At 45.8% G+C, this 61,375-nt stretch overlaps 1 protein-coding gene across 2 annotated transcripts; it reads left to right on the top strand.

Annotated features, from left to right (window-relative positions):
• Positions 1–28,924: 28,924 nt before the first annotated feature.
• Otud3 (OTU deubiquitinase 3) lies at positions 28,925–50,896 on the top strand. 2 transcript variants are annotated; one of them, XM_051173564.1, is made up of 8 exons: positions 28,927–29,216; positions 33,432–33,580; positions 37,852–37,964; positions 41,984–42,106; positions 47,565–47,696; positions 48,304–48,400; positions 48,968–49,152; positions 50,401–50,896. In XM_051173564.1, the coding sequence occupies exons 1-8, from the start codon at positions 28,999–29,001 to the stop codon at positions 50,575–50,577; spliced, it is 1,194 nt and encodes a 397-aa protein (XP_051029521.1). In that variant the 5' UTR covers positions 28,927–28,998; the 3' UTR covers positions 50,578–50,896. The 2 variants fall into 2 exon arrangements, with proteins under 2 accessions (XP_051029522.1, XP_051029521.1); XM_051173565.1 differs by lacking the exon at positions 47,565–47,696 and having other exon boundaries at positions 28,925–29,216.
• Positions 50,897–61,375: the final 10,479 nt, after the last annotated feature.

Below are 61,375 nucleotides of genomic sequence, written 5' to 3'. Positions count from 1 at the left end.
AGCTTTCATAATAAAAAGTCTCTGTGTCATTGTTAGTGCGACTACCACTACGCATAATTTAAACCCTCATGGAAAAAGACCAGTAAATCCAGCATGTTTTCTTATTTTTTGGTTTGGTTTGAAACAAAGTCTCATTGTAGCCTAAGCTGGCCCCAAACTTTTCTATGTAGCCAAAGATAACCTTGAACTCGACCCTCCTGCATCTACCTCTCTCTAGTGTCAAAATTACAGTTGTGTACTCCACACCCAATTTTATGCAATTCTTGGAATTAAACCCAGGGCTTCATGTATGCTAAGCAAGCACTTTACCAATGTCAATTATGACCCTTTAGGACTTTAAAGGTAGTTCTATAAGTAATATAAAAGTAATGTAAGTAATATAACTGTATGTTTATAATACTTTTGGCCTTATATGATTCAGAATACAACTATATAGAACCAATTGTAAATATGTATTGATGGACATAAAATGCATGCAGGTGTAGTTTATATGGCAACAACATCAGAAAGGCAAAGGAAGGAAATAGATTCATAGTAATAATCCGAATTTGATGATAAATTGAGATGGTGTTGTGATTCATAGAGCAACCACTAGGAAAAGAACTGGAAGGGCTGGAGAGATGGCTCAGGGGTTAAGAGCACTGTCTGCTCTTCCAGAGGATCTAGATTAAATCTCCAGCACCCACATGGCAGCTCAAGCCTGTTTATAACTCCAGTTCCAGGGCTTCTGACACCTCACACAGACACTCATGCAGGCAAAACACCACATAGAATAGAAGTAAATTATGTATTTTTTTAAAAAAAGAAAGAAAGCAGCTGAAATTTATGTAATGAAATAGAGGACATGGAAATTAATATTTAAAAAATTTATAAGTGTGTGTGTGTGTGTGTGTGTGTGTGTGTGTATGAGTGTCTCTGTGTATCCATGTTTGTGTATGTGTGTATCTATGCTGCCTAGCTGGCTTCAGCAATCAGGGTTGCAGTGTTCCTCTGGAATGATCGCTCACATTCTCCCTCTCGTGGATTCTCAGTTGTCAACTTTGATTTCCTGTCACTCTTTCATGACAAAAGGCACACAGTCAAGGCAAGGGAGTGTAGAGTACTTACCTTGAATGTGTGAGGCCCTGGGTTTCCTTTACAGAACTTTAAAAAAGTCTTCACTGTGCCATCCTGCTCTACACAGAGGCCTCAAATTCATTTCCATCTCAGAGTGACATTCTTAGTTTGTAGTCCTAGAGCTGTGTCACAGAAAAGGTATAACCAGGGGTGCTGCATTGTTCCTCGACAGAGATCTGTGCTCTTTAAATAGCTGTGACTACAAAAGGGAAGGACTAGAGACAGAATATCTTACATTTAAATAGGAGAAAGCATAGATAAAGCGGTGGTAGCTGGAAGGTGGCCTTTACGTTGGTAGTTGTATGTGAAGGAAGCAATATTATCCAGCCAATTTACCCAGAGCCTTAAAAAAACGGACTGAGCTGGCAGCTGGGACATCTTTGTCCTTTGGATTGGGACCCAGGGCTGGCAGTGTGGGCTTCCTTCCTGCTATGGTTTGGACATGGAATGTTCTCCATCCTCTGTTGGTAGCACTTTTTGGGAAGGTTATGAAACCCTCAGCGGGTGGAGTCTTCCTACAGGACGGAAGTCACTGGCGGTGAGCTTTGCGAGCTTATAGCCTAGCTTCACTTCCAGGCCACTTTCTGTTTCCTGTGGAGAAATGGGATAAGAGTTTACAGCTTCCTTCTGCCACCGTGCCTTCCCTGCCCTTGGGGACATGTAGCCCTCTCGTACCATCCTAGAGCAGACAAACAAACACACAAAAACAAAACAAAATTGAAAACCCTTTTCATTAAGTTTTTTTGATCACAGTATTTTAGTAGTGGAAAAGCAGACTAGAACACTGTCTGTCCAATGGTCTGAATGTTCAAACAAACAAACAAACAAACAAACACAACAACAAAAACAGTGCCAAGGCAAATAGAACTCTCCAAGAATAATAGTAAAACCATAAGTGAAACCTTAAGCTCAATTGCTCTACAGTGGGAGGTGTCAGGAGGGTTGAGGTCACTCCAGATCACCTAGACAGGACGGGGATTCATGTGTTTCTTCTTCAGGTTCTATCCTACAAGAAGAACTCATCCTTGACTCAAGCTTGTGTGAGGAACATGAAACATACTACTATACATGTGTACTGGCTCACTGTAATATTAATGTATATTTGGATCCTGAAGATAGCCAGGGGATTCCCAGCCCCCCTTTTAAAATCACAGGTCCCCTATTCATATCAAGGATTTGGGTGGCCAAGATTGGATTGTATGGGACTCTCAGAGCTTCCAGAATTGACAACACCAGGCAGATATGAGTAAGAAGGAAGACAAGAAATCTTGTAGCTCAGGCTAGCCTCCTTGTATATGTGTTCCAGGATGACCTTGAACTCCTGATCCTTCCGCCTCCATCACCCAAGTGCTGGGATTCCAGGAGCTTGCCACCATGCCTGGCTGAGAGGAGGAACCTGAGAGCTTCTCAGAGAAAAGGAAGCGTGGAGGCACAAGACTGTGGTGACATATTACATATAATTTATTAAATTAAATATGATTTATTTCTGTACCTGAGGGTACAGAAAGGAAAGCTAGCCACAAGCCAGAGAGGTCAGGCAGTGGTGATGCACACCTTTAATCCCAGCAGCCATACTAGCTAGCCACAGAGCTAGGAAGTGGTCTCCCACACCTTTAATCCCAGGACTCAGAAGACAGGCAGGTGGATCTGTTAGTTCAAGGGCACACTGAGCCACACAAAATTGATCCAGTCCTAAAGAGAGACAGCTCATACTTTGGATCACATGCCTTTAATCCCAGGTTTTGAGAGGCAAAAGACAAATTCTCTAAGCCTGACTTTGCTTCTTCTTTTTATACTTCTCAAATCCTGGCTGTCTTTGTTTTCTGTACCCCCAGGAAAGCTTTAATAAGTCATACATAATATGCCACCATAATTCTCCCTTTTTTGTCTAATACAAAAGGCTACAACTAACATAAGAAAAACTACATACAATAAGTACAGTAAGAATATCCAATATATAAGGCAATAAGAACATCAACAATATCTAGTCCATTTACATTTGACAAATTCAGAGAAAATACTCCCATATCTATTTTATCTTGGTGAGTCCAAAATGTAGTACCTAATTTTCTTTCTATTCTAATTTGCATTGTCAACTCAAAATTATCTTTTTATGTCTCTCAACCTTACATACTTTACATCTCTTTAATGAGTTTCTTTTCTGAATATGTTAAGAAGGAAAACTCTACTATACTATCTTGTCTTCATCTCCCTCAGAGACCTGAGAAGGAAATATTAACTGAGTAATTAGGAAGTGGAAGCAAGCGACTTCTAAAAATGTGAGAAATGACAGAAACAGCTGGCTGCCTGGAGAGTCACCCAAGTTTCCTCTGCATTGTTGGGGCATCTATCTTTGGCCTATAATCCTAGCATATCTGACAGACATTTCTGTGAAGCAGTATATTCTGAAAGACTGTCCCACCTTGTGTTGGCAAGGTTTAGCAGTCACTGTGTGTGTGTGTGTGTCCTGTTTGTCCTATTTGGACAGCACACTGTCAGCAGTTGAGGCAAAGGCACTTTCTTACCCAGTGGCTACTTTTGCCACAAAGAAAGTAAACTCCATGTGGAGTTTCTTCAGTGCCCATCATCTTCTCTGAAGTAGATTGGAGCTGCCAGTAGCAGACATGTCTCATTATCATAAAAACAACTATGTTATTAAAACATCTTAAATGCCATATTCTGTAGATCTCTGAAGTGTTTGAAGACAACCTATATAAAATATAATTCTGTTTGACCTTGTTTTCCTTCTGCATAATCTAGAAGGAAGGGGTATTCTGTTTGAATTGTGTTTATAAAAATCATTGTTTCTAGAAATGCCATATTTACAATCCCTTTCAAGTAACCTTGTTTGCCACAACTAAAACATTTGACATTTCAGTTTTTCTTTAAATTTCTTGAAATCACCTTTCCTATTCATGTATCATTATCATGGTCATGAGCTTCAACATTAATTGTATCTTGGATTCAATCCTCCAAAGATGCTAACCTTTCCTTTAAAGGCCTAATTACCCTGTTGCATTGAGAATTAGTATTTTTCAAAGCCATAGTTTCAATTATTATTTGTCTAGCTTCTGAATCTGGTATCATTCTATTGACTGCTAATGACAGTCTTTGTGTAAAACCCGTGCATGCCCTGTGTAACTTTTGTAAATGATTAAATTTTCTTTACTGCTTTTCCAATTCTTTCCAAAGCATTCAAAGCTGCTGCATGGCATAAACCCAAGAGGTGATAGTCATATAAACATTGTCTTTCCAAAGGAGCATACTCTTCTCCTAGAATTTGATCTTGGGAGATATCCATACCTCTTGCTTTAGCCATTGTTCAATATCCTTAGCCTCTTCTTTGAACCAGTCCATTGTAATTGTGGACCAGGCTCTGAAACAACTTTAATCAATCTGTCCAATCAATAGGGATAACTATTACAAACTGGCCACATGTTTGTCATCTCCTTCACAAATGGTAAATGCATTCCATATGAGACTACAGCTTCCTTGAATTTCCCTAAATCTAACACTGCCATAGGCTTCCAAGTAGCTCTTATAGAGCCGTCTGTAAGGTTACTTCCTGTAAGGTCACTGAAAATATTAAAGGTGACTCCCTTAAGACCTTAGAGTGTTCATTTATGCCTTAAAATGCAATGCTGAACTTGTTTCCCCATTTAATTTCTCAGTCTGGGTTTGAATGTCTACATAATCTGCTTTAAAAAGGTTTTCTAAGGCCTGTGTCTTGGCACTCATACAAACCAATGTTTTTTAGAGATAAACCAAGAGTTATCAAAATAATAATTAACAGTATGTCAATCCCAGTTAAGCTGATTATCCCTTCGTTTAATTGCTCCACTTTTAAATTTCCATTATATAATCATACAGAGACCTAACTCTCCCCATTGTAACAGTGTTTCCCATTTTTAATGTGGAAAAAACTCTTTTTAACTAATTCATCCCTTTAAGAATTCCCAATTGCCTCACCAAACCTGCTGCCAATGACGATTCAGATGAGGGTGAAGTATGAGGCTGACTGCTGCTTCATAGAAGAGTAGAAGCCTGAGCAAGTTTCAAGGCAGCTACCTAGTTTGGCAACAGCACAACAATGGGTGGGGTCCCATAATCCATGGGGGAAGGGAAGAGAGTGAGAGAGAAGGAGAGGGAGAGGGAGGGAGAGAGGGAGAGAGAAGGAGAGGGAGAGGGAGGGAGAGAGAGAGAGAGAGAGTGCACACTCCTGTGAAGCTACAACAAGGAAATTCCAAACTTGCTCAAAGATTTGGGGAGAAAACAAAAGAAATCCTGGTCAGCCAGGCAGAGATTCCAGTGGGAGCCCCCTTGCAGCTCAGGCCTGGGCCTGGGACAGTGGGTTCAAAGCCACAGTCAAGCAGCTTTTTCGTGAATTTGTCTTTTTATGTTGGGCAAAGCAGCCAGCCAGTAGCTCTTCCCTCTACCTCAGACCAAGATGGCTGATCCTGTCTCCATGAATTCTCAGAAGCAAAATGCTCCCAGTTCCTGTCTCCTCCTGCCTTATATTCCTTTCTCTGCTCAACCACATCACTCCTGTCTCCATCTCCCTAGTGCTGGGATTAAAGGTGTGTATCACCTCTATGGTTTGTGGCTAGCTTTTTTTTTTTTTATGTACCCTCAGGCAAGCTTTAATAAATCATAAATAATATGTCACCACACAGGATAGAGATGCTGCCTAGAATCAGCAGAAGCTCCGCTGAGAGTGATCAATCCATCCATCACAGGCTGTTTAAGGGATTCTGGTCCTCTGGCACAGAGACCCCTGGCCTGGGTTTGGTTCCAAGGCAGCAAAGATGTCATCACTATAGGGTGATGGGTCTGGCCACACATACCTGGCTGATGATCATAGGGTCCCTCCCTGAATCTTCCAGATGGCAAGAGTTCCTCAGGACATTTGCATGGTCCCAAAAAGGAGAGAACTTACAACCCATGGCCAAGATGGAATTTTCCAGAAGCCAGGGAGGTGGAGCTCATGGCTGAGCAGGGACATTTCTTTTTATCCAATGGTCAGGGAGCTTGACCCACACCCACTGTACAAACACTGACTTTGAGCCACAGAACATCCCCATCCTGGTGCCTTAAATTTGATCTCTATGGGTGGATTCTGTTTAATAGCTCATGACAATCTCATGGCGCATTTTTGGCAGCACAGAAGGCAGATGTTGTCTGTTGAAGCCTGGGGAGGAACTTGATCACACATGGGTCCAGGAAGCCTTGCTTGGGTGTCCCTCTTTAACCCTCTCACCTCAGGACTCTCTCAGTACTTTTTTTGCTTAACTCTCCTTCTTCTGTTAGCCTTGTGCCCTGAACATATGAGGGTACCTTATGTGTGTCTGATGGGGGATGTCCTTCTGTATATATGTTTCTCTTATTGGTTGATGAATAAAACACTGTTTGGCCAATAGAGGCAGGAGGCTTGGTGGAACTAGGAGATGAGGAGAATTCTGGAAAAGGTAGGCAGAGGGAAACCGTGAAGAGACACCATGCTGCTGAAGAAGTAATGTGTCGGACAGGTAAGCCACAGCCACATGGCAATACATAGATTTATAAAACTGGGTTAATAATAAAGAGAGCCAGCCAAAACGAAGCCCTAGTCATTGGCCAACAGTTTTATAAATAATATAAGTCTTTGTGAGCTTATTTGGGGCTGAAGCAGTGGCGGGACTTGGCGGGACAAGAGAAACTCTAGCGACATGTGTTCCTTGTGAGCGCTCTAGGCCTGGCTCTTATAACCCCAGAGAATCCTAATCTCCACAGAGAGGGTTTTCCCTTTTGTGTTTTCATCGTGTTCATACGATTATACCTGCTGCGGACACTTCCTGCAGCTAGCTGTGGTGAGACATTCTCACATGGCACCTCACGGTTCTTGTGTAGGGGTTTGAATGAAAAATGCCCCCCATAGGCTAAGCTGTTGAACACTGGGTACCCAGTTGGTGGGGCTGTCTGGGGGAGGCTGTGAGATGTAGCCTTGCTGGAGGAAGTGAGTCATTAGCTGGGGGCTTTGAGAGTTCCCAGCTTTATCATATTTTCTGTTTGCCCTCTCTGCTTCATGCTTGTGGTTGAAGATGATGTCTTTCAACTTGCTGCCCCTGCCATGTTTCCATGACTACCTATTATGATGGACTCATCTCTTTGGAACCAAAAAAGCCAAAATAAAGCTTTTAGTTGCTTCTGGTTATGGCACACTATCCAATATTATCAAAACTACAGGAAAGTGGCTGATACCACCTGAAGTTTAGAGGTAGAGTCTGAAGTTCCGCAGGATATTCAGAAGGCCATTCAAAGCCACCCAGACAGGATCTGGTATGACAGGGATTCCTACCTTCCTTCCCTGAGTTCAAACTTCGGGTCTGTGAGTTCTCAGGTTCTCTGGCTGTTCTCAAACAGAAAGTTAAGGTCGAGGCAGGGGATGCAGCTCAGCTGGTAGAGCGCTTGCCTAGCGCGCAGGAAGCCCTGGGCTTGATTCCCCAGCACTCATAAAATGGGCATGGTGGTGTACACCTCTAATCCTAGTGAGAGCCTGGGAGGTGGGAGAAGATCATCAGAAGTTCAAAGTAATTATCAGCTACATAGCAAGTTCAAGGTCAACATGGACTATATGAGACCTTGTCAGAGAGAGAGAGAGAGAGAAGAGAGCGAGCGAGAGAGAGCCCAAGCTATCTTCCCTGCTTTACAGTTTCCCAAGATGCAGTCACTCAGTTTTGACTGTTACCCTACACTCATGGTCACAACAGCAACCCTAGTTCTTGTGCCTCAACATCCCCTGGTGAATCCCACTGAATTAACAGCTATCGCACTGGGTGCTTTATTTCAAGAGAAGGCGCCGGCAAAGTGAGGGGAGGGGGCCACCAGCACAGTTAAACAGGCCACATGAACTGCAGAGGGACGAGTGGCATGCATGCATTTTATAGTGTTTCCTGAACCTTTTTGATGATGGAATTTCCTGGGTCCCCTTTAAGTGCAGTCTGTGAGTCAGCTCTGATAAAACGCCTGAGATAAAGAATTTAACGGGAGGAAAGCGGTAATTTGGCTCAGGGTCTTTGGAGTTTCAGTCCATGGCTGATTGGTTCCATCCCCATGGGATTTCAGTAAAGCAGAGCATTAGTGGCAGATGGAACATGGAGGAGCAGAACTTCCTACATTGTGATACCCAGCAGAGATGAAGGGGCTAGGGACAAGACACAGCCTTCAAAGTCCCTGTGACTGCCTTCTCTAAGCAGGCCCCACCTAAGGATAGCCTGGAACAGTATGACGTCATGGACTAGACCACTGACGAATTCAGAGCCATATCGATCCAATAGGCTTCTCTGAGGTTGTGCTTCTGAATGCTGCGGTCCTGGACTGAGCAGTCAATGTGTGAGCCTTTGGGGGAACACTCTACATTTAGAGCATTCCATGGGCCACCTTCCAGAGCTGCGTGAAGCAGGAGGAAGCCTTCAGACTCATCCACGATTTCATGACAGTTCAGAGCATTTTAGCCTTCCTTCCTGTCGCCCCTGACAACCATCAAAGCCATGCTGGTCGCTGCCAGGAGTCGGAGGAAAATCTGTACTGATGCACCTGTCTCTAGCAGAACCAGGTGGAATTGACAGGCACATTCTGGAGGCTAAGGGATGCCAGAGGCAGCTCCTTCACCTTCCCAAACAACAGTTGTGTCCAGAGAGAGAAGAGGACCCATTCTACCCACCTAGCCAGGACTCCAGCCCCAGAGTGTCTATGCTTGGCACCAAGGGGTTAAACCTCACCAAGGTGCAGGAACTTTGCATGCTTTCTCTTGTTTAACTTTGAAAGAACATGTGTACACAGAGCATATGTGCTTTTAGATTTCATGGCTGTAATAACCATAAAAAGTAGAATGCCAGGTCATATCCAACTGTGTAGGAATTTCAGAACCACAACAAACAATACTTCTAGTAAAATATAAAAAATAAACAAGCCTGCCCATAACTTATCTACATTTTTTTTTCTTCATTAACTATTAACTCCTACATGGGTCCAAAGCCCTTGGAAGATTTCAGGCCATGGTCCAGAAGGAAGCATGGAAACATTTTGATATCAGGTTAAGATCCTAATTTGCAGACTCCGTGACCTTGGACAAATTACTTAACCTTTTCGTGCCTCAAAGAGCTGTATTCAAATTCACCCAAGAGCTCATTTCCAAGAAAGTGAGTCACACAGTACCCGGATGTAACTGGCCCCCAAAAGACAGCAGTTGTTACATGATTATACTTTCCTTAACTTTACACTTTCTCAGGGCCTGCCTGGTGAGATCGTAGGGGATCCGGCTGGATGTGAGTATCTGACCTGGGAAACCTCATTATACATGCCTTTACCACCCTAGCAGCCCATCCTATCACAGCCAGAAAGATGGAGAGCATGAAGTGCTGTGGGCTCAGGCAAGTGTAGCCACTTACTAGGGGAGACCCAGGCCCTGCAATTGGGTGGGAAGAGGGTTAAGAAAAAGAATATAAAATCTTTACATCAGAGGGGGCCCACCTTGGCATGTTAGGTTCCTTAGTTTTGAAGTTAACCTACAGAGATGCTTGTTTCGTATGAATATTGCATGGGAAATAAGATTCTGGGACACAATATATGTTGATTGAGGTTTATTCAGGGAGAAATGACTTATGGCTGAAACAGATGACCGCCACAGGTTCCTGCTCCAAGGATGCCCCCAGATGCTCTCTGCAACCTGACCAGCAAGTAAGACAGCAAGCTGAGGTCTGGGACCCCAGACCTAGACCCACAGGTCCCATCCACACCTGTCTCCCTGCCTCAATGGGGGTGGTCAGAGCAAAGGGTGTGGTGGGGTGGATATTTCATACAATTCCCCTTTGAGTCTAAAGAGAAGATTTAGGTTTGGTACAAAACTATATACAAAGACAGTAAATATCAAGTATGCTCTAGGAGAAGGAAAAGTAAGAACACGCATGCTTTAGACCCTATTGCCAGTGAGGTAACAAGAGCAAATGGCAAGAACTACATATCCATTCTTAAATTTGAATGGGACTCACTTTCTTTTGGTGGCAATATTTCTAGCTTTAAAAGTGACAGACAGCTCATTATTCCATGCTCTTTTATGGCTAGGCATGGCTGTATGGCCCAATCCTGGCCAAGGTGATACCAGCTTCAGAGAACCAGGGATGCAAGGTTATCATAGGCTGTGTAAGTTCAGGGCCAGCCTTGGCTAGATAAAACCCTGTCTCAATAGCAAAGTGAAGCAAAACGAAGACAAAGGCACAGCCTCGCCTGGCACAGCCTTTCCCGTTTGTTCCGCTCTTTTCCCCTTCGTTCTTGAAATGAGGATGCTGTGGCAGCCACCTCACCACCCAGGGGACAAAAGCTACAAGTTGGTATGGAAGTTAAGATGGAAGACATCTGGGTCCCTGGAGCCACTACGGTTATTCTGGACTGTCTGTTTCTGGAATTCTTAGGTGTGAAAAATAAATCCTTCGATTCCAGGCAGCTAGTCTGGTTTTGTTTTTTATTTGCTTGTTTGTTTCAGTTTCTTTTTTTTTTTTTTTTTTGACACATGGAGTCAAACACAGCTTTAGCTGGACCGGCACTAGACTGGTGCTGGGTTCAAATTCTGACTCGACACTACTTTTGTGACTTTGGTCGAACTATCCAAATTCTCTGAAATTTGATGGTCATATTTGGGACAAAAATTCCGCCACTGTGTGTGTGTGTGTGTGTGTGTGTGTGTGTGTAAGCTAGTGTATAACAGAATTGGCTCCACAAACCAGTGGAAGGACAGATTATATAGTAGAAGGTGCTGGTGTTTAGTAAGGTGGTGCTGATGTTTAGTAGGTAGAGTGGTACTGGTGTTTAGTAGGTAGTACTGATGTTTAGTAGATGGTGTTGGTGTTTAGTAGCCAGTGTTAGGGACATTAATCTATAAGAGGAAAGCAAAGTTAGATCATTATATCCTACACTATGAAAAAATACCTAGATAGAATGAAGACATATCTGAAAAAGATATTTTAAAAGACAAAAAACAAAACAAAAAACAAAAACAAACAAACAAAAATTCCAAACAGCCTCATCCCCAAATCACAGATTTCAGAAGAAAATAATGGACTTAGCTGTGTAAAAATTAGCATATTGTCTATTTATTTTTGTATTTTGTTTTTGGAGATAGGGTCCTCTACATAGCCTTGGCTGTCCTGGAACTCACTCTGTAGACCAGGCTGGTCTCAGACTTATGGAGATCCACCTGCCTCTGTCTCTCAAGTGCTGGGGCTAAAGGTGTGTGCCATTCATACCCTGCTTAGAATCTTATTTAAATGATGGGTGCCATCAGCAAAACTGACAGATAGGTAGAGCAAGGGTTGACCTTACTATTAGGACTCTTTACTATTAAGAGTCTGGACAGTAAGTCTTGACTTCCCTAACGCTGCAACCCTTAATACAGCTACTCATGTTTTGGGGACCTCCAGCCATATAATTACTTCGTTGCTACTTCATAACTGTAGTTTTCTACTGAAATGAATCATAATGTAAATATCTGTGTTTCCCAATGGTCTCTGGTGGCCCTTGCAACCCACAGGTTAAGAATCTCTGGTCTAGGGCCTTGTGCACAGCTTAGTGGTACAGCACATTCTTGATGTGTGTGAGGCCCTGGTTTTGAACCTCTGTAGCTGGAGTTTCTTTCTAGCCTAATCCCACAGCCGATTAGCCCCAAATAAACATACAAAGACTTATATTAATTTATAAACTATTGGCTGATAGCTAGGGCTTCTTACTGGATATTTCTCTCTTAATTAATAATCTATAACTACTAATCTATGCATTTCCACATGGCCTTATCTAATCAGAGAACGCCTGGCATGTCCTATCTTCCCAGTCTCTACATGGCGTCTCTTTGCCGCCTCTCTCTGCCTTCCTCTCCCTAGCCTTCACCGGGTCTGGTCTGCCTATGCTTCCTGCCTGGCTACTGGCCAATCAGTGTTTTATTCATCAACCAATATGAGGAACATGTGCACAGAAGGACATCTGCCATCAATCCTCAAGGCTGTAAAAAATATATATTTTTACAATCTATTTCTGAACTGTCTTACCTAGTGGTCACCAACCATGTATACCTCTAATCCTTTTCTTAGGAAATTGTACTTGTAAGACACACATTAGCTTTCAAAGCCTTAGCACCTTCAAAGAACCATGGAGTAGCTCCATGCTTTTAGACCCATGACACCTTGAAATGATATTTTTTAGAAAGATTACTTATGAAAACATACTACTAAAATTAATTTTACCTGTTCATTTTACTTTTTAAATGTGACTATTGATTTAAAAAAAAATGAGGGGCTGGAAAGATGGCTACTCTCTAGAAGACTTAGGGCATGGAGGGAAAGGAGAAAAAAAGTAAAATAGAACAAAGTAATAAAATAATAAAACAAAGCCAATAAATGCCTCCCCCCCCCAGTTGTCCAATTTAACCAACGACAATAACGGCCATCCAATTAAATAGGAGTTACAGGGGAGCAATGCATCATTTTGCATGTGATATGAACTATGCCGGGTTAAACCTGCATTTCTGAGAAGTGCCTAGTTGCAAAGTTTATCAGGTTACAGTTGTTGGTAACTTGGCCTGACTCCTGTGCTGACGTCTCTGGGCGAACCCTGGCACTAACTGTATCTAACTGTATCTGTGTTGCTAGATAGCACCTAGGGCTCTGTCCTTGGCAGGACTGTAAGTGCTAAGGGTCTCAGGCCCTTTCTAGTAACTAACCACTCTTGATGTGTGTTTAACTGGGGCAATGCTAAAGGCCTGTTCTTGGGACATTCTGAGAACATTCAGGCCATTTCCCACACTCCCAGGGGAGAACTCCTGAGAGGCAGGGAGAGACAGCAGGTAGTGGAGAAAAGTCACGGGTGGGAATACTCTTCCAACCTCGGCCCACATCACCGCAGCACACAGGGGATGGAAACAGGAGGGCCACGGGTTTGGGGCCAGCTTGCTACACAATAAGACTGGGTCTCAAAACCCCAGTCTTAGTGAAGTCTCAGTTCTGGGACATAGTGGTGGCATCCTTTCTGAGCCTTTGGGTTTTCATCACTAGAAATGGGAGAGGAAAAAAAGTCAGATCCCTCACAAGAATCACAATAGGAGAGGGGAAGGAGGGGAGGGTGTGAGAAAAGGGGAGGAGGGGGAGGAGAGAGGGGAGGGGAAGGCCATGTACAAGGCACTGTGAAGCTATTGAAAATATATATGTTACCATGTATAGAACAATAAAGACATAGATAGGACAGTGGCTGAGTAAATACTAAATGAAATTAATCACACAGTGCTTGGCGCATGATAATCAATAATACCAATTATTATTCAGATCCATCACTCACATAACAAGCTGACCCTAGCCTTGCTGAACATCCTTGAGCTCTGGGTTCAGGGAAAGACACCGCCTCAAAGAATAAAGGCAGAGGGAGATAAGAGCCCACCAGAGCCCTTCTCAGGCCTCCTAACGTGCATACAAGTGTGCACCTCACCACACACACACACACACACACACACACACACACACACACATACACACACGTGCACCATGTACACATATACTGCATATATACACGCAAAATAAATACATAAATAAAACCAAAAAGGGTCAGCAAGATGGCTTCTTCAGTAAAGGCACTGTTGCCAATGAAGACTACATAGCTAATTTGAGCCCAGCTTGGGCTACATGAAACCCTGTCTCAACAAGGAGGCTGGAGAGATGGTTCATCAGTTAAGAGCATGTTTGCTCTTGCAGAGAACCAGAGTTTGGTTTCCAGAACCTGCCCTGGGTAGCTCACAACTGCCTATAAATCCAGTTCCAGGAGATCTGACACCCTCTTCTGCCATCGTGGAGAGCTGCACTCACAGGGTGCACATTCAGACAAGAAGCAGAATACATACACACACAAAAATAAAAACCAAACAGACAACAAAAATAACCATGATACAGACAGTAGCCCAGGCCTACCCAGACTGAGGATCATGAATGTTGCTATCTTCACCACATTTGTGCCCCTGGAAGGTCTTTGGCCCACAGTTCATCATCTCTTCTGGTAACAATGTTTCTGGAGTTCCTCCTGAAGAACCCAGCTGAGGCTTTTCCATGATGTTTTGTTTGTTCGGTTGTTTTGTTTGTTCGGTTGTTTGGTTGTTTTGTTTAACAACTCATTAAGTCAATCTATTATCATAGTTGGTTGTTGTTTTGTTTTCCTTTGAGACAGGCTCTCATAGTCCAGGCTGACCTCAAATTTCATCTTTTGCTGTGGTAGAGTAGAACCTTGAATTTCTCTGTTGCTGGGATGCAGGTCTGCCCCACCACATCTGATGCTGGAGACCCAACCCATGGCTTCATGCAAATGAGGTGAGCACTCTACCAACTAAGCTACAGTCCTGGCCCTTTATAGTTAATTTTTTAAAAAGTTCAAGGAGTCTATTCTAAAAACAAAACAAATAAACAAACAACGAAAACACATGGTATAGTCACTGATTCTTATCAAGGATTATACGTTGTGAGAATTATGGGCACCAGAGCTCCCTGGCCTGGAGGGCAGAGGATCTGTACTTAGGCAAACTACGGCCATACACAGGACTATACACAAAACATTAGTAAAACACTGACTAAAAGCAACGATGGGGAGGGAGGAAAGGGTTTATTTGGCTTACACTTCCATGTTCAACCCAGAAGGAAGCTACAACAGGGACTTGAGCAGGAACCTGGGAGCAGGAACTAAAGGAAAAGCCCAGGGCCTGCTCCCCATGACATGCCCAGCCCGCTTTCTTATAGCACCCAGGACCACCTCTCAGGGGTGGCCATAGCCACAGTGAGCAAGGTCTCCCCACATCAAGACACATCAGGAAATGTCATACAAACTGGCCCAGGGGTCCAATCTGATGGGGGGAAATTCCCCAGATGGTTTCTTCTTCCCAGATTCTAGATTATGTCATGCTGACAATAAACAAAATAAAGTGGGTGGTGGGGGGGGACCTCACCAACACAGCAGGCTCCCACCCCCTCCGAAGTTTAGGCAAGCACTAACCTACATCTTCATTTTAAGCCTCAGCAGTCAGAATTGGGTACTGTAATTTGGAGACCTCTTATGAGCTAGAGTACCAGCAAGCAGGCAGCAGGGAATGCTGTAAGCTTCCCCACATCTGGGGAGAAAATATTTATGTGAAGGAAGCAAATAGGAGTGTAGCTATTGTGTGTCCTTCCTCGGAGCCTTTACCTTAGGGACGAGCTTTTGTTTCTTTTGACCTGCAAAAGGACAGTGGAGGTAGTTCTCAGCCGGCCTGCCCTGTCAGGAAAGAAGGTCTACATGGGCAGGGATGCTCCAGCACCTATGACGTCAGTTGACTGATATGGGCACTGGGTCGTCACCCTGGCATCTGGACACCGCAGCAGCGGGTCTATTATCCAGACAGCTGCCGGGTGATGAGCAGGTGAGCAACACACACAGAGTGGACACAGCGGGCAGAGAGAGGGCTCAGTCCCCACAGGACAGAACAAGGCAGCACCAGATCTCAGCATGATACCCAGAACATGGTACAGTTCAAAACTCATGAACTGGGGGGTTGGAGAGGTATTCAGAGTTAAGCGTTTGTATTGTTCTTCCAGAGGGCCTGGAGTTTGATTCTCACCCACATCAGGTGGTTCATAACTGCCTGTAGCTACACACACACACACACACACACACACACACACACACACACACACTTTAAAAACAATAAGTTAAGCAGAAAAAAAACCCCCACAGATAAATTGCTTATTTCTGGACTTTTCCAGGGAGTGGTTTTGGACTATAGTTGACCACGAGTAACTGAAATAACAGGAAGTAAAACTAAAGATAGATGGTGGTGGGAATTGCTGTGTATTTAACTTTCAATAGGGTTAACAACTCTTTATTACAGCACAAGCTATCAGTCATGTCATAGTTGACAGTGACAGTTTAGTAGGCTAAAGGGAGGCTGTGTGTTGAAATCCTATGGTGAGACACGCGCTCTTCAATGAGCTGTGTAGCATCATCTCAGTCTTAAATGGGTGAAAGCTTAAAGCACCCAGCCATCCGTGGTACCTATGAAGGAAACCTATTCCAAGATCCCCCTAGCAGGGACCTAAAACCAGTGCCCATCCAAAGTTCCTTACCTGAAACAGCATAGTGTTGTACAGATGCCACATGCTTTCTCCTGTGTACTTTAAATTACTTCTACTTACTTCATGTACCCAATGCAAAAAAACAGCACACACATACTTGCCCTTCTGTATTTGAGAGAACAAACAAAATATCCGTGCATATTTGACACAGACACGATTAATAGTGTGTTTCCAGTCTACTGGAATGCAACTGTGGAAATGGACCTCGGGGACATGGAGGGCACGAGGAAGCCTCCTTCTGTCCCTTTGGATGCTTGAGACTGGAAACACTTATGGACCTTAGCCCAGAACTGTTCTGGAGAACAAGGAAGGAGAAAGAGAAGAGCTGGTTTGTGTTCTGGGAAACACTCTCTCACCCACCAACTCAGGGCTGGAGGAAAGAGAGATGGTCCTGGGGCAGGAATCTTTCCTCTCTTGTCTGCAGGAAATCAAATCAAATCAAACAAACCCCACTTGTTAGCATAAAAATGTGCAAGGCCCTGGGAGCTCTTAATGATCTTAGCCCAGTGTCCTTCTTCCTGGAGTCCCAGTCTTCTAAGAATACACATCCCAGTCAATTAAAACCATCAACTCTGGAAAGGGTTAGGAGGGGTGAGGGTTCAAAGTCTCCTGACTGACAAGAAAGGGCTCAAAGCCCAAACCTGGTACTGGTAGCACTCCACCAGCAGTCACTGGTGCCCCGGAAGGTGACACACTCATTCCATATCCATACTGTGTGATTCTGCTAGTCAGCGTCATGCTAGGTGCTGGCATTTCAGAAACCTTGTGCCCCCAGCAGCTTCATAGCCCAGAGGTTTGTTTTCTCCTTCTTAACCATCCAATAAAAATGTTACTGGGCAACGGGCATTTCCTCCACACAGGCACTGGGGGATCTGGGTCCTGTGCCAGCATGTTCTGGTGGCAAAAATCTGTCCTATGAATGAAGGGCAGAGAAACGGAGCCCGGAATCCAGGGTATGTGTGTGTGTGTGGGTCATTTTTAGCAACACTTCCTCCACAGCAATGGAAGGGGGATGTGAATTTTTGGTGGACAGCTAGCCATCTCTTTCTAAATGTATTATTATTATTTTTAATCTTTGTTGCCATTATTGTCACTCTCACCCCACGTGTGAAAGCTCCAAAGCTTCAGCGACTTCCCCAAGGTCCCGAGCAAGTAGGTGAAGGCAGAGTTTGAGTCCAAGTTATTTGCTTGTAAATTCCCCGTGCTCACCACTGTGTTTTGCCAGCACTCATGGGCAGATGCAGGAGGATTTCTACAAGGCTGAAGCTACCCTCGTCTGTATAGTGAATTCCAGGTCAGCCAAGGTGATAGAGTGAAACCAAACAAAAGTAATAATTGGTGTCACGCGCCTGTAATCACAGCACTTGGGAGGTGGAGATAGGAGGGTCAGAGGTTCAAAGTCACTCTCAGCTGAGATAGCTGAGTTTGAACCTCATGCCTTCCATCTTCTGGGAAAAATATGTGTATCTGTAGATACATATATGTGCCTATATATCTGGGCTGCGGAGGTAGTTCCGTAGGTAAAGTACTTGCTGGGCAAGCATGAGGACCTGAGTTCAGATCCCTGGTGCCTGTGTAAAAAAGGTATGGTATTGTGGGCCTATAATCCCAGTGCTGGGGAGGCAGAGACAAGAGGATCTCTGGAGTTCCTGGCCACTCCACCTTGTCCCAAAAATAAGATTGGGAATGATACAGGACTTCTGGCCTTTACACACATATGCTCACAAGAAAACATGTACATGCATACACATGGGCTCTTCACTGACATTTACACATACAGATCACACACTCCCCCCCCCCCCACATACACACACAATTCCACCCTGAGTTCTGACTTTTCAATTTTCTGCCGAGCCAAGCCAAGCCAATGATTGGCAGCTATGACAGGTCTTGGCATTAAAGGATTTGCTTGGAGATTGTCATAGTGACGCATCTGCATGAATCAAAGTCAAGGGCGACCAGGGACTGCAGGACGAGGGATTTGACATTCTCCCATTGACATCCTCCTGGAAGAGTAGGTACACTCTGGTACCAAGTGCAGCTTGGGAACAGGCTGACAGCAAAGGACCAGGTGTGCCAGGGGCTGCTCACTCTTCCAAGGACTCATCTTGGAAACTCCAGCAAGAAATCTGTGTGGTCTGAAGTCTAGAAAACTATAAACATGCAAATAGTGCAAAGAAAATGAAGTGGCATGTGTGTGCATGTGTGTATGTGTGTGTGTGTGTGTATGTGTGTGCATATGTGTACGTGTGTATGTGTGTGTGCGTGCGTGCGTGTGTGCGCGCATGTGTGCATGTGTATTGCGTGTGTGTGAGCATATGTGTGCCTGTGTACGTGTGCATGCATGCGTGTGTGTGTGTGTGTGTGTGTGTGTGTGTGTCTGACTCTGTCTACCTTTTTTGTTTGCAAATTTCTTTTTTTTTTTTTAATCCAACAACACTCCACACAGTCTAGATGCAGTCTTCAAGGAGGTTCCAAATGGTTCCCTCTCTCATTCTCCTCCCTCTTTCTTCTTTCACTCATTTCTCCTCTCTCCCTCTCTTTTTCTCCCTTTCCCTCTCCCTCTCCCCCCTTCTCTGAGACAGGGTCTTATGTGTATAGCTCTGGCTAACCTGGAACTCACAATGTCACCCAGGCTGGCTTCCAGCTGATAGCAGGCCCTCTTCTGTCAACTCCCCCGTGAAGGAATCCCATGTGTGAGCCACCATGCGTAGCTCTTCTTCAGTGGATAGAACACAGTTTATTTGAAAATTCCCCAATAGTCAACAGTTAGCTTGTTTTCAACTTTTCCCATGATCCTAAGTGCCCCATGATGGCTTTGATCCTAGCAATCAAGTTGAATGGCATATATGAGCCCCTTCCAGTATTTTCTGCCAGAAAAGTGAAGAAACCCCAGCAGATCTAGCTGTGAAAAGACTAATTTTAAATTGAGTTTGTGATTTTTTTTTCTTTTTTTCTTTTTTGGTTTTTCAAGACAGGGTTTCTTTGTCTTGAAAGAGCTTTGGAGCCTGTCCTGGAACTCGTTCTGTAGACCAGGCTGGCCTTGAACTCACAGAGATCCACCTGCCTCTGTTTCCCTAGTGCTGGGAGAGTTTGTGATTTTTTAAAAGTTATTTTATTTCGTGTGTGTGTGTGTGTGTGTGTGTGTGTGTGTGTGTGTGTGTGTATGTATGTGTGTGTGTACAAGCTCATGCATGCACACGAGTGCAAGTGTCTGGGGAGGCCAGAGAGGTTGTTGGATCCCCTGGAGCTGGGATTACAGGTGTCTGTGAACTGGCCAGTGTGGGTGCTGGGAATGGAGCGCCACCCTCAGAAGGAGCAGCAAGCGCTCTTAACTCTTAACTGAGCCATCTCTCCAGCTCTGAGTGTGTGATTTTACTAATTAAAAATGAAATGCTTATTTTTATTTACTAGATCTGTTCCAAAAGGATCACTTTGACCATGATCATTTTCCTCTAAGAAAACTCCACAAATACACACACACACACACACCAGCATGTCTAATCTTTATTGCGTCTAGCTGCATCTAATCTATATGTCCATAGTGAGAAGAATGGTTATCTTTGGGTTACTAAGTGATGGAAATCCCAGATTGCCCTTCCTTTCTGGATGCTTATGAGTTTTGCATCCGTAAACCTCAGAGATTGCCCACTTGTTTGGAGGTAGTCACAGTCTGAAGATATTAAGGTAGGAATTCCAGAAATAAACAATGTATAGATTTCCCATTCTGCACCTATCTGAGCAGTGTAATAAGATCTTGTGCCATTCTGCTCCATCCCGTCCAGGCATGAATCATGCCTCTGCCCGGTATGTCTGGGTTATGTAACCCTTCCCTCACATCTGTCACTCAGTTGTTCTTACTTATCAGATCAACTGTTGAGACAGCTCAGGACTGACATTCAGCTAACTCTTATTTCTATGTAATAATGGCCCCAAGGGCAAGAACAGGGAGGACCGACAGAAGATAGATCGTGACTGCCAGTCTCGGGCCCCCTCTACACTGCACATGTGGGCGGAGGTGTTGGGGTGGCGTGGGGGTGGGGTGGGCAAGGGGTGGGGGCTACCACTGTACTTACATTTTAGGAATGGAAGCTGGGTCCTCTGGGGACTTCTTCCAAGGCCCCATCTCTGTCCTCCTACATAGTCAGGAAAGGGTGCTGCAGCACCCTAAATCTAGAAGTGACATCATCATGAGCTGCCTGCTTTTCCCAGAGTAAACAACCTCCCTTGTTACATCAGGGCTGCTTGCCCGAGCATCAGAGCTGGTGTGTGTGTGTGTGTGTGTGTTACAAGGTGTCATGTAATTAAGGTTGGCCTTGAATCCACTATGTAGCTGAGGCTAGCTTTGAACTCCTGCTGCCCCTGACTGCTGGGATTACAGGCACGAGTTTTCTAGCACACTCAATTGCAGCCTTTTCCTCCTCCCCTTTGACCATTCTTCTCTAACCCTGCTTGTGGAACCTCTGGAGCACCACAGGGGGTTAAGACTGACAGGGCTTTGAGCAAATCAGAGCGTGGAGGAGTTAAATAATAAATAAATACGTAAGTAATAAAGTTGGGCTGTGTGGAGCATGCCTTTAACCCCAGCTCTCAAGAGACAGCTGCAGGAAGATCTCTGTGAGTTCCAGGCTGGCTAGGCATATAGAATGAAACATTGTCTCAAATAAATAAAGGCAAATGGGTGAACCTAAGTCACATGTGTCAACATGGATAAAAAAATTAAAGTATCTTCATACTGTTTAGACAACAATAAAGGTCACTGGAGATAATACCCAATTTAGTCTTCTTTATATAAAGTTGGACATGGTAGGCAACAATACACACTATCTGAGGGATACAAACACAGGCACAGCAAACACCCAGCTTGTGAGCTGGGGTCACAGGGAGGGAGGATTTCCCTGATTATGAGAGGTATATAAGGGGTTTCAGTGTGGCATAGCATTTCTAGACACATTTGAAACTTCGGACTTCAAAGACATGTGCACATGCACGCATGTTGAGTTCTATATTCATTTTTTATTTTAAAATGTTTTGCTTGACATGGAGGAAAGGCAGAAGGTTAGGTCACACAAAGCTATGATTTGTGTTGGGTACAAATGGTCGACTAGGGCTGGGCATGGTGGGTCAAGTCTCTAATTCCAGCACTCTGGAAGTTGAGGCAGGAGGACTGCCCATGAGTTTGAGGTCAGCCCAGGCTACATAGTGAGTTCCTGGTCAGCCTGAGCTACAAGGAGAAACCTTGATGGTTGTGTGTCAAATATCAGCAATACCTCAGGGTTAAGCCTAACACACCAAACAGCAGCAGCGATTGTCTCTGAGAGTGTAAATATGGGCCACTTCTTTGCCTTTTTACTCCTTAGTGTGATTTTGAAGGTTTTATAACATGAACGTATTACATCTTTTTCATGTTTGAAAAAACCTCAACGCTCATGATTGCAGACCCCGGGGACTGCTCAGGTGAGGGAGATGGGAGGTCATGGGCTGTTTCCTACACTGCCACTTACCAGCAAAGTGACACACAGGTCAACTCAGCTTCCCAGGGCTGATGTCTTCTGGTCAGGAAAACAGGAGCATAGCATCAGTGCACACAGTCTGTCTGCCCACCTTAGATTAGGTTGGGATGCTGACAAGATGTTTCAATCACAGCACGGCTCTCTGCTGCTCCCTTGTGGGCTCTGTGGGACTGACCGGCTCCACTCCCTGCCTTCTCAGCTCCTTACATGGCAGGGTGGGTGTAGTCCTACTGCCAGGCACAGAGAAGGATGGAGCAGTTTCAAGTACTGAGCTTGTGTAGCATGAGGGTTACAACAAATTCCATGGGCAATTCTATCCTGGCACAGGGATGCCAAACAAAGAAATTGCTGAGGAGTTGTAAAAGATAAGCCTGGGGCTCAGGGGCCAGCAATTCAGGAGAAGCATGAGCAAGCCTTCCAACCCCACCCGTTGCCCATTTTCCTATTCAGGCTTGTAGATACAGCGATGAAATTAAGGGATGGTCACCTGTAAACAGAAGCTGATGTGTCTTATTTCCCCTGGGAGCAGTTTGCTAGGAAAGTAATAATGGTTATTAAATTCTTTGTTTGCATACATAAATAATTTAGTATGCAGACTATCGGGTTTATAGAAAAGCAGAGAGGTAGACAGTGCAGGAAGAGAACAGAAACATTATTGTGCTGGTAGCTTGTGAGGGGCAGGAATGGGAAAGGTCCCGATTGCATCCCACCATTCCAGAACACTCCCTTTAGATCCTCTGTGTGTTAAGATGGTGAGACAAGGGGCTCTACAAATCCTGAGGAAGAGGACAAAGTCATAGAGGGCAGGCGGGACAACAGGCAGGAAATCCAAACAGGGATAGAGAAAGGTCATAGGCAGAGTCAGGGAGATGCCACATAGCCACCAGGGAGGTAGGCTGTCCAGGCATTCTCCGGTAAGCTAAGACCACATGGAAACACACAGATATAACAATTATGGGTTAATAATTAAGAAAGAGCCAGCCAGTAAGAAGCCTAAGCCACTGGGCAAACAGTTTATAATTAATATAAGCCTCTGTGTGTTTATTTAGAATTGAAAGGCAGTGGGACCCGGTGGGACAGACAATTCCCTCTACAAATTGAATCTGTGGGCTCCAGGTTCAGTAAGAGACCCTGTCTCAAAGTAAGGTGGAGAGCAATTGAGGAAGACTCTTGACGTTAGCTCCTGGCCTCCACACAAAGGAACAAGTATGCACACATACACACATGTGTATGAAAAATAAGAACAATAAAAGGAATCACAAGTTGTATTGTGTAGACACATATGCAAACATCTCCACCAAAATAGAAGCACACACGCATGCATGCACGCACGCACAGATTTTTACTGAATGTCATGCTTCATTTGGGCCCACTAGAAGATTGTCTCAGATATCATGTGTTAAATATTTTTAGCATCAGGAACAGATTCTGAAAGTAAAATCCTATATATAATGGTGCCATGAACTCTACAGCCTGGGCATCTTTCTTAGAGACTTCCAGACAGCCCCCGGCACAGAATGCTGTCCTGTGCTGAGGTCACTGACAGAGTGTGTCCTGGTGGTGAAGGGATGCTCATGTCCTGGCTGGTTATTGATGCCTAATTTGTTCTCTGTGGCCATCAGGCAGACTGAGATGCCATTTACTTAGATCCTAGAGACGCACAGCCTGTGACAGTTGGACACAGCTGAGTGTGAAATTTAACTCTGCTTAGGGAGTCTGCTTTCATGACAAGAGCAAATGAGCAAGATAATCAAGATTGATCCGAGGGTGACATGGAGAGAGCCCAGTGCCAAGAACCCTGAAGGTCTTCAGTGACCAATGCCTATCTCTCGAAGAAAGCAATAAGTGTATTATGAGTTCATGTTGGTTGACTTCACAGGTCCCCCACAGAGTTCCTTAAGCTCTATTTGAAAGAAATGATATATTTTGTTGCTAGAGCAAAAAAAAATTAATTATACTTATACTTGAATCCAGTGGTTCTTGTGAAAATACATTTAAAATAAGAGCAAGGCCTTTTTAAAAGGAAAGAATAACCACACTACAATTCATGCACCCAGAGAGACTAGGTAACAAGGAGGGCCTGAGGGGGAATGAATGGTCCTCTTGGGGAAGGGGAAATAGAGATCTCCTTGTTGGACTGGGGGGTGTGGGTGTTGCTGGAATTTCTTGTGACACCAGGTCCTGACACCCTTATCAGCCCCAAATAGACACACCAATGCTATATTAATTTATAAAACTGTTGGCCGATAGCTAAGGCTTCTTATTGGCTAGCTCTGTCTTAATTATTGACCCATTTCTATAAATCTAAGTATTTCCATGTGGTCTTATCTTACCAGAGAAGGGCTCGGACCTGTTACTCCTTCCTTGGCTACATGATGTCTCTTCGTGGTCCCTCTGCCTACCTTTCCCAGAATTCTCCTCATCTTCTAGTCCTGCCTAACTTCCTGCCTCTATTGGCCAAACAGTGTTTTATTTATCAACCAATAAGAGAAACAGATATACAGAAAGATATCCTCCAATCGGGTGGATGGAAACTTGAGGGATCGGGTTGGGGGTGGGCAGAGGGGGAGATTGCTGAGAGAGCAACAGGAAAGGGAACTATACTGGGTGGGGTAGAAGCCTGATGTAAAGGAAACTTCCACGAATCTACAAGAATGGCCTCAGCTAAGACTCCTGGTAGCAATGGATGCATAGCCTGAACCGGCTATCTACTGTGATTGGATTGGTGACTGCCCCTGTTGTCATGGGATAGCCTTCATCCAGTGGCTGATGAAGACAGATTCAGAGACATTAGGCCAACCTTGGGGAAGTCTTTCTGAGGAGAGGGAGGAGGATTGTAGGAGTCGAGGAGATCAGGGACATCGCAGGAAAACCCACAGAAGTGGCTAGCCTGCCTCATGGAAACTCAGAGTCTGAACTAACAACCAGGCAGCCTGTATGGGACCGATTTATGCCCTCTACATATATGTGACAGTTGTGTAGCTTGGTCTATTTGTGAGACTCCTAGCAATGGAAGCAGGGCTGTCCCTGGTGCTTTGGCTGGCTCCTCCTGCTGGACTGCCTGGGCCAGCCCGAATACAGAGGGAGGTGCTTGATCTTACAGCAGCTTGATACATCATGCTTTACTCATGCCCATGAGAGCGCTGCCCCTTTCTGAGTGAATACCAGGGGGATGGATGGAGGGGCATAGAGAGATGAGGGAAACGGGAGAGAGGAGGGAAGGGAGGCTGTGGTCAGGATTAAATAAATAAAATAAAATAAAAACAAACAAACAAAACCCTCTAGTCAGAATGGCGGCCATGGTGGAAACAAATGACCACACAACAAGCACTTCCTGAGATGCTTGTGCTGAGGGAGTCTCTTCCATCTTCACACAGAAGATGCACAGAATTGCCCGTCCTGCCATACGCTGTGTATAGGAGAGCTGCCCATGTGAATTGGTCTTGTTTTCCTCTGGCCTCCTTCTTTAAATGTTGTGTGGCGTTTGATGACTCTTCCAAAGGAGGGGAGGTGGTGTTCCTGTTGAAGTGGACAGTCGATTGTTTATGCTTGCACATCAAGGGTTCCCAATGGACACACTCCTCACATGCAAGTGCACCATTTGCTTTGGGAAGGATGAAGAGGTTTATGGGACAGACATACTCCTTCCTCCACAGAGTTCAACTTCGTTTCTGTTGCTGTGATAAAATACCTCAGCAGGGTCTGGAAAGATGGCTCAGAGGTTAAGAGCACTGCCTGATCTTCCAGAGGACCCAGATTCAATTCCCAGTACCCACACGGCAGCTCACAATTGCCTGTAACTCTATTTCCAGATCTTCTGGCACCCTCAAGCAGATATACATTCAGTCAAAACACCAACAAACATAAAATAAAAATAAAAAATTAAAAAAAACATCAAAAAGCAACTTAGGGGAGAAAAGATTACAGTTCACCATAATTCTAGTTGACAGTCTATCATTGCAGGGAAGTCAAGGCAGGAACTTGAAGCAGCCAGTGACATCATAGCCACCGTCGTGAGCAGAGGGAAATGAATGCATGCGTGCTCATTGCAACTCTCCAGTCCCAGAACCCACTTCCTAAATGTCCCACCACCTCAGCACTGCCATGCTGGACACCAAGCTTCTGAAGCACAAACCTTTGGAGGATGAACCATATGCAAATTACAGCATGGCTCTCCTTCCAATCTCCTGTTTCAAGGCTCAAGTCTCACATTCCTTCAGTTCCTCAAAGCCCAGATGTGGTGCTGGAGACTCCGTTTCCTCTGCTCTGGACCACGTCTACTCACCCTTCAAGCTGCAACTGAGAAGCTTCTCTTTTGAGATACTTCTTTGCATTTTTGACAACTTCATTCCCCCTGCTACCCCCCCCCCCAACACACTTTCTTAGTAGCATTTGTCATACAGTGTTGTCATCACTGCATCCTTGTGGATTCTGGTCTCTGTAGGCAAGAGGCATGCCTCTCTAATTCCGCACCCTGTCTGTTCTGTGTAGCAGTCTCCTCTGAACTGAAACATTCCTCCAAAGAAGGAGGCTCATGAGACTCAGGAAGTGTCAGGAAGTTCCTGAAGCTAATAATGAAGGAAGCAGATGGAGGAGACTCTCTGGCCTGGGCAGCAGCCTGCAAGCTGTGCAGGGAGCTTTAGAGAAGCAGCTTTTGTGAACTGGGACATCCAGGCTGCGGTGGGCCTCAGCGATGCAGCTGCCTTCTAGTGATCACTGCCCCTCATTATACTCCCATGAGTCACTGCAATAAACTTATTATTGGTTTTATGAGACGGTGCCTCACTCCAGCTTAGTCTAGCCCAATAGCACCCCGAAGCCCAGGTTGGCCTCAACTTCATGGCGCTCTCCTGCCTTAGCCTCCCCACTGTTTGGATTTAAGTGTGAGCTCGTGTTCCCAGGACAGGTAATGAAAAACATTCTCAATTGGACAGAAGGTGCAAAAGAGAATACAGTGACATTATTGTGGAAAGAGAGGGTAAGATAAAGAAACCAAGATGAGAGAGATGTAATTACTGGTGGTGGTAGCTCTCAGAGCAAGTGGGCATGGCGTAGGGTAATCAACTAGTCTGGCTTTTCCAGGACTATCAGTCTTTAAAAAAAAATGATGTATACAATGTTCTGTCTGCATGCCTGTACACCAGAAGAGGACATCAGATCTCATTACAGATGGTTGTGAGCCACCATGTGGTTGCTGGGAATTGAACTCAGGACCTCTCTGAGCCATCTCTCCAGCCTGCACTATCAGATTTGAAACAGAAAGTTCTGCATCCCAGGAACAGCTTGAGTCCAGACAAACCTAGTTTGGCCATCCAAGGATGGAATCCAGATCAACGGACAGAAGGGCTCTCTCCTTTGGGTCATTGGGAAAGTACTGGCAGAAGTAATGAAGTATGCGGGCTCTGGATCAGGGCAACAACCGAGTCTCAGCTCAGTGGTCCTCACAGTCACTTAACCTCTTGGGTCCAGTTTCCTATAATCTGGAAAGGAGCAGCCACATAGACATGTCCCTCTCAATAAGGGCTCACATTTGCATGTGTGTGCACCTGTGTGTGAGGTGTGTGCATGTGTGCATCATATGGAGGTCAGAGGTCAGCACCAATGTCTTCCTCATTTGCTCTCTCCACCTTAGTTTTTAAAAATATTAACCTATTTTTTTTTTTTTTTGTGCATGGGTGTTTTGCCTGAGTGTGTGTGTGTGTGTGTGTGTGTGTGTGTGTGTGTGTGTGTGTGTACACCATGTACGTACAATGCTGCAGAGGCCAGAAGAGGGCACCAGATTCCTCCAGAACTAGTTACAGGTGGCTGTGAGCCTCTCTGTGTGTTCTGAGAACCGAACCCAGGACCTCTGTAAGAATCACAAGTGCCCATTATCACCGAACCATCTCTCCTGACCCCATCTTTTAAAAAGAATATCTTTTATTTATTCTTTGGCAATTTTGTACATGTAAATAATGACTTTGATCTTATACACCCCCAACTTCTTTTTTTTTTTTAAGAACTGATTAAATTAGTGCTTCCTTTTGGAATGTTGACTGACCCTGTTGACTTGCTCTTGGGAGGGTTATCGTAGCTGCAGTGAGCTCATGGTCCACCATTTTCTTGGGACGGTCTCTCATTGAACTTGGGATTCACTGATTGGCTGAGCTGACTGGCCAGTAAACGGAGTGGACTACCTCTGCTTTCTCAGTGATGGGATCATAGGGGCTGCTGACATGCCTACCCTTTTTAAAGTGGGTGTCTTAGTTAGGGTTTCTATTGCTGCTGTGACAAAACACCATGACCAAAAAGCAAGTTGGGGAGGAAAGGGTTTATTTGTCTTGTACTTCAGCATTGCTCTTCATCACTGAAGGAAGCCAGGGCAGGAACTAAAATAGAGCAGGGTCCCAGAGGCAGGAGCTGATGCAGAGGAGACGGAAGGGAGCTGCTTGCTTCCCATGGCTTGCTCAGCCTGCTTCTTACAGAACCCAGGAAGGGCTTCCAGCCCAGAGATGGGACTACCTACCATAATCTGCCCCCCCCAACTGATCACTGAGAAAATTCCTTACAGCTGGATCTCAAGGAGGCATTTCCTCAGCGGAGGCTCATTCCTCTGATGATTGTAGCTTGTGTCAAGTTGACACACAAACCAACCAGTACAGTGGGTGATGGTGATCCTAACTCAGGTTTTCTTGCTTGTGGAGCAATCACTGTACCTACTGAGCTATCTCTCTAATTATCGTAGACTTAGATTTTAAAGTGTTTGTGCACGCCCGCCCGCACACGCGCGTGTGTAACCGAACTTGAATTTTCCCATGCTACACAAGCATCTTCCCAAATTATCTGTCTCAATTTCCTTCTTTTTCAAATTTTTGCATCTGCTCTGACATCTTCTGTCAGTATGTCCTTGACTTTTCCTGTTTGGTCCCACCTGTTCCTCACTGAGTACAATCTACCACCAGGGGGCAGAAGAGACCCAACCAAGACAGGTGCTTCTCTAGCTCTCCTAGCGTTCTCTCTATGGTGTCTACCGGCCCAGCCCTCCAAGGGGCGGGGCTAGATCCGCGTGACCCGGGTGCCAGGCGACCGCGCCGGCGCAGTGTCGCCGTCCCCGGGGGGCCGTCCCCGGTGCGCCGCTCCGCCGGGTAGCCGGCTGAGGCTGCGGCCCCGCACTCTGCCGCTCCGGCTCCGGCTCCGGCTCCTTTCACGGCGGGCCGTGTGCCGCAGCCATGTCGCGAAAGCAGGCGGCGAGGAGCCGGCCGGGCAGCGGCGGCCGCAGAGCCGAGGCGGAGCGCAAACGGGATGAGCGGGCGGCGCGCCGGGCGCTGGCCAAGGAACGGCGGAACCGGCCCGAGCCGGGAGGCAGCGCCGGCGAGGAAGAGTTTGTGAGCTTCGCCAACCAGCTGCAAGCCCTGGGGCTGAAACTGCGGGAGGTGCCGGGGGACGGGTGAGGCGGGTCGGGGGTGCGGGAGGTGGCGCTGGGGATGCGCTGGGTCGGTTGCCATGAGGGAAGTAGGGATCGGGCCTGGTGGAACGCTGCAGCAGGTCCTCCGAGGACCCGGGGCAGTTTGAGAGGTGACCTCGAGGTGCACCTGTGATGAAGCCGAATGGAAGGGACCTAGGTCACACCCGGTGTCATGCTGGGCCTCCTCGCTCCCTTCTGCACTGGGGTTATGAGGACGGAGAGCTGAAGGCATCTTCCTACTTCCTACCCCTTGGGTTCCCCAAGCAAAAGACTTTAGCCATTGCGTGAGGATGCCGGGCCAGCTCTTTCAGGTAACCCGATAACACTAGTAGCAGCTGGAAAGAGGGAACAGTGGTAGGTAAGGGGAAGGAACTTAATGGAAAAGAAACGCGGGTCCAGGAGCGTGGGGAGAGAGAAGGAAAAGGGTAAAGAGACGGGAAGAGGAAGCCTGGTTGCCAGATGTTGTTGCAAGAGACACTATTAGTGTTTTCTCTTCCGTGAGTGGTCAGGTTGAGCTGCTGAAAGAGTGGATATAGCTAAGGAGCATAAGCCAGGTTTGGTGGCTCTTGTTTGTATGCTAGCACTGAGTCAGTGGGGTTGCTATGAGGTTGAGGCCAACTCAGGAGTGAGAGGGTTTCAAAAAAGAAAAAAAAAAAAAAAAAAAAAGCAAAGAAACTTCGAGAGCCTTAGAAATGGTGGGAGAAAAAATTCTAAAGAAAGAGATTTCTTCTCTCTCTTCCTTTTTTTCTTTCTTTATTCCTGCTTCTTTCTTTTCTTTTCTTTTCTTTCTCACTGTGTAGTCTTGGCTAGTCAGGAAGCCCCTCGGTAGACCAGGTTGCCCATAAACTCAGCTGCCTGCTGGAATTAAAGGTGTGCACTTCTGCCCACCGCAGAAAGTGTTTTATTTCATGCCACACTGAAGGTTATCGATCAAGACTTAATCAGCCCCATTTGTCTTTCCTGCCTTCAGAGCTTCAGGCAATTGGGTTTTGCTCTGTTCACAAAGAGTTGGACACACCTTCCTACCTAGGTATTTGTGCTTAATTTCATCTAATTGCATTCAGCCACCACCTAGAACAGTTCCTGGGTCATAGAAGGCATTCAGGACATTTTTATCACCCCCTCCCCCCACAGAGTTTCTCTGTGTAACCCTGGCTGTCCTGGCACTTGCTCTGTAGACCAGGCTGTCCTTGAACTCACAGAGATCCTCTTACCCCTGCCTCCCCAGTGCTGGGATTAAAATTCTGCACCATTACCATCTGGCCCATTTTTTTCTTTTTTTCCTGAGTGAAGAGATAAAAAGTATTAAAGGAGGCCACCTCGCTCCAGCAGAAGCACGGACTCTACTGTAGACATCAAAGCATCTTACAGCCTGGGGTGGTGGCGGGTACCTTTAATCCCATCACTGGCAGACAGATCTTTATTGAATTGGAAGCCAGCCTGCTCTACAGATGGAGCTGGGGTTGTTACACAGAGAAACCCCATCTTGAAAACCAAACAAACGAAAAGTATCAGTTGAATGCAATGGACCCAGGTGAGGCTGCCCTGCAAAGGGTTGGATTGTGTCAGTCAGACAGCAATCTATGTCAAAGAAATATGTCGGGGGTATGGGAGGGGTAAATAGATACTTCACAGTAGCTCATGAACAGCAATCCAGAGTCTAGAGTGAGTCCTGAGGACTTCCATGAAGTTCTGGGAGCATTTACTTTCTCCTTTCCCCAAGACAGCAGACTTCTTCAGTTAATTCTCAAACATTGAATGGAGTGCTAGAAACAGACTAAGATCTAGAAGGGTTCACAGTTGAGAGATGTGTAACAGTAGGTCACTCATATTTTGTCTTTGGACCCCTTTGTATTTATACAAATCGCCGAGGAATAAACACCTGCATGAATACTGTATGAGCCATAGCTCAATGCTTACGCAAGTGCACATACACCCATTAGCCACCCATGCTTCAAGATAGTAGTCCCCCTCCTTATTCTCTCTTTGAGACAGGGTTTTTCTATGTAGCCCTGGCTGTCCTGGAACTCACTACTATGTAGACCAGGCTGGCCTTGAACTCATAGTTACGGAGATCCACATTCCTTTGCCTCCCAAGTGCTGGGATTAAAGGCATGGGCCACCGTGCCCAGTGAGTTGATAGCCTCTTGGAAACTACTGCATTCTTGTGAGAGAATGAGAATGAAGAGCATAAAGGCCTTTGTTTTGAATGTATGGACATCCTGAAAGGGTCTCAAGAATTTAATTTATCTGGAGAGCAGTTGCTATGGGGGAAAGCAGTTTGATAACATCTTAGTAACTGATTATAATGGTACTACTGAGAATGAAGAAAGGGAAGACCCTTTCTTATTCCGACAGCAAATAGACAGTGACTTCCATGAGCAAGCGCCTCTCCATTCAAGAAGGAGCAATAGGGTTTCTCCAAGAGAGCATTCCCGGATGAGTGCCGTGTAGAGGCCTGGAGCGCTCTGTATCTGTTAGCTCCACCAGTTGTGGAGTGGAATGGGAGCGCAGTTTAATGAGGGAGTAGTGCTGGGAGGTAGCTTCCCAGTTTGTTCTTTGGCATTGTTAGGTAGGTCATGAAACTAGCCTGCTGTATACTGGTCTTTTCTTGGGTGGCACTGGAGGACAGGCTGGCTCTGCTGTCATTCATCACTGAGTGTATGTATGGGAAGTGTCAACAGATTTCTTTTTCCCCCCAAGATAGTTTTTCTATGTAACCCTGGCTGTCCTGGAACTCTTGTGTGGACCAGGCTGGGCTCAAATTCGGAGATTCACCTGCCTCTGTCTCCCAGAATTAAAGGCATGCACTACCACTGCCACCCAATTCACAGAGTTTTTTTAATGCATTAATATTTGTTGTGTAGTATTAGGTTAAAATATAGTGATGGCGAGTTTCCACTGTTTCTGTTCTGGCCTGATTACAGTTTGAATGGCCTATGATGGTAACTTGCTATAGGTGTGTGCCTTATAGCATTCTGTAATTGGTTGTTTTTCTGAACTCAAATGTAGGACCTTACACATCTGTGTATCCCTAAAGCACAGTGGTTCTCAAGCAGGGATGGTTTTGCCTCCCAGGGGACAATTGGGACTGTCTGGAGACATTGTTGGTTGTCACAGCTGGTGAGGAGGGATATGGTGTGGTCCTGGCATCTGGTGGGCAAAACCTAAGTGTGTTACCAAGTACTGGCAGTAAGTCCGGTATTCCTTGCAGCACAGGGTGACCCCAGGTGTCCATAGTGTGGGCACTGAGCAGCCCAGCTGCCCTGTAGTGGTGAGAGTGTGAACTCAGGAAACAGCTGGGTCTCCTGGAGGCCCTAAGGGCCATGGTTTTGTTCTCACTGACATCTGCAATGTGGTTACAGGGCTTCCTAAGGGAATCCAGGTCACTATAGTGTTTGTTATGTTTCCTGTGTTGCTGCTGCCTTGTAATCCCGTCAGAGAAACAAGTAATTGCAGTGTTTTTTGACTTGTTAGTGGGCTCAAAGTATGGCAGATGAAAAATGTACTACTATTTGCACATGGGGTAACTACGGGCTAATACTTTGGTAGTTGGGAGAGTCATGACTAGAGCTGGGTTGCCCAGGTTGCATCTTGGACCCAGTACTTTACCACTAACCATCTTGCTAGCCTTGATACTAGCATTTTAATTTTAGAAACCAAACATGATGCTTAACAATGGTATTGTGGTTCTCTGGGACAAGATGGGCAGGCAAGGGGTCCTGTCTTTCTCTGGTATAACCATTTGTGTCCAGGCCCTTCCTCCTCGGCTTTCCCCACTGCATCCCAGACATGGTGCAGACTGTTTTTTCAGCTTGACAAGCTGCTGTCTCTTGAGTACTGAATGACAGATGTCCTAGCTGGGTGGTTTTTGTGAAGCTTGCTTCAGAAAGGTATGGGTAGGTGTGACGTCATTTTGGAAGGGATCTGGGAGTTCTAGGCCTGGAGTAGTATGTGAGGTCTACGTCCTATATACAGGAGCTGACCTATCTGAGGCCCTAAGTAATTTAATATTTGCTTTGAGCTTTTGGCAGGCAGCTGGTGAGCTGGGCAGGAATCCTTATTTGCTGCCTCTCAAGTGGTTGATCTGCCAAGCTGAGGTGTCCCCTCTTCCGAGGACAGCAGGGCATGAGATACAGCATGTCACTAGCTGAGTCCCCTTTTAAAAGGTGTTGACGAGCATCTCTTTCTTGACAGCAATTGCCTGTTCAGAGCCCTGGGCGACCAGCTGGAGGGTCATTCCCGGAACCATCTCAAACACCGACAAGAGACGGTTGACTTCATGATAAGGCAGCGGGAAGATTTCGAGCCCTTTGTGGAAGATGACATTCCTTTTGAGAAGCATGGTAAGTTCACTGTGGGACCCTGGGTCCTTCTGGGTAACCAGCCCACTAGCATCCCAACCCCAGTCTTGATCCTTACTCAGCACCACTCCCACCCCCAAAGAAAAGAAAAGGGAGGTGATGGTAATTGACCAGTGCTTGTGACCTCTTACCAGTGGGATGGGAAAATTAGCTATAAGAGCTATAAGAGCGTACACAGTCTACTTTTTAAACTGTTGGTGCATGGAGATGGTAGAGGGCTGAGAAGATGCTAGCATCTTATGGTGGTTCTTTCTTGCTCTTTAACCTTTTGTAAAAAGGAGATAATAAAGCACCTATCCCAAAGGATTTTTTTTTTTTCTGTGAAGATTAACTTAGATAACAAAATTAAATTCTTAAATAAGTTAGCTGTATGGGGCTGGGGCTATGGATTGTTTTAATTGTCTTCTGTAGTTTTTATTTTATTTTTTAAGTAATCTTGTATTATAACTAGAAAAAGGAAATCGGCAAGCCCATGTTAACATTTCACCAAAAACCGAAACACACCCACCCTTTTCTGATGGGAGATATCATTCTGTAAATATGTTTCTCTTATTGGTTAATGAATGAAGCACTGTTGGCCAATAGGAAAGGAAGATAGGCGGGACTAGGAGGAGAGAGGAAGGAGTAGGGAGGTGATCCAAGATAGAGGACGGAGAGAGCAGAACGCCAGCCCCTCTCTCTGGTAAGATGAGACCACGTGGAAGTACTTAGGTTAATAGAAATGGGTTAATATTTAAGACAGAGCTAGCTGATAAGAAATTAGTAACTGGCCAACAGCTCTATATCTAATATAGCGTCTCTGTGTGTTATTTGGGGCTGGCGAGGCGGCAGAGGGACAAGACTGGCGGGAAAAACCTTACTCATAACACTTTTCTGAAAATGGTATCTTTAAAGCATAAATGTGTCAGTACCTTAGTTTTGGGTGTGTATGTAGCCTGACCTTTGATCTTCCCAAGTGTTACACATGCCACCCCACCCAGTTTATGTGGTTCAGGGATGGAATTCTCAGCGTCTCCCTGATGAGCTGCAACCCCACCCACAAACAGCATCTCCACCACAAGGCTGACATCTGTGTCTTACCAGGACGAGGCAGCATGGCCTCTATTTTGATGACAGTGTGGGACCACATTGAGAATGGAGGGGACAAGGCCGGCAGGGGAGGTTGGTGAGGAGGCTCTCCATATTGGCAGTTCTGAGGAGGGTGTGAAGGGCCAGTCCCAGACCAGTTGGTGCAGTAGTTTACTCAGGCGAGGAGACCAGGACAGTTCTGAAGGTCCTGCTTAAGAATAGCTCCAAGCATGGTGGATGGGGGAGGGGGAATGTCAGTGTCCTCACTGGGAATGGGCACATGGAGCCCTGGGGGTGGTCTGTACCTGTTACGGTGCTCTGGTGGCCCTCTTCTTGGGGTCACTTTTCAAGCAGACAGGCAGTTTCAGAGTTAGCATTTTATAGGTGTGTGTGCGCGCACGCGCGCACGTGTGTGTGTCTCGGCTTTTGGAGTTTTGTGCTGTTTTAAATGAGTTGTGTTGCTGGGTATGCATATTTGCCCAAGCACTCAGGAGGCCGAGACAGGAGGATCAGGAGTCTGAAGCAATCATGCATAAAAGATAATAAGTAAAAGAACCTTGTCATTTTTCAGGATTACTTTGGATGAAGTTTGTGATTTGAAATCCACTTAAACATCTTTAGGAAGGCCCTGTAGTGGACTTGGGGTGTATCCCTGTGTCAGGACAGGAGCTCAAAGCTTCAGTTCCAGTGTGATGTCACTTTAGTTGTGCAGTGGAAAGGTGTTTTCTTGAAATGTCATTGCACAGCCAAGTGTTGCTGTATAAAAATGTGAGCATCAAAGAGATGACACATGGCTTTGACTGCTAGAGCAGAAATGGACAACAGCAGGGATCATGCACGTCCTCAGACCCATTGCCTTGATCTCTTAACCAGTTACCAGTTTTGAATGTCTGTCTGCCCTACCACTCTAAGTTTCTCAGGGACAAGATGTGCCTTTGTCCGGATCCAGGCATACCTGACATTTGGAGGTATTCACATAGGATTTGCTGGTTTAATAAGTGAGGGCTGGTGAGGGCTTAATGACCTTTGCCCTTGGCTCTGCCATCAGGGTTGTTCTCATCTTCTAGCCTGTGGTTCTGTACAACACCATCTCTCCTCTCCCCATCTGAACCAAACCTGGATCAGAACTCGAGCTGTTGGTAATGCCTCATCTCCCTGTCCCCTTACCAGTCTGTGTCTTTTTTTTTTTTTTTTTTTTTTTTTTTTTTTGGCAGTTTCCTCTTCCACTTACCACCTGTGTGGTCAGTTTTTACTGTCACCTTGACATAGCCCAGAGTCACCTGGAACGGAGGCTCCCTTTAACCTCAGTTGGGGGATTGCCTAGATCACATCGGACTGTGGGCATGTCTGTTAGGAATTGACCTGATGGCTAATTGATGTGGGAGGGTGCAGCCCATTGTGGGCATCACCATTCTTAGGCTGGTGGTCCTGAGCTGCATGAGGGAGCTAGCTAGGTATAGGCTTATGAACCAGAGACAGGCCAGCTAGCAACATTTTTCTGAGCCTGCCTACAGGTTCCGTCAGACTGACCTGGAAGTATAAGGTGAAATAAATACTCTCCTCCTCCCAGTTGCTTTTTGGCCATGGTGTTTGTCACAACAATAGAATGAAACTAGAACATCACTTCTGAAATGCAGGTGTGATAGCCATTTCACTAGGAACCCTCAGTGCAGTGTGGACTGGCTTTATGGCCCCTTGATCTCTTCAGTCTGTTCTAAATCAGAGAGTTGTGATCCAAGTTTGTTTTCCTAGAAAATGAGTTGCTGGTGCCCACTGATCTGAGGGCTGAGCCTGTGATATATAGCCCTTCATGATCTGTGATTTTTAATTTCTCCTGCCTCTGTTTCTCTCCATATTTTCTTCCTCTGTTTCTGCAGTCCAGGTTCCTGTGGTACAGTATAGTCCATAGTCTCTTGTTTGGAATATCATCCATTGCTCCTTTTAACTCCTACTTGGCCTTGGAGCATCGGTTTAGTAGTATAAGCCTATCAGCTTATCTGATACACCTTATTCTCCACCCCTCCCTGTACATGTGCTTTCTCTCTCTCTCTCTCTCTCTCTCTCTCTCTCTCTCTCTCTGTCACACACACACACACACACACACACCACACACCCTGACATGAAGCTAGGTTATGAGCACAGCTCTGCAGGATTTCCCTCATCTGACACTACCTTTAAGTTCAGATTCCCCACATTCACAGGAGCTATCCTGATGGCGGTGGTTGTGCGGGAAAAGGAATGACTGAAGTTAGCTAGAGGGGAAGACTGGGTCCAGCACCATCCAGTCTCAGAAGGTTCCAAGCACAGTGCTTCTTTGTCTTTCGGAAGTTTTATGCTCTTGGCATTTCTATGGCAGTACACATAGTGCTCTCGACAGGGGCGCTCGCTGCAGCTTTAGAGTCCAGAGTTTGCCTTTGGTTTTGTTGTTGTTGTTATTTTGTTTTGGCTTTTTTGGCCATTTCTCTGTTTTCTTTTGTGGTAGCATGTAGCTACTGTATAGTCTGTTAGCAGCTGTATTCTAGAGCCCATCATAAAAGAGAGACTTGCCCTCCTTTGGAAATTCCAAAGGTTTGGCAGTTATTTTGCAGGAGTCTGGAGTAAAGGCCAGATCAGCCCTTCCCTGAAGCACTGGTTGTTTTCATTGTCCATATTATTCTGATTGTAGTCTTCTCCAGGGCAGAGTGACAGAGTGGCCACAAGCTGCTGGAGTGAAAGAAAGCCCAGCTCACCAAGTTCAGGCTCTGTGGCCTTGGGCTGTCCTCACCCCATTTGTTCATCTGTCTAGTGGCGAGTGGGATAACCCTTCCAAGCATTGCTCTGATGATTAAAAATAAGGATTCCTGAGAAATTATCAGCACTGCTTGACGCATGCATGCATTGCATCCATTCGTGTGAGCTGCTGCCATTTCTCTGTTGTTGTACACACTGTGTCTGTCATGCCTCTGGACACATTGGAAGCACACAGCATTTACTGAAGGAATTAATCAGCAGATCCTTCTCTGATGATGGGAACCGTGGTGTAGTCTGTGTATTGTTCACTTCGAGCTCCCTAGACTGACGGCTGGTGGCCTTTGCAGATGTGTGGTCACGCTTCTCACAGCTTGCAGCTACATAAAATACCAACCATGTTTGCATTTGCATTCTCCATCATAAAGACTTCATCTTTCTCTCCTGTCTCCATGCAGTGGCCAGTTTGTCAAAGCCTGGTACTTTTGCTGGCAATGATGCAATCGTAGCCTTTGCAAGACGCCATCAGTTGAATGTGGTGATCCATCAGCTTAATGCCCCTTTGTGGCAGGTAGGTCACCTGTTTAGGAGTGTCCGTAAGACGATGGGGCTTGACCTGTGATGCTGAATTCCTAACTAAGAGTAGTTTGGACCGTGACCTAACCAAAGACAGGCATCTTGTGATTTGGAACTAACTAACCCTGTGCTGGGCGCAAACGGAGTCCAGAGTGTGAGTGAGGAGTATTTTATGACCCTGGGCTATAACTCAACAGTCAGCTAAGTGGGTGATTTGTGGACAGAAATTAATGTGGAAATGCTTCAGACAATTAAACTATGTTGGTATATAAATATTTAGTACACACAAATGGTAGTTTGAAGTATGCCTGTTCCCCTGCAGTTTGTGTGTGTGTGTTTTTAGGAGTAGAGAAGTATAAAATCCATTTTAATGACTATGTTCACCATAGTGACTAAGAAGTGTTTTCTGAACAGTAGAGTGCTGTTTTTATTCAGCTTTGTTTCTGCATTTTGCTTTTTTTCTACAGTAAAGATTTTATAGCAAATGTTTACTCCAGGCTGAGACAGTCGTGAAGCCAAACAGCCCTCCCCTGTGAAGTATCTGCCACTCAACTCCTTCTCTTCCTCTTTGTCTCCTACATTAACCTCACCTGTCAGTCCATCAAATCAAATGTCCTAGAGCATGGGTGATCGATCAAAGTCACTGACTGAGTATGCACCCCACTCCCTTAGTCACCTTCTCAGAATTCAGAGGGCTTTGTGTGACTCTGTGGCTCAGCTCCAGTCACTGTGAATGTGCTTTCACTGACTCTCTGCCCTGTGTCAGTGAGAAGTTTTATTAGAAAGAGAAGGAAGGGGGAAGGAAAGCGAAAAGAGGTAAAGAGACGCAGAGACAGAGAGAGGACACAAAAGAGGGAGACAGGAAAAGTCCTGTCTGCCCCAGGGGAACAGCAGGAGAGAGCTGAACTTTTTTTTTTTTTTTTTTTTTTTTTTTTTTGTTTAGAAAGTTAAAACGTTTTGATTGTAGAAAAACTGGGAAATTGAGAAAAGCCCCCAGAGGTGGGTGAAAGCCACCAGAGTCACACTGACCAGAATTAGGACTGTTAACATTAGGGTGTCCTGCCATTCACCCACACTTGGGCATATGATCAGGGGTGCATAATCACATGTTTTTACAGTACATTTTAAACACATGTACATAAGCTCACACACACACTCACACACACACAGTTCTGCATGCGTTACTATCTTAAAGGCCAAGGGCATGTTTTCTTTGAGTGCTGCCGGCATGTACCCCTTTGTAATTGCCTGTGTCTTGGCCTGTACTCTTTTTTTTTTTTTTTTTTTTTTTTTTTATTTTTAAAAGAAGGTCCAGTTTTTAAAAATATAAATTACACATGCCAGAATTCACCCTTTTCTCGTTTATAGTTCTGTGTTTGACATATATGTAATACCAACAACAACATATGGCATAGCTGCACTCTGCCAAGAAGTTAGTGCCTGCCCTGGGCCGTCACTACCCACTCATCTCTTTCCCAGCCTCTGGTAGCTACTGTTTCACTGTTTTCCTTCTAGTTGTGCTTTTTTGTCCCGTAAATGGAAGTCTTCAGCCTTTTGTATCTGGTACAGGGTCCTTTTAACAGTTACACAGGACAAAGTGAAGTAGATGCTGGCAGGGCTGGTGAGAACATGCCTCAGTGATGCGGTGAGCAGTGAGGGAACAGGACCCAGCTCCTTGCCCAGTGTGGCTAGCTGTCTACGTGGCAGGGAGAGGACCTGTGTGGAGTGGGTGCTCTTAAGAGTGATCTGCTGGCCAAGAACACGGTTACCCCTCCAGTTCCAGCCATTTGTTATTACCGTGTGCAGTCAGTGTCCTGACAACTCAGGACACTTGAGTACACGCTGTGAGGAACCTGATCTAGAAGGAGAAACCCATGTCAGCGAGGTAGCCATCAGTGTTTTTCCTAAAGATAACTCTTAAGTTTCTTAATTGCCCCAATTCTTACATTTTTCAAATCTACTTCTGTAGCATCCTGGTTTATGACTTGCAAAACAGTGGAAGTACATACTTAAAGCAGATTTATCCTATTGGATCTGCCCTGCCTGGGGGCACAGTCATTGTTTCGAGCTCTTGTATTAATGAGTTGGCTCAGACTCAACATGGATACTGAAACTTACATTGTCTCCTGCATTGGTGTGCAGGCCTGTGAGCGGTTTCCATGTATTGTGTAGCCACTGACAGGCCTGTTAGGTATGAGCCTAACAATTTTGGGTGACTGTTCTAGTTGGTTTTCCATTCATAATATCCTTATGTTGTTACTAAATATGTAATGCTGTAGGAACTTTGTCATGTGAAGACAAAGTAAAAGCTATCCTCTCAGTGTCCTTTCTGGGAGACAGTGGTGCTTCTGCTGTGTCACATGCCCATCTAGACTCACCTCTCCAGACCTAGACATTCTACTATAGAAGCTTTTGTACTTCCTACACGGGATCTGTGTGATTCCTGCTTGTCCTGTGGCTACTGTTTTTGTGGGGGTTTGTTGTTTGTTTGTTTTTTTCTTGTTGTTGTTTTAGGTTTGATTTCTTTGTTTTGTTTTGTTTTTTATTTTTCTGTATAGTCCTGGAATTCACTCTTGTAGACCAGGCTGTCCTCAAACTCAGAGATCCACCTGCTTCTACCTCTCGAGTGTTGGTATTAAAAGTGTATACCACCACCTGGCTGACTTGCTGTTTTTAGATCTTGAATACTGTTTAAGTTAATGGCCACCTCAGATTACTTTGGACTTTCAGTGAAAATAAAGAGGGTTGGTGTTTTAGAATTTTAAAGGAGGAACAGTTACCTAGGGGTAAAATTGGAATTATTTTAGTTTCTTTGGAGGGAATCTTCCCAGCCCAGCACTTACAGTTTTGTATGCTTTTTCCCCCCCCATGATTTTAGAGAATTGATTCTTGTTGTATCCCAAGGCATTGTTGGGATTTAACACCCTGTGGCCTGTGCCCAAGGCTGTTTGGTGTGCACAGGACTGTGGAAAATTTACAGGTCTGTGGGGTGTGCACAGGGCTGTGTGGACAGTTCCCAGGGCTGCTCTGTGTGCTCAGGGCAATGTGGACAGTACCCAGGGCTGAACTGTGTGCTCAGGGCAATGTGGACAGTACCCAGGGCTGAACTGTGTGCTCAGGGCAATGTGGACAGTACCCAGGGCTGAACTGTGTGCTCAGGGCAGTGTGGACAGTTCCCAGGGCTGCTCTGTGTGCTCAGGGCAGTGTGGACAGTTCACAGGCCTACAAGGTATGCACAGGGCTGTGTGGACAGTGCCCAGGGCTGTGGTGTGTGAAGAGCAGTGTGGACAGTTCTCAGGGGTGTGGGTACTGTGGCCAGTGCCCAGGGCTGAGAGCTATGTGCAGGGCTGTGTGGACAGTGCCTAGGGTTGAATTGTGAGTGCAGGGCAGTGCCCAGTGCTGTGCGATGTGCCCAGGACACTGTGGACAGTGCCCAGGGCTATGAGGTGTGCAGGGCCGTGTGGTGTGCTGGTGCAGTTTTATTCAGGAATTTTGTCTTAGGTTTTGTGTTAGGTTTTGAGATTGTTGCTGCCTTTATGTTTCATGTATGATTGGAAAAAGGAGGTGGATTTATTATAGCTAACAAAGCCATGTCAGGCCAGCTGTGTATGGTTCCATTTTAAAGGTCTTCAAGGGGATCTAGAAACTTTATACTTGGCATTTACTTCTTTTTCCAATGATAATCCTTTTCTATTTGAGCTTCTGGCTCAACGGATCTGGGTCTGCTGCAGGGTCTTCCCATTGAAAGGAGCCTGTGCACGGCCAGGTGTTTAGTTTTATCTGACTTCATTGCAGGCCTCCCTCTGGCTTGTTAGTCATTCCATATGGATTCACTTGCATATTGGCAAGTATTACATAGGCACCTGGAAGCCTGCAAGCCTGCAAGCCTGCACAGGAAGACAGCTCAGAGATCAGTGTCCCAGTCCGTCTCTATAGAGCCTACTGGCCTGACTTCCTGGCCAGGGCCCAGAATCCCCACAGGCCCACACCTCCCGCTCCTCTCTCTGTCTGCAGATTCGAGGTACGGACAAAAGCAGCGTGAGGGAACTACACATTGCCTACCGGTACGGTGAACACTACGACAGCGTTCGGAGGATCAATGACAACTCAGAAGCGCCGGCCCATCTCCAGACGGATGTAAGTGAAGCCCTTGTTCCTTCTGCTTCCAGACCTGCATGGAGCAGCTCCAGAGCTGTGTCCTGAGCTGAACACCAGGGGCCAGCTGTTGTTGCTGATAATGAAAAGTTCCTGTTGGAGAGCTGTGGATCTAACTGCTAAAATAATTTTAGCCGGCAGGCGCACTGGCTGCCTAGCCTGACGACTTGGGTTCTCTCCTAGGAACCCACATAGTGGAACAAAAGAATCAGCTCTCACGAGATGACTTCAGACACGTACATGAGGTCATGGCATGGGTGTGCATGCACATATACATGTGAGGGGAGAGATGCTTGTTGTCCCTTTACCTTCCTCCAGTAGGCACCTATGCTTAGGTGTATACACGATCTGAATTCTTAAAATTAATTTTGTTTAAAAATCAGTCCATGCCCATTATCTGAAATTTGGAAACTACACAAGGGGTTAAAAAAAAAAAAAAAGGTAAAAAGCACATAGAAGTAGCTGCATGGATGCAAATTTTGTTGTTCACTTCTCAGCAGATTTCATGTTAGTCATTTGGTGCTTCAAGACTGGATGAAATTATATTATCTATGTAGCTTCGTTTCCTGCTCCCCATTCTGTCCATGTGTGGGAGAGAGTGTGGTTTATGGTGTGCATGCCTATGTGTGCACAGAAGCCAGAGGAGAGCATCACTGTCCTGTAAATTCCACTATATCCTTTTGAGGCAGGTTCTCTCTTTGATTCTGAAACTTGCTTGGGTTTTTGTTTGATTTTGGCTAGACTATAGCCAGCATGACCCAGTGATCCTGCTGTCTCCAAGCTCCACAGCACTGAGTTGCAGGTGTGACCCAGGCCATGCTTAGCTTCTTATTGCTGGATCCATAGTCAGGTCCTCTGGCTACACAGGGAGTACTTGGGATGACAGAGCCATCTGCAGCCCACGCTGCTATTGTTACTTCAGCCCAAGTGAGTGCTCAGATCTGCCATGCACAGTGGTCTTTATATTTAATGTGTCTTGGGGTTTAATTCCTGGCAGTACACAGAAGCCTTCCTAGATCTGTTTTGAAGGTGGCCTGATATTCTGCTGCGTGGGTCCATCACAACCTGTTAGGCAGTCTCTTAACCCCCTCTTAAATGTGTCCTTTGAGCCTGTGCCGTCAGAGGCAACAATGTGCAGTGTTTTGTATATGTACCCCCTTTCTCTAGGATAAATTCACAGGAGCCTTTGTGTGTCAAGGTGTTTCCATAGATGTTACCATATCACTTCCTGTCAGTGTCCTAGGGTCCTGACTACAGTATGTGGCTCTTGACATACCCTTTGAAAGAAAAAAAATAAAGTTTAATCTTTATCAGATTAGGGAAGACTGTCTTTGTTTTTACATAATGGATTTTTTCCCTAGGTTTATTAGGTGTGTGTTAGTGCATGTAAGCACATACAGGTGCCTTAGAGTCCAGACAAGGACATCAGATCTATTGGAGCTGGAATTACAGGTGGTTGTGAGGCACCATGTGGGTGCCGGGAACCAAATGCTGATCTCCTGCAAGAGCAGCCAGAGCTCTTAGCTGCTGAGCGAGCGCTCCTCCTCCCACGTAGAGTTCATGAGTGTTTTGTCATTAATCCGTTGTGTACCTTTCCCTGTGTTTATGACCCGCCCATTCTTCCTTTCTTGTGAACTGCATTTCTTTCCTTTGTTCACTTTTGTCTTAGTGTGTTGTCTTGATGGCTTTTAGAAACTTTTTATACATTAGGGAAATAAGCTTCTGTGAGAAGCTTCATTTCCTAGTCTGCAGACATTTCCTAGTCTGTCATTTCTATTTTTCTGTCTGTTGTGGTCTTAGCTGGGTTTTTAGGGTGTTTGGGTTTTAGGTAAATTTACCAATACCTTATTTACATCTTCCCATTCCTCTGTCCACCTTGTCCTCCCACTCCTCGGTTTCTTAGATTTTGTTTTGTTTTTGGGTTTTTTTTTTTTTTTTTTTTTTTTTTTTGGCAGTGCTAGTTGTCAGACATGGCCAAGGAGGTGCTGTGCCTCTGAGCCATATCCTGCCCTATCAGGGTTTCCCTACCCAACTCTGGGGCTTGGGGTCATAACTAGACACAGCCCTTTCTGTTCTGAGGTTAGAGGATGATCCCGGAGTTGTTCTAGTAGTTTTATATTCTAGTTATATTTTGGTTTGGTTTCTTGAGGCAGAATCTCTACTTAGCTCTGGCTGACTTAGAACTTACTGTGTAGACCAGGCTGGCCTCAAAGTCAGGGATCTTTATGCCTCTGCCTGTCAAGTGCTGGGATTAGAGGCTACAGTGCCTGGTTTTTTTTTTTTTTTTTTTTTTTTTTTTTTTTTTTTTAACAGTTACAGTTTTTGTTTTGTTTTTATTTATCTTTAGTTTTAGTTTTTTAGAGGTGGCTCTCTCCCTGGATAATCCCAGGCTGGCTTTGAACTTGTTGTCATCCTCCTGCCTCTGTTTCTATACAGCAAGGATTACAAATGTGGGTCCCTGTACCTGACCCCCTTTTGGTTTTATATGAAACCCTTGGCTCCACTTGGAATTTATATTCATTAGGGCCTGAGGCAGTGGGTCATCTCTGTGTCTTTTGTGCTTTCCCAACTGCAGCTAGATGTCTTTTCATGCTGCATGTTTCCTTCCTGGTTCAATGTGCTGCACACACTCAGTCCCATATGTGTTTGTATCTCCTTTTAGCTTATTACTTCTGCTCCACTAGCTTCTGTGTGTGTGTTCATGCCCTGCAGTTTTAATTAGTACAAGTTTATTGTACAATCTGGGATAGTTTTTTACTTAACTGATTTTTGTTATGATTTTCTATGTTTTGCTTTTTAAAAATGGCTTGCTTTTTTAAAAATTGGAATCCTTTTTCTTTATTTTTTTATCTTCAATTATATGTGTGTAGGTCTATGTGAGTGCATGTGTGGGAGTGCATGTGTGCGGGAGTGCATGTGTGTGGGAGTGCATGTGTGTGGGAGTGCATGTGTGTGGGAATGCGCGCTTGTGGGAGTGCATGTGTCGAAGTGAAGGTGTCTGAGGTGTTCAGAAAAGGGTGTCAGATCCTATGGAGCTGGAGTTAGCATAGTTGTAAACCACCCGGTGAGCTGGGAATCTGCTAAGCCCTCTCTCCCTGGCTCCTCTCACCTCTTCCTGTTTGTTTGTATTCTGTATGTATGGGTGTTTCCCGAGTGTTTGTGCCTGTACCATGCAGCCTGGTGCTCTTGGAAGCCAAAGAAGGCATTGGATTTCCTGGAACTGGAGTTACAGATGGTTGTGAGCTTTCATGTGGGTGCTGGGAATTGAACCTGGGTTCTCTGGAAGAGCAGTCAATAATCTAAACTGTTCAGCCTCCTGCTTCTTCTTGAGACACTGCCCTGTGCACACCAAGCATCCCTGAGCACTGGCCACAGTGTTACATCCCAACAATGCCCAGGCTGACCTTGACTTTTGTATGTAGTTAAGGACATGAACTTCCAATTCTCCTGCTTCTACTTCCCAAGTGCTGAGATTATAGACACGTGCCCCTGTGGCTGTTCTGTATTTTGTCATGGATTGAACCCAGGGCTTTATATGCTGGGCAACCACCCTACCAACTGATTTACATTCACAGGTCCTTAATCGGAGTCTTACTAGAGTCATAGATTAAAGAAAAATTGCCATTTTAAGTGTATTGTATGACTTACATGGTCCTAGCCAGGACCTGGTGAGCTTTGTTGACTGATGTGAACTCCTTGGGAGTGTTCTCTTCAGATAGAGCTTGCTTATTTTCTTTCTTTTTATTCTCAGATATTTTGTGGTTTTGTTCCTGTTATGTGACGTGGATCTTTTTCTGTTCATATTTCCTAACTGGTTATCATTTGGATGAAACCTCTTGACACACCCAAAGATCCTATGGAACTCTTTCCCTTAAAGACTGAAGTAAAGCCACCTACCATGTGGATCACTTCACATGCAGCATGTGCTGTAGTGGAACACTCCGGGCTTCCTTGACCATGTCCTCTGTTGGTGCTAAAACCAACGGAAAGTCTCATGCCAGCAAGGCAGCCTTTCTCTGTCACACCTGATTGTGTACATTGCTGTGAATGGAATCATGTATTTGACCCTTGCTGCCTGGCCCTTTTCACTTAGCATGGTGTTTATGAGAGTCAGCCGTGCTGTCATGTGCATGAGTACTGTTTAATGGTATTCTACTGTGTGGCTCTATCACAGTGTCTTTGTTACTTTTCCATTGCTGTGATAAAGCACCATGACCAAGGCAGCGTATAAAACAAAGTGCTTACTTTGGGACTTGGGTTAGAGTTGGCAGTGACAAAGCAAAGGCACAGTGGCAGAGCAGCTGAGAGCTCACATCTTGAGCTGTCATTTTGCTTTTTAATTTTAAAAGCTCTTTATAGATTCTGGCTACTAGATTTTTACCAAATACACAGTTTGTCAGGATTTTTTTTATTAGTGTTGCTGCTGTTGGTATGGGTTTTCCTGGTGGTTTGTTGGTTGTTTTTCAGGTACAGCATTATCGTGTCTAAGTAGATGTTTCTTTTTCCCTAATTTTATACTTCCAATTGTTTTATCTGAGTCAGCGGTTACCTCTGAAATATTCAGTAGTGATGATGCTCACCACTGTACCTGGAGTGAAGATGTTATCTGAGGACATGCATGTTCCCTGTCATGCTGTGAAACCTGTAGCTTTTGTCTCGTTGGTCATCACCATAGATGACTTTCCTATTAGCCTATATCTCATGTATTTCTTGGCTGGCTTCCTGGGCTCTGTGAAAGGTTGCTTATTGCCAGCCGCTAAGGTCGTTTAATCTTAATAGGTAGCTTTGTGTTGAGGCTCTCATGGATATACTGCTCATGGCTGAGCTCTGTGTTTGTGTCCATTGCATGTCTCCCTCCATTTTCAGGAGGCAGAAGGAGATGGTGGTTGTGTAGTCAAAGGGGGCAGGAAGTGGGTTGGTTTTCTGACTTGGGCCCCAAGTGAGCTATGTTACCTAAGCTTTTGGATTGGCTGAGTGTGGTGTGCCCCACAGGTGTGTGGAGTCAGCAATGCCATGTGTCCCAGAGCTTGCTGGTTATCACAGAGAATTGGGGGGCCAGATGAGAGCTGGATACTTGTGTTTTCAAGGCTAACACTATAAGTTCAGTAGCTCAGCAGGCGTGAACATGGGGACCATCTTCTGTACTCAGCAAACGTAGGCAAATATGTGCTGACAGACTCAGACATCATTGCCCAAGCACTGCTGTCCAAATACCATGGGTGCCTTGCTGCTGTTCTTTCTGTGTGGTTTCTCCCTGCTCTGTACTCAGGGCTGTCCCAGATTCTCAATGTGGGTGAGTCTAGCTACTGCTGTTCTCGTCAGGTTGTTTCTAGAATTCTTCCTCCCATGTTTAGATGGTTTGTGATTCAGGTGTCCTTCTGTGTTAGAGAGCTGAGGGGAATTTGCTGGAGTCCATGGTCCTATGCTGTGTTTCTTTTAGTTCCAGATGCTTCATCAAGATGGAGCAGATAAAAAAGAAAAGATCAAGACAAAAGGGGTGGATTTAGAAGACTGCCCGAGAGATGAAGTGGAAGATGCTGTCCAGAAAGTTGGCAATGCAACTGGATGCTCAGTTAGTGCCCTCCCCCCCCATGCCTCACAGCTGGATGCTCAGTTAGTGCCCTCCCCCCCATGCCTCACAGCTGGATGCTCAGTTAGTGTCCTCCCCCCATGCTTCACAGCTGGATGCTCAGTATCATTTCCCCCACCCATGCCTCACAGCTGGATGCTCAGTATCCTTCCTCAAGCCTCACAGCTGGATGCTTAGTTAGTGCCCCCCCCCATGCCTCACAGCTGGATGCTCAGTTAGTGTCCTCCCCCATGCTGCATATCAGGTGCTGCCATGCCAGAGTTGGCCTGTCAGAGACCCACGGGAGTGGGGAACTGTTAATTCATTTCTCTTGTTCTCTGAGTTTTACCCATCAATGCTCAAAATCCTAAGGAGTGGGTTTAATCTTTTTTGAGAGATTTGCTCTAGTAAAGGTATAGCTTTATAAAGAAAGTTTATTTTAAAATGCATTGGAATGGCTACTGCATGTGATGGTCTTGTTTGAGATTGATGTTGTTTTGGTGGATGAGGTCTTGGAGCCTTGTCCGTTCCTCTGTTCGTGTTTCCGTGTGGTGAAGCAGAGCTCAGGAGTACAGCGCCTCCAGTCTGTGTGTCTCTGCTTCTTCCGTAGGATTTTAACTTAATAGTCCAGAACCTGGAAGCCGAAAATTACAATATTGAATCTGCAATAATCGCCATGCTTCAGATGAACCAGGGGAAAGGAAACAGTAGGTTCCACACTAAGACTTCTCAATAAGCTTCAAGTGTTATGCGATCACTCCCTGGTGTCTGCAGCCTACATGATTGCTGCAGTGGCCACACTATCCATCTGTCCCCACTTGAGCACTGTGAGCATTTATCTGTCATGACAAGGAGTTAACACTGCCTCCTATCTATGCTGCACAGTGTGTGGGGTGTGCATGTGCAGGGTGAGCTGGGCCTGCACTTGAAGTGAGTTTTGATTAGTTTAGATCTTAGCAGCCATGTGTGGCTGTGGCCACTGGATTGGGCTGTGTAGGGTTAGACCATGTTTTGTTTTAGATGTAGGATATAAATGAATACTTTATCCCTAAAAATTCTCTTTAAAAGTTCATGTAAGAAAACAAACACTGCTGGCAGATGTTGGCTGTGAACCTTGGAGCCAGCCAGAGGCTTCACAGGCTTATTGCAGCCTTCCTGACTGTTGAGAGGAGTGTCAGATTCCATCCCCCAGTGATCTTGCAGCCATGTAACTGCAGTTGCTTTGTGTAACTGTTGAGTTCTTGTTTTTAACAAAAAATGCCTTTCTTTGGAAGATGCAAAGGAGAACCTGGAGCCTAGTGACCAAGTATCGAAGCAGTGTGACCCTTCATCCGATGAGGCAGGCAGCGGCTCCACACTCATTGGAAATCAGGGTGGAAATGAAGGCCAGATAGAAAACAGCAAGGCTCGGGCCAGACCTAGTGAAGAAAACAAAGCAAATAAAAACCAGATCCCAAAGGTATGATGTGGTGGGAGGCAAGGGCACTGGGGATTCTAAGCAGGCGTGGGAAGTTGCATTTCACCCTACTGTGCATTTTTCTAGATGTATGAAAGTAGTTCTTGTACAGCATCTGGGGGCAGGCATACAGACATGTACCAAGATGCAGAATGAAGACTTTGCTTGTCCCACAGTCACAATAGCCTATAGCCCCTCTGTACAGATGCATAGCTACCTCCTCCCATCCGATGTGACTGTCAGGGTGTATTTGCGTCACCTGGAGCAAACAACTTTGTGTGTAAATCTTTGTGCTTTGCATTGTTTTCTTGCATAGTGTCCCAGGTTAAATCAGGGCATGCCTCTCTAGATCTGCTTCAGGCTCTTGCTAACCTGTCAGGTGTGTTAGGAACTAGCAACCAGCTGACCCCTGCCTGATGATGGGCGGGACACTCATGGCTGTGTCATTGCTATGTCAGTCAGCCTTACCTGGCGGCTCAAGCTTTACCTGGCTGCCAGAGGACTCAGTTATGCATGCGCAAGCGCGCCAAGCGGCCGCTCTCTCTTGCCCCCTCTTGCTCTCTCTCTCTCTGGTTTCTCTTATTCCCCCTCTTGCTTTCCCTCTCTGGCCTCTCTCTGGCCCCCCCTTCTTGCTCTCTCTCTCTCTCTCTCTCTCTCTCTCTCTCTCTCTCTCTCTCTCTCTCTCTCTCCTGCTTTCGGTTGGCCACCAGCTACCCCCTCTTTCTCTCCCCTCTCTCAATAAACTCCACGTGGGCGCTGAGTCTCGTGTTTGTGTTTCTTAGGCATTAGCTGCAGCAAAAGAATAACAAAGTGTATGCCTCCATCCCTGCCCCGACTTCCACAAGTGTCATTAATTTATCCAGTTTCAAACTTATCTTAAAGGCAGATGTTTTGAGCTAGACTATTACCTAAGGTGCAGAAAATGATGTCACAGTCTGGGAACTTTATTGCCATTATCTTAAATGATGGAGAAAGTGTCTCCAGGCCCCTGCATGGGATTGTCATCAGTGGCTGGACTTGGGGCACTATCTTCATGGTATTTGGGTTGTTTTATGAAGAGGATTGATTTGACTTGATGCTTCAGGAAGGAAACATAAATGTCAAAAGTCTTTTGAACAATGGTGGAGATGACATCCTTGTGCTCTCTCGGGCTGTTTATTCTGTCCTTGCTGAAAGTATCCTGGGCCCTGTGCTTCCTTCAGCCCAGCATCTCACAGCACTGGTGGCCCACACTGCCACTGTCTTTTCCAGGTTACAAACAAGCAGCGGAGGGAGCAACAGCGACTGGAGAAGAAGAAACGGCAGGAGGAGAGGCACCGCCACAGGGCCCTGGAGAGCAGGGGCAGCCATAGGGACGCCAGCAGAAGCGAAGCAGATGTGAACACGCAGGTTACCTTGGTGAAGACCTTTGCTGCTCTGAACATCTGACTCTCAGGCCCCTGAGAGGTGGAGGATGAATGCTGCAGACCAGGCATCCCAGCCAGGTGTCCTAACAGTGCCCACACACGAGCCCACAGGAGTCCTTCCTTCAAGCCGACTCTTCTGTCCTTAGCTCTGTCAGTGTTTTGTTGTTATGGTGAAGCCATTTGCCTTCTGGAACACAAAGAAAGTACTGAGCCAAGGCTGGGTCATGGGGAGGTTGCCTTTGGAGCGTGGTGATCCTAGGCTCTTCCGTGACGTGTGGGGTGGGTTTGCTGTAATTATCTTGAAGTCGTTTAGCACAATCATTAGAAATCCACGGTGACAACTTCTTTTGTTTCTCTCTCATTTTCAAGCAGGGATGCACGTCTTGGTTTACCAGCTCAAGAGTGTGTTGAGATCTGATAGATCTGATTTGTTTCTGACCCAGGTTACTTGGACATGTCAGTGATATGACAGGGCCGGTGGCTCACAGCAGTCAGGGACATCAACGACATCTCCCTTCTTCCTGTCTCTGCTATCACCTCAGAGTGTGTCTATCTTTCCTCTTCCAGCCATGTGGTGCATGTGCCTGGCTGTGGGTGAGCCTGGGTTTTGCTGAGAGCTGCACAGTCAGCTGAGAGCTGCACAGTCAGCAGAGTTTCGGATGTTTTCTGAGCAGGTAGGAGATAGTGTGGCTCTGCTTGAGGACACCTCTGAACTCTGATGTGCAGGCTTGAGTCCATAGCTGTATGGTGGGGTGGGGTGGGATGGGGTTGGGGGCCTCAAGTTTTCCTCAGTAGAGTCTAAAGACTTCTTCTATGGAGAAGTCTACAGGATAAAGTTTTCCAAGGTTGAATTTTAACTATGTTTTTCTTTTTGATATGCTAGACTCAGAAAGATGCTTACAGAGAAGTAAGTGGTCGCTTGACCTTAGAGGTTGCTAAATTTTTTTAACACAAGAAAATGAAATGGGATCCCAGCACTCAAGCAGGGCAGGATTGCTGCAAGGCTGGGATCAGCTTTGGCTATGCAGTGAGTTCCAGGCTAGGTAGGGTTAGAAGAATCTTTCAGAATGTATCTTGTTATTAGTGATTTCAGTAGTGGGTATGGTGCAGCAGTGGCTGAGGCTGTCTATGACTGGGCTACTTGGCTGGGGAGAGGGCCTATGCTGTTGGAGGCCTTTGAACGACTCAGTTCTGAGGCACCGGCAAGTAGGACGGGTTATATGTTTACTTTAAGCTGTCACGTGTGGGGGGACAATCATGACTAAAGTCTGTCTTCTGGGAACCTAGTACCCAGGCTAACACTGTACAAGGGTCAAAAGATGAATCCTTTGTTGTCACCAGAGGCAAAAGGAAAATTATAAAACGTACAGACACAGACTCCACTGTCTGGGCAGGTTGTGGATTTATCCAATTGTTCTATCAGCAAGCTGTTTACTTCTTCAGTTTAATGTTGTCCTTTCATTTTCCATTTGTTTGGCTTTGGAACTTTGTGTTTGGAACAGCAGAAGTCTCCTGGAAACTCTCCCAGGACAGTGTGTTACAGGACATTGAAATATTGTGTAGATTTGAAAACTACATGGCATTTTTTTTTTTTTTTTCCTCTTCAGCTGGAGACTCAGGCCTCAGTCCCCAGAAGGGAAGGAGGTGGCCATGGTGCTCTAAGGGACAGGAGCAGGGCTGGCTCTGGAGCCAGTGTTCTCTGGGGTCATCAGGAACAGGGTCTGGGTTGGCTGAACTCAACTGAATGGAAGCTCTCTGCTTGCTGTTTTGTACTGCCTGAACACAGAATGCCAGGTCCCTGTAGAAAGGGTAGCATTGTTTGCCAGTGTTGTAAGTCAGAAGTGGCAGGGCCCGGGGAGCAGGCTTGGTGGTAGAGCCCTTGCTTAGTGTCTGGGAAACCCTGGGTTCCATCCCCAGCACTTAAAAACCCAAACTGTGACGAGTTGTCAACAGCCTTGGGCACTCAAGGAGCTAGCTGCTGTTTACCTGGCTGAGGACAGCACGGGCCCTCTCAGGTGTCAGAGCTGCTGTGGAGGTCGGGTTGTTAAAGAGTGCTTTCGTTTACAGATGGTCATTTAGTTCTGGGTGACCTGTTTCCAGAAGGCGGAGACTGTGCTTTCCCAGTTACAATGGCAGCCTCTTCAACACAGTTTTCTCTTTTCACTGTCCACATACAAATTTCCACTTTGACTTGGTGTGTTTCTTTAATGTGCTGATTATTTATTGGAAGTGGGGTCCCTCCACCCAGCTTGAGGGTGTTGTCCAGCTCAGGCTCGGAATGTGGGCTTCAAGGCCTCACTGAGGTGGTCAGTAGGCGTCACCACTGTAGTGGGTGCATGACGGTTACCTCCTTGGCAGCCATTGTGAGGCCTGGTACGTTGAGCTTTGGGGTGATGACGGTTAACACTGTTCCTGCTGTTCAGGCACTCACAGAGAAGCTGGCTGTGTCTTGGCTGCTACCTGAGAATATGGTAGCTCATTATGAGGGAAGGGAAGCCGCAGTACTCATGGTGGCTCACTGGCCTTATAAACTCTGTGGAAGGATTTTCTAGATTTTAAGAATAAGTTTTTAAGGTCGAAATAAGAAAGACAAATTGATGGCAACACTTTGCACTAGAGGCAGATGAATTAGAACAACACAGACCAGACTTGATAGTGCAGCCACTGGGAGATACATACACTCATTTGGGTTTCAACAGAGCATCCACCTGTGGGGACCAGAGTCTGGTGGGTGATTGTAGCAGGAAGAAGAGTCTTAAATGTCCTCCCGGGTTTCCTGTAGCTTCTTCTGTGAGCTCTGAAAACATTTCCAACCCCATTTTGATTGTGCAAGTGAAGGAGGCTGACCTTGCAGGGCAGCTGGTGTGGGGCTCGGTGGGGAACTTTTCTGTAGCTCAGGCATAATAGCCTGTTCCCTGGGGAGCAGAGCAGGACTGCTGACAGTGGCTCGGGTTGCTTTGTAGTGTCAGGTGGACTTTGCCAGAGCACTGCGCTCAAGTCCATCACATTCTAAGAAACTACTGTCTGCCTGGGTTTTACCAGGACAACACAGAGCACCTCTGAAATGTTCAGCTCAGACATCCGGCTGGGTAGAAGAAACCCGGGTCCCCAAAGAGAGTGGACTCAGTCACCTCTGAGCAGGGTGTGAGCAAAAGAGGAGGAGCCTCCTGAGAGTTATGGCCTCGGTGGCCCTTCTGGAGCCTGTCTTAACCCCATGTGGGCTTCGGCTTCTTGCCTCCCCGACCTTTAGGCCCAGGCGAGGTGCAGGGCCTCAGTTTCCCCTTTACCTGCTGTCTGCTTCCTTTCCCTTGAAGGCTGGGTGTTGCTTTCACCCAGTGTCGCCCCGAGCAGTCCAAGAGGTACTTTTCCAGGAGCATGTCCCTTATCCTGGCAGGCAGGCTACCATTTCCAAGGTCCAAGATACAACTGTGTATTTAGGTTCTAAAAGTTGACTACTGCTGGGGTCAGTTGATGTTTTCTGCTGAGTGGAGGCAACACCATGCCTCTGTCCCAAGAGGAAGTGCAGGGTGTGAGGCTCAGGAGAAGGCTGTGTTCTGTGATAGCCTGGTGGCCGTCTGTCCCAGGTAAAGGCCTGATGGTTTCTTTCTTTAATCGGTGTTTCTAGAGTCTCACTCTTTGTTTTGTAGCTCAGTTGAAATGTTGATCTCTCGAAGGCCGGTAGCCATGCAGAGGGCACTCTCTGTATAGTTGTACACTTGCACAGTGACTTTACATAAGCAGGGCAGACCTGTGATCCAGGCTTCCTTTTGCTCTGTCCTGAGCACAGGGGTCTGGCACATGAGCACCCCGCAGTCCCGTTTCAGCCACTGTGACAGTCAGTGAAGTTCGTCAGCCCTCTCCTGTGGTTTGAGCCCCGGCAGCCCTCTGTTGAAACCTGAGTCTCCGCTGCTGTGGGACTCTTCATGTCTTCCTATTCTTGGGGTTCATTTTCCATGGAGGTTACCTTCCCAGCATCTCACTAAGCACTAGCAAGGAGAAGGGGAGACAAGGGGCTTGAGTCAGGCTCAGCACCACCCTCAGTGCTGGTGTCTCCCCGTCACCCTAGAAAAGGCCAGTGTGTCTGCCTTCCTCTTTCTCTAATTGCACTGTCCTTGTTCTAGCGTTAGTCTAGAGAGATCTGAGATCTCCTTGGGGTCATTACCCTTAGACTTAGCAAGTCTGCCTTAGCTATGGAGCATAGAGGTGAGAAATAACCGTTTCTTGGTGTCTGGAGCCCATTTCCCCTAGGCTGTCTCTTTTCACAGATTGTATTCATCTGAATCATTTTATTTTTTATTTACCAAAGTACTGTACTTGGCTATTTGCAGTGTTTTAAGAACCAAATGTTTTTGTGTTTTTGATCTTCAACACTTGGTGCAATAGAAGCCGCAAAGACGTGCCACTTTATCTTTGAAATGGACTTTGTATACCAATAAATTCTAGTTTAAAAGCAAAGTTCAGCTCAGTTTATTTATTGTTGTTTGTTTGCTTGCTTACAGCCTGGGAATATTCTAGGCACGGACTCTACCTCTGGGCTACATCCTTGGCTTGGATTGTTTTCGCTAGTATCTGACCACCACTTGAGTGAGTGAGAGGGACTGAGAAAGCATGCTGGGAAATGTCCTGTTCAGAGACCTTTGTGTAGGAGGTTGGAGGTGCTTAGACTAGGAATTGTAGATGGGTAGTCATTTGGAACTTGGCAAAGGAAGCATGGATACAGGTGAGTATGGCCATCTCGTGGCTGCAGACCACTTGGCACCTTAAAACATGTCTGCTAAGTGATATGTTAGCGGCCACCTTGAGAATTACTCCCTGCAGGACACCACTAGCATATACAGTACACGTGCCTTGATAACAGGATTCATAAATAGCCCTGCTCTGATGCAGTTTTGGCTGGGCGGCTTGGGAAAATACATGCTTCTAGACCACACTGTTGCAGACTGAGAGTTTTTGGTTGAAGAGGATGGAGGCTAGTCCAGCTGCCTCATAGATTCTGGCTCTGTAGAGGAAACACTTTGCACCTTATCTGAAACTGCTGATTCTGTGGTAGAGGGATTTGGGTGTTCCTTTTGTATTCAGTTCTGTCTTAGTTAGGGTTTCTGTTTCTGTGAAGAGGCACCATGACCATCACAGCTCTTCTAAAGGGAAACATTTAATTGGGGTGGCTCGCCTACATTTTCAGAGGTTTAGTCCATTATCATCATGGTGAGGAACGTAGCAGATGGGAGTATGGTGGCATGCAGGCAGACGTGGTGCTGGCTACATCTTGATCAGAAGGCAACAATAAATGGTCTGTCTCATTGGACATGGCTTGAGCATCTATGAGACACATATTCCAACAAAGCCACACCTCCTTGTGCCACTCCCTATGAGCTTTTGGGGGCCAATTACATCAAACTACCACAAGTTTATTCACCTATCTGTTATATGAATGGTTCTGGCCTGGCAGGGTTCTGTCGCCCTTAAGCCCCAAATAAACACACAAATGCTGTTATTAGTTATAAAACTGTTGGCCGGTGGCTTGGGCTTCTTATTGGTTGGTTCTGTGTTCTTAATTATTAGCCCATTTCTATTAATCTTTGTATTTCCATGTGGTCTTAGCTTATGGGAGAACACCTGGTGTGTTCTCTTTTCCCAGGCTCTACATTGTGACTCCATCTGCTGAACGTTTCCCAGAATTCCCCTCACCTAGCCCTGCCTATACTTTCTGCCTGGCCAATCAGCCAGTCAGTGTTTTTAATTCATCAACTAGTAAGAGAAACATGTGCAGAAGGACATCCTCCATCCCCCATCCAAACATCTGACAATCCATCCTACAATTACTGTCTGGGTCTTAACGAGCAACCAGGGACCCTGTTTGTTGAAGGCTTCTGTGTAGGCATGGAAGCAAACTTATAACTATGACCCAGGAGAATATTTGCAGATGCAGCTAAGTTGGTGGTGTGCTTGTGCCTTGCACACATGAAACCCTAGGTCCCATTCCCAGCACAGGTAAGGGATATTGAGGTACATGTAGCATAATCCCAGCACTTGGGAGGTGGAGGAGAATCAGGAGTTCAAAGTCAGCTTGGGCTGTATGAGGCCCTGTCTCAAAGACAAAACAGCAAAGGAGCCCTAACACAATGCTAAACCCTGACCAAAAGAAGGGCCAAGCAGATGGCTCAGGAATTGAAAGAGATTAAGGGAAGCTTTGCATTTGTGCAGGTCAGGGGAGGTAGATAGAGAAATAGAGGAGGCAGAGGACCAGGGAAAACCATGCTTTTAGCAAAGGGCATGCCTAGAGTACATGGCAGGTTTGGAGGGAGGGATGGAGGCTGGAAACATTGCATCAAAGACTTCTTGGAAGAGCAATGCCACGCTTTTCAGATGAGGTCTAGAGGGAAGGCATGCTTGGTCCAGCTGGGCTGCATGTGTGCACTTGGCTCTGTGCTGTGTTCTGGGGGGGGGGTGGCAGGTAGCAGCCCTCCAGGAGAACTTGGAGCCATCTCCTCTGGTAGCTTCCCTTGTTTGCATTGGGGCCATCAGCTCAAAGGCATTGAAGACTAATGGCTCTCATTTGTATTCACCTAAGCTCTTGCTCCCATGCTAGGGAGCCAAGGGGCTGGCTGGTCAAGTGAATCGGTGCAGTATTTAATCAGTATAGTTATTTACTAAATGTGCACGGTGCCCCTTGTCACAAATTGTCTAGCTGAAGCAAGCATTTAGAAACTGCCTTTGCAAAGAGGCAAAGGCTCCAAACTTGGGCTCACAGGTAACTGGAAACCCAGTATCCCCACTTGACGTGGTGTCTGTCTCCTTTACTCTGGCTCAGACTCTGGCCTGACTGCATGGGCCAACCGTCTCTGTGGTGTGTTTGTCTACCTAAACCTGTCTCATCTCCCTTCAAGGTTGAAAGCACAAAAAGCCATTGTCTAAACCTGCAGTCACCTTGGATTCCAGGAAGAACAAATCAGGCAGGACATAGCACTCACAGATGTTCCTGTAGAGGCTGCAGCCTGGAGTAGATATCCTATAAAGACTAGATTGCACCCTTGGTGATGGCAGGAACAGAGTAACATTCAGGATTGGAACAAAGGCTGGAGTGGGTAGGCCCACACCTTAAACCCAGACTGCTTACACATGCCACTTGTCTCCTGCCCCAATTATTTCTGTTTAAATCTCAAGCTCCTGTCAGCACTCCAAGACCAAGGTGGGATCATTAGTCCTCTACCTTATTTTGTTCCTCTTTCCACTCTGTTCATTTTGTTTTTTCGTTTGTTTGTTTTGAGACAGTTTCTCTTGTAATCCACACTGACTTCAAACTCACTATGTAGCTGAGCTGAGGATGACCTTGAACTCTTGACCCTCCTGCCTCCATCTTCTGAGTGTTAGAAACAGTCTTGCATGGGAATTGGTGGCACATACCTTTAATCCCGGTACTTGGGAGGAAGAGGCAGACTGATCTCTGTGAATTAGGCAGTGTAAGGATCGAACCTAGGACTTCCTAGGAGATAGGAAATACATTGCTTTTAAAATTAAGTCTTTAATTAGGGTACTGGAGATCTGCCTGCCTATTCCTCCTAAGTGCTGGGTTTAAAGGCATGTGCCACCACCACCCTGCTCCCAGACACTCATTTAAACCTTAAAACTATTCAGGAGGCTGGTGGGTCTTACCCCATCATAATTAGTCTCTCTAGGTAGTGCAGGAATTCTTTTGTGACATCTACTGATTTATTCAGCAACCCATTCATTGGAGCACTTGATGCATTGCTTTTGTTAGGAGCAGTAGCACAGAAAGGAATAGACTGGTCCAAGATCAAAGATGGGAGCAGAGGCAAGATGGAGACCGAAGGCTGCCTACCATAAAAAGGACCCACATAAGTGGGATGAGGGCACGAGGAAAGATCCAGACACAAGCGTGGTGGTTTGACAGAGGCTGAGGTCCACTCCACTTCAGAAAGGTGGAACTTGGGATGCATGAGGGAGCTGCTAATGGAAGACAGACAACAAGCAGCCTGTGGGCATGTCCTGGGAACAGTGAGAATGTGGAGAGGTGTCCCACCCTCTCCACATTCTGGCTGGGTGATTCTGAGACGAAGTAAACCATAAATGCTCTGCGGGGGTGAGGTCTTGAGGTGGGAGAGCATTAGCACTCAGGAGGCAGAGGCAGGCGGGTCTCTGTCAGGTCTTTTAGGACAAAAGGCACCAGACTGTGACCTTGACCGGGCCTTGAGGTGGGAGAGCATTAAAGAGGAACAATACATTAAAATCACCTTAGCATACCAGGCCTTAAAGGAATAGGGAGGCTTGCCCTTCAACCCAGAGAGAAGCTTTGTTAGAAGCTTAAAGATAAGGGAAAGAGCCACCAAGGATAGGGTCTTATCAGTATGGGCACAGTGTCATAGTCATAGAAATCCCACAGACAAAGGGAATGTGTGACTTTCCTAATTTTCAGGGGCTGATAGGAAGTTTTATGTGGAATGAGTTAGTCTGAAATAGCCTGCATACTCTACAGGGATGGCCTACATGACTTATGGGGATAAGCGTACATGATTGGAAGATGGAGTACAGGTAGGACCATAAACTAGGGGCTGTCAAAACTATAGCACAGACTGGCTTTTTAACTCTGCCCCAGGAAGAGCTGTGATGGGTGAGGCCTGATTTCTTCAGGCTGTGAGATCTGACCTCTTAGAATGACAGCTGTCTTCAAAGGACCTGTGATCTAACATAACAGTACCAAGCCTTTGATGTCAGGGGCTAGTGGACCATAGAGAGCTGCTGAAGATTTATGGGGAACTAAGGAGAGACATGGCAGAAATCAAAGAGGGTATTAGTGGTTAGAATGAAGACCATGGAGAATGGAGGCATCTGTCTGCCACTTGACTGTTGCAGGCTTCTTTATCTACAGCATCATGGGAAGAAAGATAACTTTAATGAAATATTGAGCTGCCTAGCCGAAGGGACCAGACCCTCACCTAGCCCCCTGCTTTGGCACTTATGACAGGCTGCAGAAAAGACCCAGCAAAATGTAGGCCTCTGACTCAGCAAAATGTGCTGAGCTTCCTGACATTGCCCGACTCCTAGTCACTAGGAAGTCAGATACTCTCCATGTGGCAAGGAACCAATTAGAAGTTAGCTGGTGGGATCTGGATGTGCTTTATGGTAACAGTCACATACAGAGCCTAGCAACTGCCCTGAGAGGCCATCGCAACCAGTAGACCAATCAACACAGGCCAGGTTACCCAAGCCTGGAAGTGCACCAATCCTGAGACTGTTGCTGATTCCTAGACACTCCCCTCAATCTGCCCCCAATAAAATCCCTCCCCCTTGGTACCTCTGGGTCCTTCTCACTCCATCCTCTGTGTCCGACCTAGTTAATACAGTTAACTTGTTAAAATTAAAGACTTTGCTTTTGCATCACAATGGGTCTCTTAGTGATTTGGGGGTTCAGAGTTTGGGCACAACATTACCACAGCTGCAAAGAAGCAGATGAATGTCTATAATATATCTAGGCTCTTCTTTTAACTCATGAATTCCTTTGTGATTTATAATCACTTATTCAGCAAGTTATTTAATGGAGCACTTTGTGTTAGGGGCATAGTAGAAACAAAAACAAAAATCAGTCCAGAGGCTCACATCAAAATTGAAGAGAACTGCTATGAAATATCCACATAACCCCCACCCCCACACGTGTGCCTTGCTGAGTCCCTTGTTTCGTTTATTCATTTATCCATCTCTTCATCTGTCCATGAAGCTATCTATCCATCACTGATAGACCCATCCATCCATCTTCCACCTTGCTCCTACCCAGCCTTGCATCCATGCACACACTGTTGTGGGATTCTGGATAAAGAGATGAGACATAGAAGCATCTTCAAGAAAACAAACTTTAATCATGTTAGTTATCTCAGTTGAAAACAAACAAACAAACAAAAAACAACAAAGGAGGGACTGAAAACCATAAAGCAAGGCCTGTCCTTAAGGTGGAATTCCAAAGAGACCCAGGTATGGAGGCAGAGAGGCTGACTGGGGATGTTGCAAGGTGTCTTCATTAGGGTTTCTATTGCTGTGAAGAGATACCATGACCATGGCAACTCTTACAAAGGAAAACATTTAATTGTGGTGGCTTGCTTACAGTTTAGAGGCTTAGTCTATTATCATCATGGTGGGACAAGGGTCATGCAAGCAGACACGGTACTGGAAAAGTAGCTGAGTTTTACATCTTGAAGGAAATATGAAGTGGTCTGTCTTACTGGGTGTAGCTTGAACAAAGGAGACCTCAAAGCCTGCCTCCACAGTGAACACTTCCTCCAACAGGACCAAACCTCCTAATAATGCCACTCCCTTTGGGAGCCATTTTCTTTCAGACTACCACATTCCACTCGTTGGCCCCAGAAAAGCTTGTAGCAATACCATGATACAAAATGCATTCAGTCCAATTTCAAAAGTCCCCATAGTCTATCACAATCTCAACAATTAAAAGTACAAAGTTCAAATTCCCTTCTGAGATTCATTCAGTCTCTTACCTACAATCCCCTATAAAATCAAAATAAGAAAACAGATCACATACTTCCAATATATAATGGCACAGGATTTCCATTACCATTTCAAAATGTAGGGAAGGGAGCATGGTGACCAAAGCAAGACTAAAAGCTGGCTGGACAAATTCCAAACTCTGCATCTCCATGTCAGATGTCAAAGTACTCTTCAGATCTCCAGCTCCTTTCAGCTTTGTTGACTGCAATACACTTCTGAATCAAAACAGCCTATGTAGTTTAGGGATGTGTTGGCTTAAGAATGGAAGTCGGGAAATGTGTTGCCTTAGGGAAGAGGTTATACTT

The sequence above is a fragment of the Phodopus roborovskii genome, unplaced genomic scaffold (assembly GCF_943737965.1).
Source record: "Phodopus roborovskii unplaced genomic scaffold, PHOROB, whole genome shotgun sequence".
Lineage (NCBI taxonomy): Eukaryota > Metazoa > Chordata > Mammalia > Rodentia > Cricetidae > Phodopus > Phodopus roborovskii.
This window is presented reverse-complemented; position numbering and strand designations above follow the sequence as displayed.

Excerpts from the sequence above, each read along its gene's own strand:
- Otud3 (XM_051173564.1), top strand. The coding sequence starts at position 28,999 with ATGTCGCGAAAGCAGGCGGCGAGGAGCCGGCCGGGCAGCGGCGGCCGC. Across the intron at positions 29,217-33,431 it reads CGGGAGGTGCCGGGGGACGG|CAATTGCCTGTTCAGAGCCC; the intron begins GTGAGGCGGGTC and ends CTTTCTTGACAG. Across the intron at positions 49,153-50,400 it reads ATAAAAACCAGATCCCAAAG|GTTACAAACAAGCAGCGGAG; the intron begins GTATGATGTGGT and ends TGTCTTTTCCAG.